The sequence below is a fragment of the Lactuca serriola genome, chromosome 3, assembly GCF_051521515.1.
Source record: "Lactuca serriola cultivar US96UC23 chromosome 3, Lser_US96UC23_V15, whole genome shotgun sequence".
Taxonomy (NCBI): domain Eukaryota; kingdom Viridiplantae; phylum Streptophyta; class Magnoliopsida; order Asterales; family Asteraceae; genus Lactuca; species Lactuca serriola.
In genome coordinates, this window is record NC_136410.1 from 16,612,526 (window position 1) to 16,684,614 (window position 72,089).

A 72,089-nucleotide genomic window follows, 5' to 3' on the forward strand; every position below is an offset into this window, starting at 1 on the left:
TCTCCTAACTACCATTCAATTATCCAAGGTATGCAGATGGCATATAACTCGATCACAATCAACCGGTCAAAATTAAAATACTCAAACCGATGATGATACATAACCATAACAATATAATCATGCACAAATAAAACAACTGAAAACGGAAATCGCATACCTGCAACGTCCGGTGTTGACCGCGCCTCCAAGGTAGTCAGCTGAAAAGCCATGCCTCCTACCGCAGGCACCTCTGCACGGCCCTGACGGCCGTCTGTGATCCTCAAAGTTGCAGGGGCAGGTGCCATCACCCGTCCTGCTGAAAACAAACTGGGGCACTGGGCCTTCTTGCGGCCCCGCTGATTGCAGTGAAAACATATCAAATCTGATCCCTGAGTGGTGGTAACAGCATAATCCCTGCTAAAATGACCAGTCCGACCGCACTTGAGACAGCCAGACTCACCACCGCTACCACTCCTGCACGCGCCCCCGTGCGCCCTGCCACACTTCCCGTATCGGCTGCGGTCCTGATAATCCCTCGATCTCGAATCCGATCCCTTGGGCCTTTTGCCCGAACCTGCAGCTACCTGAACCTCATCCGGCTTCCTCTTCCGAATCTGCTCCAAATCAATTTCCCTCTCTCTAGCCCGAGAAATCATATCTTCCAGCGTCTTACAGCTGGATCTGCTTACGGACTCCCTGATATCATCCCTCAACATCTCATGGTATCGGGCCTTCTTCATCTCCTCATCCGCGACATATTGCGGTACAAGAAGAGCCCTCTCCCTGAACTTGGCGGTGATCTCCGCCACAGTCTCAGTGGTCTGCGTCAAATCCTGAAACTTTCGTGCCAACTGTTGCACCTTAATAATCGGCGAAAACTCCGCCCTGAACCTGGCCGAGAAATCGCTCCAAGTCATCGCGTCCAACGCGGCATCATCCCCCAAAGCATGACTAATCTCCTCCCACCAATCAATCGCTCTTTCCTTCAGAAGGCAGGAAGCGAGTCTGACCTTGCCCCCCCTCAGGACAACGACTCGTACGGAATGCGTTGGCAACATCAGCCAACCATCTGCTGGTAGCGATGGGGTCCCTAGCCCCATGATAATCTGGTGCCCCGCAAGCCCTGAACTCTCTAAATGTCAAGGTACGCGCTCCCACCAAGGCCATCATCGGTACGGAAGGCTCCCAGCCTCTCATCCAAAATCTCCAGTATACCCTCCTTGACCGTGCCAAAGATCACAGGAGTTTGGTCTAGAATACTGCGCGTAATCTCGGCTGATATCAACTCCCTCATTCGCTCCTCGAGCTGCTCGGCTCCTGAACCCGAGCCTGATCCCTCTCTGACACCTGATCCGCCCACTGGTCTCTCTCTCAACGTCACCATGCTGAAAATATAATACATCCACAATCAGAATACTCATCACTGCTGCAAGACCAAACACACACCCTACCAGGTTCCTGATCTTCTCTCGGCCTTTCCCGAATCGAGTACGGATCCTCTGCTTTCTGTAGGACAGGCCCGTACTACCTTCCACATCTATCCGTACTTTCCTCAGGAATTGCTTTGACTCCACCAGGTCCCTTATCCACTACTACTGCTCCCAGCACTATCTCATCCTAGGCTTACCCTAGGGAAACCTCCGACTCAGCTCAAACCAGTCCTCAGCTGCTGAAGGTCTCCTTGTGATGCCAATTAGCCATTACCTGGATACCATCACATGTGACAACGCTCAGGTAATCCTTCGAGTAAAAGACTCGTCTCTACAACGGTTGGACTTAAACAAAAGCTGCGAAATATGGCCAAATCCAACACTCTAAGATTATTCAACCCTGATCACATGTGACGCCATGTATCCACCTAATAGCTAACTCCCATCACTTGGAATCCCATATTGCACAAAGAAAGCAACATTCAGACAAAAGGGAAAAAAATCTAACCACAACATACACAAGCAATTATATCCACATAGCAAGAATCTGAACTAGCATGCAACACAACTCATAAACTCAGGCATAACTTAAACAGGCTATCCTAATACTGTCTACTCAGCACTATCATGCAGCTCAAAGCACATATAATAGGTACATAAGGCATCCTCCCTAGATCCTTAGTCCTAATCTAGCATGTTGTTCTACTAACTGATAATCAAATTATAAACTGGTATGGGTATTTTGGGGTACTTACTTGAGCTCGGCTGATTGCATGCACCACACCATTTTTCTCTTTTCAAAGTTCTTTTCTTTCTGAATTCTTTTTTCTTTTCTAAAACTGTTTTCTTTCCCAAAACTCTCAAAACTGTCTTTTCATTTTGAAAACTTTTTATCCGACCCCTTAGTTTGAGTTCAAGCACACGCGAGAGTATGCCCGAATCCCTCAAACCAAGGCTTTGATACCAACTTATAACGTCCCAAAATTCAAGACTAAAAATTTCTTTTAATAAAACATTACTTAAAGTAAAATCATCAATTCCAAACATAATCAGAGTATTAATTTCCAAACAAATATCCGTTATCAGAGTAAAACATTCCCCGGCTGTCTGGTCTATGGTGTGTGCCATGCGATCACCCCGAGCTCTTCCCTCCGCTACCGGAAGTACCTGAACCCAAAACTGAAAACCGTAAGCACGAAGCTTAGTGAGTTCCCCACCCTACCACATACCATGCATAACCACATACTACACATATTAGGCCACGCCCGCTATCCTAGGCCTCGCCCCCTACCTCGGGCCTCGCCCACTACAACGGCCCCGCCGCTCCAGGCCCTGCCTGGCTTCGAGCCCCGCTCGGATAGATATGTGTTTCACTTAGGCCTCGCCTGTCACAGGGCCTCGCCCGCTAACATATAATAGCACATAAACATATCAAAACACATAAGCTAAACACATACTAACGGATCCTGTCCGAAGGCCTCGCCTATCCTGGGCCTCGCCCTTATCCTGCTACTGATGAGTCATGGAACCCCGTCCATGCTCCTACTGAAAGTGAGATACGGGCCCAACCCACACTCACTCTTTCCCTAACTTGGGCCTTGCCCCTGATTTGCTGCTGATAAGATGTGGAACACCATCCACACTCTACTATTGGTGAGATACGGGACCTCGCCCACACTCACCTCCCTACCAAGCACATACAAGTATCACACAGACAACAAGTATAAACTATCACATAAACCATTCCTTGGGCATCAGCCCGCTATCATTGGACCTCGTCCTGACTAGCATAATGTGCCTAGGGCTAACCCCCGGGTCTTCTACTCATAACTACATGGGTTGGCATTGTGGCCGTAGACCCATTCACACAAAAGGGAAACTCACATGCACTGGCTGAACACGCTGATGATCGCGCTAGCTGCTGCCCGGTAACTCTCTGAACTCCTGTTCCACTAGCTCCTTGAGCTATCAATATCAATGCAACACTTAGTCTAACTGACCCCCGAAAGATAACCAAGTCAACTCTGGTTAAGGTCAAAGTCCTGGTCAAAGTCAACCTCCCAGGTCAACCCTACTCGCCGAGTCAACCTACTGACTCGTCGAGTTCATAAGTTCAGAGCCTTCCATTCGCGACTCGACTCGCCGAGTAAGTCCATGACTCGCCGAGTCTACTGATTTCCGAGTCCTAACCTGTCCAACTCACCGAGTCTCCATTCGACTCACCGATTCGAGTCTCAGCTCGAAGGGTTTGGGGTTTTGCGACTTGACTCACTGAGTCTAAGAACAGACTCGCCGAGTTGTTCTTCAAACTCGCCGAGTTCCTGCCTAACTTCATCCGACTCGACGAGTTGTTCACCCCACTCATCGAGTTCCTCCTAATCTTCATGCTACTCGCCGAGTCCACTCAAAGGACTCGCCGAGTCTGTTCAGATCTACATACATGCAGAGGACTTTTGAGTCATGCACGGACTCCAAACCATAGATCCATACTTCCAAAGCTCAATCCCCACGTAAAGTTGCAAACTTTACGTATAACTAAAGAGATCTAGGCTCAAAACACACTAGGGTTTGGTTTAAGGACAAAAGGGCTTCACCAACTACTCATCTTCTGATGCTTTATGACATATTGGACCATCCCAACACTAGATATGAAGTGGCAACAACATATCTAAGCCCCCAAACTCGAATTGGGTCTCAATCAACCATAAAACCACCAAATATCATAACAAAATAGATCTAGACGCAAAGGAGGGAAAATGGCAGCTTATTACCTCCAAGATGAACACAAACTGAAGTAGATCTCGGATCTACACCTCTCCTTTGAAGCAACCTTCTTGATCTTCAAGTTCCTTTCCAAAATTTCCTTCCTCCAAAGCTATTTCTCTCAAATGATTGAAGCTCACACGAAATCTAGGGTTTACAGGTTCTTTAGGATGATATGGAGGCTGAGGGAGGGACATAACACCCTTTATACAGGATACAACTCCCGGAATTAGGGTTTTCCTCGTTCAGACCAGACTCGCCGAGTCTCCTTGGCCGACTCGCCGAGTCGGTCACTTACTCCTCGACCCGGATCCCGATCGGACTCGCCGAGTCGTCCCTTAAACTTAGGGTTTCCTTTCCTTTCTTGGCCTTTCTGACTTTGGGTGTTACAACTCTCCCCCACTTAAACTAAACTTCGTCCTCGAAGTTTGCTATGGCCCACCGCCTGCGATCTGCTTTCAATACCCAACTAATCATTCTAACACCAGCTGCCTACCTTCGCTGGTCTTCCGCCCGGTCATTCTGACTAACATCAATCCTTGCGGATAATAGTCTCAGGTCAACCCTGACCCTGAACATCCTGGAAACACAACTTACTCAATCGAAAATCTTTCTGGTACTCACCGAGTACTGCACTGAACCTATAGGGGTTCACCCCTTTTTTCCTGGCGCGATTTCCTTGCCTTCCCAAGGCGATGTTCCATAACCAACTATTTCCTCTGTCTCTGTGAAGATCCTATCTTCACCAAATCCATTACTCCCGCTACCTCCAGAACGGGTCATTATCGCCAGTATCCACTGGACAATTCTTTCTACTATACTTTGGTGTCGAGCACCCCACGATCAACTAATTGAATTCCTCCAAAGACTGCTTACCCGCACTGCTACTGACTGAAAATTTCTGCCATTCCTTCTCTGCCTTTCGGATGAACTAAGACCACCCTGGTCCCTACCGCCCTACCAATATCTGGATTACCGGATCCCACCGATCGCTAGTCCCAACACAACTCCTAGTCGCTCCCAGCGACTCTCGAAGAAACTTCGACCACCTATAATTGCTCAAAATATTCTGCCATTCAGGCACTACAATCCTGGGATCCCCAATCCCCTATCTTGACACTACGGTCCCTATCAGGTCCCACCTGTGCTGCTAAAACTCATGGGCCTCGCCCACGGGTCCAACCCGCCTCTAACCTTCTAGTCCCACTAGTCTAACCACTCTCGCTCGAGCCTCGCCCATGGGTCTCACCCAACCATACTACTGAGCAACCCTGCTCTCAGGTCTCACCTATACTGCTATTCTCATATGGGCCTCGCCTACGGGTCTCACCCGACTATATCCTGAAGTTGCCTCTCCCAAGGTCTCACCTCTCTAGGGCTATACAGGAAAACTCCCTATCATTCTCATCCACTACCCATTCCTGATCCCTATTTGATCACTAGGAGATAAGGGCCTTGCCCCAACTCCGCCAACGAAGCTACTATGGAATGCTACGGCTTACCCGCAGTCTTACATCACCTTCAACCAATGACTGCTAGCGAATGCTACGACTGCCCCGTAGTCTTACAACACTTTGCACCACTGACTGCTAGTGAATGCTACGGCTGCCCCATAGTCTTACAACACTTTGCACCACTGACTGCTAGTGAATGCTACGGCTGCCCCGTAGTCTTACAACACTTTCCACCACCGACTGCTAGTACGAAAGCACCCCATGCTATCAGTTCTCAAGGTCCTCCTTCCTGAATTCCCAACCACATACTAACCATCGCCAATACACGCACTAGCTGAGGGGGGGGGGGAGGGGGTTTCTCAAACTCCCAACCCTGAACTCCTCAATCCATCAAATGCTGAACTACTTCTTTTCCTTCTCGGAGGTCGCGCACTCATTCTGGGTCTGCGTGCTCCTACCTTTGCACACTCGGAGGATTCTCCCCCACTTCGATCCTGCTTACCCCTTGCTGCTCAATACTCAACAGAAATCCCAATCCTTGCTACCGTTCCATAATCAAGCTGCCGAGGAACCCAAGCTTACTATAGCCAGGGATCTAACCAATTCATCTCCAAAACTATGCTACTCCGAACTAGCAAGATGTACCAAGTCCCTCCCAAGCATGCTATAGTTAATGCATCCTATGAAACCTTCTCCAATAGAGCACATCTCCTAACTACCATTCAATTATCCAAGGTATGCAGATGGCATATAACTCGATCACAATCAACCGGTCAAAATTAAAATACTCAAACCGATGATGATACATAACCATAACAATATAATCATGCACAAATAAAACAACTGAAAACGGAAATCGCATACCTGCAACGTCCGGTGTTGACCGCGCCTCCAAGGTAGTCAGCTGAAAAGCCATGCCTCCTACCGCAGGCACCTCTGCACGGCCCTGACGGCCGTCTGTGATCCTCAAAGTTGCAGGGGCAGGTGCCATCACCCGTCCTGCTGAAAACAAACTGGGGCACTGGGCCTTCTTGCGGCCCCGCTGATTGCAGTGAAAACATATCAAATCTGATCCCTGAGTGGTGGTAACAGCACAATCCTTGCTAAAATGACCAGTCCGACCGCACTTGAGACAACCAGACTCACCACCGCTACCACTCCTGCACGCGCCCCCGTGCGCCCTGCCACACTTCCCATATCGGCTGCGGTCCTGATAATCCCTCGATCTCGAATCCGATCCCTTGGGCCTTTTGCCCGAACCTGCAGCTACCTGAACCTCATCCGGCTTCCTCTTCCGAATCTGCTCCAAATCAATTTCCCTCTCTCTAGCCCGAGAAATCATATCTTCCAGCGTCTTACAGCTGGATCTGCTTACGCACTCCCTGATATCATCCCTCAACATATCATGGTATCGGGCCTTCTTCATCTCCTCATCCGCGACATATTGCGGTACAAGAAGAGCCCTCTCCCTGAACTTGGCGGTGATCTCCGCCACAGTCTCAGTGGTCTGCGTCAAATCCTGAAACTTTCGTGCCAACTGTTGCACCTTAATAATCGGCGAAAACTCCGCCCTGAACCTGGCCGAGAAATCGCTCCAAGTCATCGCGTCCAACGCGGCATCATCCCCCAAAGCATGACTAATCTCCTCCCACCAATCCCTCGCTCTGTCCTTCAGAAGGCAGGAAGCGAGTCTGACCTTTCCCCCCTCAAGACAACGGCTCGTACGGAATGCGTTGGCAACATCAGCCAACCATCTGCTGGTAGCGATGGGGTCCCTAGCCCCGTGATAACTTGGTGCCCTTCAAGCCCTGAACTCTCTAAATGTCAAGGTATGCGCTCCCACCAAGGCCATCATCGGTACGGAAGGCTCCCAGCCTCTCATCCACAATCTCCAGTATACCCTCCTTGACCGTGCCAAAGATCACAGGAGTCTGGTCTAGAATACTGCGCGTAACCTCGGCTGATATCAACTCCCTCATTCGCTCCTCGAGCTGCTCGGCTCCTGAACCCGAGCCTGATCCCTCTCTGACGCCTGATCCGCCCGCTGGTCTCTCTCTCAACGTCACCATGCTGAAAATATAATACATACACTATCAGAATACTCATCACTGCTGCAAGACCAAACACACACCCTACTAGGTTCCTGATCTTCTCTTGGCCTTTCCCGAATCGAGTACGGATCCTCTGGTTTCAGTAGGACAGGCCCATACTACCTTCCACATCTATCCGTACTTTCCTCAGGAATTGCTTTGACTCCACCAGGTCCCTTATCCACTACTACTGCTCCCAGCACTATCTCATCCTAGGCTTACCCTAGGGAAACCTCTGACTCAACTCAAACCAGTCCTCAGCTGCTGAAGGTCTCCTTGTGATGCCAATTAGCCATGGGATCGCTGGCTCTTGTCTCTAAAGGAAAAAAGCGTTGTTGAGGAAGAAGAAGAGTCAGACATGTCAGAATGTGATCTTACAAGTGAGGAGTATGCTTTAATGATAAAAAATCCAAAGAAATTCGCAAGAAGAAAATTCCCCACCAACAAGAACCGAATTTGGCAGGGAAGTTATAGTTCTGATAAAACAAAAGATGAACCGAAAATCTCTTCTCAAAAGGTGGAAGAGAAAAAGGAAAACAAGCTTGCCGGAGACTCTAGATACGACTACAACTATTGTCACGGCAAGAACCACTTTGCCAAAGATTGCATGCTAAGAAAGATGGCTGAAAAGAGAGAGGGTGAAGATGATGAAGCGTATTACATGCGCAAATTAGAAGAAGTCAAGAAGAAAAAGGCTTCCAACAGCTCAATGAATGCACTAATTGTACAAGAAAATGCAGGGGAAGATGAGTTCGGTGGAATAGAAGTCTGGTCAACAGACTCTGAGGACGAAGAGGTTAGAAGACCCACTCATGAAAAGGCGCTTGTGGCAAAGAATGAAGGTTCAAGTGGAAAATGCTTTATTATCACTCATGGTCCATCAACCGAAAGTGCAGACACAGAACTGAACCTGACAGAAAACAAGTGTTTTGCAGCCAAGCCGGTAAGTGAGAAGATCAACGACTGCGATCGATTGATCAAAAAGGTACATTCTATCCTTGAATCTCTTAAAATTCCCAAAACTGAATATCTAGAAGAATTAAATGAACTAAACTCTAAATTTTCCAACCTAAGTAGTAGCCTCATGCAAACCCGCTTAGCAAACTCTAACCTAACTGACCAACTTGGCAGGGTGTCTTCAAAAAGTGAGGAGAGGAGGATCTGGATTGAGCAAAAGGAAGCAGAGTTAGTTAGGGCTAAGGATGAGAGTATTTATTTGCAAAGAGACAATTTAAAATTGTTAAAACAAAGAAATGTTTTCTGTTTAATTGCTAAGCGTCTTTATAATAATATTGCTCAATTACATCTAAATTGTGAAATTGGAAAGAAAATACATAAAATGATTTTGCTCTTCCTTGAATTTATGGAAGATGAGGTTATAGCAGAGTGTGAATCAGAAGTATCCTCTGAAGAAACATCCATGTCGTATAGGCTAGGTTTAGATAAGATAGAAACTTTCATCGATTCTAAGGAACATAAAAGTATGTTAAAAGATATCTTAGATGAATGCCAAAATTGTTAAAGATAATAAAATAAACTTAGATAATTTATCCGAATTTGATGCGGAGAGTGAAATGAGTGAAATCTCAGTAGAGGACGTTGTTGATTGTTCTAAGTTTGTGAAAAATGAAACCCAGAGCGAAAAACCTCTTATTTCAGAAAATTCGGTTGAGTTTGCTCGTATGTCAAAGGAACAGAAACTGAAACTTAAAGAAAAAGCCTTGGTCTATCAAAAGGTACAAACCGTGCCAAATCAAGTTTATGCTGTGACCGGAGTCACTCAAAGACAAACAACAGAGTCAAAGATAATAGTTGACGAGGATAACGCTGAGGGATGTGAAGACTATTTCTGGTCTGCTCCCATTGATAATGCAGATGAAACCGTGGGATTGTCTGAGAAAACCACATGGAGAGTCAAAGGACGATACATACCAGAACCCATCAATAAACCTTCCAGTTTCGATATTCCCAGCACAAGCGGAACTAAAGATGTTCCTGAAGAACCGTTAGTTGAACCTGATGTTCCAATTGAGAGGAAAGAACCGAAAGGTCCACTCAAGAGACAGGAAGCACCAGATGTTCAAACTAAGGAAAGTACCGAAACCAAAATGGAGGATAAAACAACCGCAACTCAGAAGGAGAAACCACAGGCCAACTTCAATGTTCACAAATCACAGAAGGAGCTATCTGAACATAAAAGACTCAGAAATCAAAGATATGCATCGAATCTGAATGAACAGAAAAGGCATTGGAATTCTCAAAATCCTAACTATGAGCCTTCTAGGAAAGAATCCATGGATAAAGGAAAGGAAAAGTTAAAGGAAAATTTCAGTCCAAATTCCTATTATTCCAAATCCAAAAACCGAAAGTCAAGTCTCGGTTCTCAACCCAAGTGCGGTTCTCAACCCAAGTTCGGTTGTCAACCCAGTTTCGGTCATCAACCCAGTTTCGGTCATCAACCCAGTTTCAGTCCACGACCCAAGTTTGGTCCTAAACCCAAATTCAGCTCTCGATCCAGATTCAGTCCTAAAACCAGTTTCGGTCCCAATTCTAAACATGGATCCTCCAGATCCCAAGATGAAACAAATTCCTTAAAGGACATCAAAGGAAAAGGAAAGTTGTTATCAGACTCTGAGAATGAAAATAAAAGATCCTCCCCTAAACCTAGGAATCCAACAAAAAACACTAAACCATCTAAAGAAACACCAAAAGATACATTAAGATTTGAAGAAGATAAAACAAAAATCAAGGTGTTTACCATCAAAAGAAAGGATCAAACGACTCTTGTTAAACGAACTTATTTATTTGATGCTTCTATTGTTATTCCCTTCTCTGTGAAAAACTCACCAGGTCCCAAGAAACTTTGGGTTCCTAAATCTGCTTAAATTTGCAGGTAATCAGTGACGAGCAGTTTGACGATGAATGGTATATAGACAGTGGCTGCTCGCGTCACATGACAGGGAGAAAGGAGGAATTAAGGGAATTTAGGTCTCTAAAGGATGGTGGATCGGTGAAGTTTGGAAACAATTCCTATGGAATAATCAAAGGATATGAGATGATAACTAATGGAGACTTCTCCATCAGAAAGGTGGCTTATGTAGAAGGATTGCAGCACAACCTCATCAGTGTATCACAATTAGTTGTGGGCACAGGCCTGAAGGTATCATTTGATGATGAAGGATCTGAGATAATAGAAAAACAAACCAAGAAAGTTCTGCTGAAATCCGCACGAAAAGGAGAAATGTATTCTCTGAATCTTAATCCTATTCGGGGAGCACCAGCTATCTGTCTGCTATCAAAGGCAAACACTGATGAAAGTTGGCTTTGGCATCGACGTCTATCTCACCTGAACTTCAAAGATATCAACAAATTAGTGATTGGTGATCACGTTCGAGGTCTTCCTCTTCTCAAGTTTGAAAAGAAGCATTTGTGTGCAGCATGTGAGATGGGCAAGCAGAGCAGAAAAAGTCACCCTACACGCATTAACACTAAGATAGTGGAAGCACTTGAGCTGTTGCATATCGACTTGTGTGGACCTTCTGCTATAGAGAGTATCGGTGGAAGTAAGTATATTCTGGTTATTATAGATGATTTTTCACGCTTCACGTGGGTTTTCTTTCTTAAACAGAAATCAAATGCAACTCCCAAGCTGAAGATGTTCATCAAGCAAGTGGAAGTTCAATTAAAGAAGACAGTGAGAAACATCAGAAGTGACAATGGGTTGGAATTCAAAAACAAGGATTTCGAAGACTTTCTGGCTGATAAGGGGATAACACACAATTTTTCGGCCCCTTATACACCACAGCAAAACGGGATTGTTGAAAGACGAAACCGATCATTGTGTGAAGCAGCAAGAACCATGCTCAGTTATGCCTCTCTACCTCTATACTTTTGGGCTGATGTCATTGTTGCTGCATGTTATACTCAGAATCGGTCCCAGCTCAACAAGAGATTCTCGATAACTCCTTATGAGATCTTAAACAATCGAAAACCAAACGTCAAGTTTTTCCACATTTTCGGTTCCAGATGCTTTATCTTTAATTCTAAAGAAAACCGAAATAAGTTTGATGTTAAAGCCGATGAAGGGATCTTTCTGGGTTACTCTCTATCATCAAAAGCATATCGGGTGTTGAACAAGCGTTCTAAAAGAATAGAAGAAACTTATTATGTCACCTTTGATGACAATAACATGAAGAAAGTTCAAAGAACAGAAGACGCTTCAGGAGACATCTTTCCGGAATCTGGACAGGTCTCGGTTCCGATATCCAACCTGTTTGATGAATACATTCGGTTATTTGATGAACCAGAAAAGGCAATACATTCGGAGGCAACAGCAGCAGACAACAGAGTAGATAATCTGAAGAAAGTCATAGACGAAGCTGCCAAATCAATGGAAAACGAAACACCTACTCCTAAACCATCACCCAATACCTTACACACCGATTCAACGTTCCAGGGGGAGAACTCTACCACTTTCAAACCATCTGAAGTTCCTGTTGAGGGGGAGAATCCCAATTCCGCCCCAATATCTACTAGTTCAACTAATACTCAAACAATTGAACCAAAATCAACAGGTGATACTCCAATCGAAGGGGAGATACCCACTGCCGATTCTGCTGAAAACAAAGACTTCACTTCGCCAGTCGAGGGGGAGAAGGAGAAAACAAGTGAAAGTTCTACTGACGAAGGTGAAAGAGATCAGTCAGATGTTGAAGTTGAAGTTGAAGCAGAACTACATCCAGAATATGATCCATTCTATCCTCCGCTAACAAAATGGACAAAAGACCATCCCAAAGAGCAAATTATTGGTGAATCCTCAGAAAGTGTTCTTACTAGATCTCAGTTGAAGGCAAAACAAACAACATTATTCTCTAAAGTGGAATTTTGTATGTTTAATTCGTTTATCTCCAAAATAGAGCCGAAAACCGTAAATGTTGCACTTGATCATTCTGATTGGGTTCAAGCAATGCAGGATGAGCTCAATGAATTCAAACGAAACAGAGTTTGGAGATTGATTCCTACACCGAAAGATGCCTCTATTGTCGGCTTGAAATGGGTGTTTAGGAATAAGTTGGACAAAGAAGGGAATGTCATTCATAACAAGGCTCGGTTGGTTGTAAAAGGCTATTGTCAAGAAGAAGGGATTGATTATGAAGAAACTTTTGCTCCTGTAGCAAGGTTAGAGTCTGTTCGAATTTTTCTAGCATATGCCGCTCACAAGAACTTCGAAGTTTTCCAAATGGATGTCAAATGTGCATTCTTAAATGGAGAATTAGAAGAAACTGTCTATGTTGAGCAACCACCTGGTTTTGTGAATGAAAAGTACCCGGATCATTGCTATGTGCTGGATAAAGGTGTCTATGGGCTAAAGCAAACACCAAGAGCCTGGTATGAAATGCTTACTCTCTTTCTAAAAATGTCAAAGTTTAAACAAGGTTCGGTTGACCCAACCTTCTTTCGAAAGAAGGAAGGCGAACATTTGATGATTGTTCAGATTTATGTCGATGATATCATCTTCGGTTCCACGAATCCTAGCTTAACCGCTGAATTCAGAACGTTGATGGAGACTAAATTTGAAATGAGCACAATGGGTCCAATTAACTTTTTCCTCGGTTTGAATATTAGACAGGGACCAGAAGGTATCTTTATAAACCAGGAAACATACACCAAAAATCTGCTGACTAAATTTGGAATAAAGGGAGATTCAAAAGTAAAGGTTCCTTTGGCATTCGGCACCAAGCTAACTCCATCCCTGGAGAAACCGGCTGTGGACATAACTCTTTATCGACAAATGATAGGATCCCTTATGTATCTAACAGCTAGTAGACCAGATATCATGTTTTCTGTTTGTTATTGTGCCAGGTTTCAAGCTAATCCAAGAGAACCTCACATGCTTGCTGTGAAGAATATTTTTCGATATCTGAAGAAGACTTCATCTCTTGGTCTCTGGTATCCTGCAAGATCTGGATTCTTCATACAAGCCTTTTCAGATGCTGATCTTGGAGGATGTGGATTGGACAGGAAAAGCACTACCGGAGGATGTCAATTCCTTGACGAAAAACTTGTCAGTTGGCAATCAAAGAAACAAACCTGTGTTTCTTTATCCACAGCAGAAGCAGAATACATTGCTGTCGCATCATGTATCTCTCAGGTTGTTTGGATTCAAAGTCAGTTAAGAGATTATGGGCTGAGTATGAAAAAGATCCCTCTCTATTGTGACTCTGAAAGTGCAATCCGGATTTGTCATAATCCAGTGCAAAATTCGAAAACCAAGCACATTGCACTCAGGTATCATTTCATCAAGGATCATGTAGAAGACGGGAACGTAGAAGTACATTTTGTTCGTTCTGCTGATCAACTGGAAGACATCTTTACTAAAGCCTTACCAGAAACAACCTTCAATAAAATCTTACAAGGTTTGGGTATGATGGAAGGAGAGTCGGTACCGAATCCTCAAATCTCTCTTTAAAATTAAGACAACCGAAATAGACAGACCGCTCGGTCTATCTCTGCTCTAGATTTTTTTGGGAACCGACATGGACAGACCGCTCTGTCTATTTCGGCCCCGTAATTCTCCGGAACAGAGGAAATTGCATGATCGGTCTTTTTTGCTTCTCTCATTAATAAGATAAGGTTTCGGTTGTATATTTTGTAAGTCTTTCTATTTTTATTCTTTTTCAGAAAAATTTCACAAATCCAAAAATATTTTATCTTTCTGTTTTTATTTCTTTTCAGAAAACTTTCAAAAATCCAAAAATATTTGATCTTTATGTTTTTATTCTTTTTCAGAAAAATTTCAAAAATTCAAAAATATTTTATCTTTTTTATTTGTTTCAATTGCTTGTTTGTTTTGTTTGGTGTCTGTCATTAATAGGTAAACACAAGTATAATCATTGATAGCTCTAAAGCAGGTATGTTTCCACTTTCACACAACCTAGTTAAGTGTCCCTAGAAGAATGCTGCTGTATGTTGTCTTAAGTCTATGATCTTGAGTAAGCCTTAATGATTCGATCGATACCCATTGTTTCTTCCAAATCAGACTATTTTACCTCACTCGGTCTAGAGCTACCTTACTCTTCTCATATGAGATAAGAGTTTCTCTGCTCTGTCACGCTTATCTAGCAGAAGGTACATTCGGTTCCTAAACCACCTTCTCATATTATCCATCTACCTTCGGTTCACTAACGTAACCCTTGAGACTCTCGGTCATTACCACTGAGGTTTATGGTTACACAACATCTGTGTTTATGATATTGGATACGATTACCACGTTCTAAGTGAAACCCAAAATCCGACACCAAAAACGAATTGACGGTGAGTGATATACTCAAGCATTTACTGGTTACCTAAGGAAATCTCTTTATATTTTGCGTGATCTTTTATGAAATTGTCTACAACCAAGACATTTCTTCCCAAAGAGGTCCAGTTAATTTTTTTTGAGATTTCTGCTTCCTATAAGTCATTAACATAATAATAAATCCCACCTACCTGTTCAATAGATCACATCGGTCTCACAGGTACCTCTACCAACACTCAGTTTTATGTTAAAATTCGATGTTCGGTTGGAGGACAGCCACCCAATACCTATGATCAAAAGAAGCCTTTCAATGTTTATTAACAAACAATTGATCGTATTTTTCGGGAAACCACACAAGCACTTCAAGTCTCTCTTGACTTTGAAGGAATTGATTCTTGCCCGGAATCCTCTGCTTTCTGTCTTCTAAAAAGACATCACTCACGTCCAATACATACTTGCTTTATTTCTTTATCTTTCACACTCTTATGGATGAAAATTAATATTTTCCAACATTCTTATTGCTGTTTGGTATAAGTTTTGGTTATCGGTTGCGACCAAACAAGGGGATATATGGAATTTCAAACGATTTGAAGATAAGATTTCAGCGCGTACATTTGCTCCATTTCAAAACCCACGCGTGCTGACGTTTTCCTGGGATTACCAAACTGTCAAATCGCGCTTTTTAAGGCGACGCTTTAGCAACCTCATCATCACGTTTTTCTCTCTCCAGGCAACGGTATAAATATGGGAGATCGTTTCATTTGTCATTTACCAATCACGAATTACCTCCTCTTCCACGTTCACACTGTTCATCTTCTTCTTCGTTTATCAATGGCGACTTCATCTTCTGCACATGATCAAACTGCAACATCCTCCTTGCTTGCAATCAAACCCAACCAAAACATGATTATCGAAATGACACCATTCCTATATGACTCATATATGCTGCATGTTGTGGAATGTCTAAAGTATTCCCCCCTGATGTTGGCCCTAACCCAGGTTGAAGCGGTTCCAATGTCGCTGCTATCTCAAGTCTACTCATCGGTGACTTATGACAAGAATAAAGATCACATCTACTTCACCATTCATGACAAGAAATCCTCGATCTCTAAGGCGAAGTTTTGTTCCATTATGGGGCTTGCAGTTGATTCTTCGATCATCTCGCCTGACTTCGTCACGACAACACAACTATTCATGATGATGTATGATATGGGATACACAGATGTGCTTACATTGATTGCAAAGGTCAAGAAATCGTGTTTACCATCGCAATGGAATGGGTTGCTGACATTGCTAATCAAGGGTTTGGCGGAAAGATGTGGTGGTTCAGACACAACAAGCAAAGGCTTTCTTACCATTCTTTATGGTTTATACAACGGGATCAACCTAGATTATGGCACTATAATCTGGTCCCAAGTAGTGCAGAGTTTAAACACAACGACCCTTCATTCAGAGATCTCTTGTGGTCGTTTTTGGACCCTGCTTACAAAGAAGGCCATGGATTCTTTGGAGATACCTGTCATGAAGGATGTTCTTCTTGCCTCTATTACCTCATTCCATACAAAGAAGATCATCATATCCGATCCAAGTAAGTTTCATCATTATGGATTGATTCCAGAATTCATGTACAGGTGTGTTTCGGCACAAAGCAATGTGATGGCCGAATACCGTAAACGCTCTCCTCTTGGTCCAAGGGTTCTGTCTGAAGAACAACAAGCCGCACTGGATGCCTTGGATCAGCCTGCTAACAGAGGCAAACGGGTTATAAAGAAAGAGAAAGAAGAAACTAAGGAGGGTAAGCCAAAATCTTCAAAGCGAAAGTCTGCTGAAGGGGATTCTTCTCAATCAAAACCGAAGAAGATAAAGAAGATGGCTAACAGACCCAAGGGGAACTTTTCTCCTGGATCTGATACGGTTGAAGATCAAGACGCAGAAGCCGAGAATCCTTAGGTTTTAACCAGCGCGCAAACACCTCGAAGATCTCCAACCCCACCTACATCTCCTAAAGGTACCAAAATCCCAACTCCACCAGCCTTTCCCAAAACTACTAAAATTCCCACTCCACCTACATCACCAAAACAGAAAGCTCCACTTTCTGCTCCCACCGATATACCACCCATTCTCACCGAACCAACTTCACTACCCCCCTTCAACCATCATTACCTCTGTTCCTGTCTCAACTATACCTCTCTCAACTCCTCTCACAACCGAATCCATCACTATCACCATTCCCAAAATCCCAGTGGAAGTCAATGTATCTGATACAGGGGCTACTACTGTGATTGATACTCCTGTTATCAACATACCACCATCCCCAACCCCATCCTCTACCTCTGGTGCTACTCTTGGTGGAGATGATGAGGACTATGACTCGCTGTATTACAGTCCTTATAGAATTCCAACAGATAATGATCCTGATGCTCCTGTCACCAGTCAACATATATAGGACATCAATGAAAAGTTGGATTGACTGCTTGCTGATAGCAAAGCTTATGGCAGTGTTGTTTTAAAAGCCTTCTTGGAGTCTGCCATTCAGCAATACACCGATGCTATTGAGAAATCCATAGCAGCAGTTGATAAGTCAACCACTTCTTGTTCCAAGGTCACAAAGGAGGTTACTAAGGTTGTTCACACAACTCAGCTTTTCTTTGATTCTCTGAAAGCTCATACTGACACAAATGCGGCAAAATATCAAGCTTCGGTGGACTCCTTCTCTAAAACTCTTCAAGATGAAACCACAAAATTTGAAGCCCTTCGTACTGATCTCAAAACAGAATCCACATCTTTTTTCCAATCTCTGGATTCTCGTTTTGCTTCTCTTTCTGCAGAAAGTACGTTGAAGGAGGACCTGATAAAACACCAAGTCACAATTGATCTCCAAAAAGTTCAACTGGACTAGGCAGAAAAAGAGATCTCTCTGTTAAAGACTCAAAGGGTAGTTTATCAAAGTTGTGCTGGTGATGTGAAGAATATCTTGAATACTCTTCTTGAAGCTCATGATCCCTTATTGACCTTAACCATCCGGAAGCATCTTCAGTCCAAACTCCTTCCTGCAATTACAATTCTCAGTGAGATGAAGGGTGTCTCGGAGAAGGTCTTTCTTCCGAAACAAGGGGGAGAAGAGAGTGCAAATCTGAAAGATAAAACAGAACTGAAGGATAATTTAGCTTCGGTTTCTGGAAAGCAAGTTCAAGTTGATAGTGATAGTGATACTGAAGAGACTATCGCTGAAGCCCTTAAAAGAAAGAAGAGGGACAAAAAGCTTGATGAAACGGTGAAGGTGGCACAAGAGGCAAAGAATAAGGAAGAGGAGGATGTCTTGCAATGCAAGAAGACTCTGTTTCCAGAATGGGACAGAGATACACTCATCAATCAGGCGATTGAGTTTCCTGCTATGTACTGGTTGGAATCGGTCGCTTCGTTTGATTGTGATAATTCAAAGGACTCGCAGTTCGACATGCCAATCACAAGAAAAGCATTTACCTTTCATTGTTTCGATGTAACTGCTGAGGTTCCTCATCCAAATCCGAAGTTTGACAAAGAGTTAGTAGATTTTTATTTAAAGAATGGTCAACCACAGTACTTGACTTGGAGTGCGCAGAAAATTACAAAAGTCAAGGTACTGAAACCGTCACCTGCTGGGAGGTTTGTGAATGTAAACTTCAAGATCAACCGTGGTACAGCAAATACGGAATACTTTATTTCTCTGGCAGATCTTCCCAACCTTAATCTACATGATTGGATTCTGCTATACAACATTCTGCTCTCAAATCAAAGGGAGTATGAGCCGATTCTAAAACATCTAAAAAGAATGTTGGCCTCCTATGTCCATGAGCTTGCCATTATGGATCAGGAGATAGCAAAGGTGATGAACAAGAAACCGTCTGTCAAGCCGACGTCTAAGCCCGGTGATGTGAATCAGATGAAGTTAGGGCAGATTGATTCAACAAATTTGACTGTCATGTTCATGAAGGGTGAGAGACTCAAGTTTCTGTTTGCATTGGTTGACAAGCATCTGTTTTCAACAGACTGTCTGGAGCATATAATCAATATCATTCATCGATGCAAGGAGAACTCAGCAGCGGATAAAAAGAACTTCACAGATATGCTTCGGTGGTACATAACGTTTAGACATCATATTCTGGCCATTATACCGAAGATATTTGAAACCGTGAAAAAGTCCTCTGTAGTGAAAAGGGGATGAAGTTTCTGCTGCAAGGACGCAAATGGGGAGATTGTTAAGTATTTTAGTGTTGCGTCTTGGGCCTCTTGGTTTTGTAATCGGATTGGGCTTGTTCATCCGTAGTTATCTAGAATAGCTTCCTTTTATCTAGATAAGTTGTGAGGGTTTTATTATAAATATATGCATGCATGTATGCGTATAAGAAGATAGTCGATTACGTTGTTTCTGGTAACCCTATAATACCTCTGCAGATTGAAGTTCTTTATCGAGCTCTTCTGGGGTATCTTTTCTTTAATCATTCGACATATTCAGTGCAATTCTTGTGTTCTTCATAACGTTCTTATTTATATTTTGCTTAGAATCATACGATCCTGATAGAACATTGTTCTAATACATAGCCATGGATCTAACCAATCCATCTCCAAAACTATGCTACTCCAAACTAGCAAGACGTACCAAGTCCCTCCCAAGCATGCTACAGTTACTGCATCCTATGAAACCTTCTCCAATAGAGCACATCTCCTAACTACCATCCAAATATCCAAGGTATGCAGATGGCATATAACTCGATCACAATCAACCGCTCAAAAATAAAATACTCAAACCGATGATGATGCAGACCATAACAATATAATCATGCATAAATAAAAGAACTGAAAACGGAAATCGCATACCTGCAACGTCCGGTGTTGATCGCACCTCCAAGGTAGTCATCTGAAAAGCCATGCCTCCTACCGCAGGCGCCTCTGCACGGCCTTGACGGCCGTCTGTGATCCTCAAAGTTGTAGGGGCAGGTGCGATCACCCGTCCTGCTGAAAACAAACTGGGGCACTGGGCTTTCTTGCGGCCCCGCTGATTGCAGGTTCCCGATCTTCTCTCGGCCTTTCCCGAATCGAGTACGGATCCTCTGCTTTCTGTAGGACAGGCCCGTACTACCTTCCACATCTATCCGTACTTTCCTCAGGAATTGCTTTGACTCCACCAGGTCCCTTATCCACTACTACTGCTCCCAGCACTATCTCATCCTAGGCTTACCCTAGGGAAACCTCCGACTCAGCTCAAACCAGTCCTCAGCTGCTGAAGGTCTCCTTGTGATGCCAATTAGCCATTACCTGGATACCATCACATGTGACGACGCTCAGGTAATCCTTCGAGTAAAAGACTCGTCTCTACAACGGTTGGACTTAAACAAAAGCTACGAAATATGGCCAAATCCAACACTCTGAGATTATTCAACCCTGATCACATGTGACGCCATGTATCCACCTAATAGCTAACTCCCATCACTTGGAATCCCATATTGCACAAAGAAAGCAACATTCAGACAAAAGGGAAAAAAATCTAACCACAACATACACAAGCAATTATATCCACATAGCAAGAATCTGAACTAGCATGCAACACAACTCATAAACTCAGGCATAACTTAAACAGGCTATCCTAATACTGTCTACTCAGCACTATCATGCAGCTCAAAGCACATATAATAGGTACATAAGGCATCCTCCCTAGATCCTTAGTCCTAATCTAGCATGTTGTTCTACTAACTGATAATCAAATTATAAACTGGTATGGGTATTTTGGGGTACTTACTTGAGCTCGGCTGATTGCATGCACCACACCATTTTTCTCTTTTCAAAGTTCTTTTCTTTCTGAATTCTTTTTGCTTTTCTAAAACTGTTTTCTTTCCCAAAACTCTCAAAACTGTCTTTTCATTTTCAAAACTTTTTATCCGACCCCTTAGTTTGAGTTCAAGCACACGCGAGAGTATGCCCGAATCCCTCAAACCAAGGCTCTGATACCAACTTGTAACGTCCCAAAATTCAAGACTAAAAATTTCTTTTAATAAAACATTACTTAAAGTAAAATCATCAATTCCAAACATAATCAGAGTATTAATTTCCAAACAAATATCCGTTATCAGAGTAAAACATTCCCAGGCTGTCTGGTCTATGGTGTGTGTCATGCGATCACCCCGAGCTCTTCCCTCCGCTACCGGAAGTACCTGAAACCAAAACTGAAAACCATAAGCACGAAGCTTAGTGAGTTCCCCACCCTACCACATACCATGCATAACCACATACTGCACATACTAGGCCATGCCCGTTATCCTGGGCCTCGCCCCCTACCTCGGGCCTCGCCCGCTACAACGGCCCCACCGCTCCAGGCCCCGCCTGGCTTCGAGCCCCGCTCGGATACATATGTGTTTCACTTAGGCCTCGCCTGTCACAGGGCCTCGCCCGCTAACATATAATAGCACATAAACATATCACAACACATAAGCTAAACACATACTAACGGATCCTATCCGAAGGCCTCGCCCTTATCCTGCTACTGATGAGTCATGGAATCCTGTCCATGCTCCTACTGAAAGTGAGATACGGGCCCAACCCACACTCACTCTTTCCCTAACTTGGGCCTCGCCCCTGATCTGCTGCTGATGAGATGTGGAACACCATCCACACTCTGCTATTGGTGAGATACGGGACCTCGCCCACACTCACCTCCCTACCAGGCACATACAAGTATCACACAGAAAACAAGTATACACTATCACATAAACCATTCCTTGGGCATCCGCCCGCTATCATTGGACCTCGTCCTGACTAGCATACTGTGCCTAGGGCTAACCCCCGGGTCTTCTACTCATAACTACATGGGCCGGCATTGTGGCCATAGACCCATTCACACAAAAGGGAAACTCACCTGCACTGGCTGAACACGCTGATGATCCCGCTAGCTGCTGCCCGACAACTCTCTGAACTCCTGCTCCACTAGCTCCTTGAGCTATCAATATCAATGCAACACTTAGTCTAACTGACCCCCGAAAGACAACCAAGTCAACTCTGGTCAAGGTCAAAGTCCTGGTCAAAGTCAACCTCCCAGGTCAACCCTACTCGCCGAGTCAACCTACTGACTCGCCGAGTTCATAAGTTCAGAGCCTTCTATTCGCGACTCGACTCGCCTAGTCAGTCCATGACTCGCCGAGTCTACCGATTTCCGAGTCCTAACCTGTCCAACTCACCGAGTCTCCATTCGACTCACCGATTTGAGTCTCAGCTCGAAGGGTTTGGGGTTTCGCGACTTGACTCACTGAGTCTAAGAACAGACTCGCCGAGTCCAAGACAACCTTCAACAAACTCGCCGAGTTGTTCTTCAAACTCGCCGAGTTCCTGCCTAACTTCATCCGACTCGACGAGTTGTTCACCCCACTCGTCGAGTTCCTCCTAATCTTCATGCTACTTGCCGATTCCACTCAAAGGACTCGCCGAGTCCGTTCAGATCTACATACATGCAAAGGACTTTTGAGTCATGCATGGACTCCAAACCATAGATCCATACTTCCAAAGCTCAATCCCCACGTAAAGTTGCAAACTTTACGTATAACTAAAGAGATCTAGGCTCAAAACACACTAGGGTTTGGTTTAAGGATGAAAGGGCTTCACCAACTACTCGTCTTCTGATGCTTTATGACATATTGGACCATCCCAACACTAGATATGAAGTGGCAACAACATATCTAAGCCCCCAAACTCGAATTGGGTCTCAATCAACCATAAAACCCCCAAATCTCATAACAAAATAGATCTAGATGCAAAGGAGGGAAAATGACAGCTTATTACCTCCAAGATGAACACAAACTGAAGTAGATCTCGGATCTACACCTCTCCTTTGAAGCAACCTTCTTGATCTTCAAGTTCCTTTCCAAAATTTCCTTCCTCTAAAGCTATTTCTCTCAAATGATGGAAGCTCACACGAAATCTAGGGTTTACAAGTTCTCTAGGATGATATGGAGGATGAGGGAGGGACATAACACCCTTTATATAGGATACAACTCCCGGAATTAGGGTTTTCCTTTTTCAGACCAGACTCGCCGAGTCGGTCACTTACTCCTCGACCCGGATCCTGCTCGAACTCGTCGAGTTCCTCCTTGGACTCGCCGAGTCATCCCTTAAACTTAGGGTTTCCTTTCCTTTCTTGGCCTTTCTGACTTTGGGTGTTACAACCGTTCGACGTACCAAGCCACATCCCGCTTCATGCAGGGCCAGCAATAGTCCAGACGAAGATCCCTATACATCTTCGTCGCCCCGAGATGAATGGAGAATCGAGATTTGTGCGCCTCCTCCATCAAGACTTGGCGCACGCCTCCGAGGTATGGCACCCACACCCTGCGGTGTAATGTTAATAATCCCCTGCTGTCATGGTCGAAGTAGGAAACCTGACCCACTATGCGCTCACTCTTCTGATGTTTCTCCTTCATGGCCTCCTGCTGGGCCTCCTGAATCCGCTCCAAAAGCGGAGTCACCACTGTCATCCTCATGCAAATATCCCTGATCGGCTCCGCCTTGCGGCTAAGCGCATCGGCCACCACATTGGCCTTCCCCGGGTGGTAAAGGATCTCACAATCATAATCCTTCACCACATCAAGCCACCGACGCTGCCTCATGTTTAAATTCGGCTGATCCATGAGGTACCTCAAACTCTTATGGTCCGTGTAAATAGTACACCGAACCCCGTAGAGGTAATGTCACCAAATATTGAGGGTGAAGACCACCGCCCCTAACTCTAAATCATGCGTCGGGTAGTTCGCCTCGTGAGGCTTCAGCTGCCTCGAAGCGTAGACAATGACGTGCCCTCTCTGCATCAGTACCGCGCCCAACCCCGAAATGGACGCATTACAATATACCACAAAATCCTCTAAGCCCTCTGGCAGGGCTAAGATTGGCGCCTCACACAATCTCTGTCTCAAAACCTCGAACGCTGCCTGCTGCTCAGGCCCCTATCGAAAGACCACGACTTTCCTAGTCAACCGTGTCAGGGGTACGACTATCTTGGAGAAGTCCTGAATGAATCTCTAATAGTAGCCTGCTAAACCCAGGAAACTCTGAATCTCAGATGGAGACTTCGGAACCTCCCATCTCATCACGACCTCTATCTTGGCCGGGTCAACCAGTATACCGTTATGGTTGACAAGGTTTCCAAGAAATTGCACCTCGCGCAACCAAAACTCGCACTTGGAGAACTTGGCGTACAAGCTCTCCCTCCTCAAGGTCTCCAAAACCTCTCTCAGATGCTCCTCGTGCTCCTCCTGTGTCTTGGACTAAACCAAGATTTCATCAATGAAAACTATCACAGTCCGATCCAACATCGGTCTGCACACGCGGTTCATGAGGTCCATGAACGCGGAAGGAACATTGGTGAGCCCAAACGGCATCACCATGAACTCATAATGGCCATAACGCGTCCGAAACGCGGTCTTCTTCACATCCACCTCTCTGAACCTCATCTGATGGTAACCTGAACGCAAATCGATCTTGGAGAACCAAGATGCTCCCTGTAACTGGTCAAAGAGGTCATCAATCCTCGGGAGTGGGTAATGGTTCTTCACCGTTACCTTGTTTAGCTCCCGATAATCTATACACATCTGATGCGACCCGTCCTTCTTCTTCACAAACAGAATCGGGGCTCCCCAGGGTGAACTGCTTGGTCTAATGAATCCCTTGTCTAACAGCTCCTGCAGCTGCATAGACAACTCCTGCATCTCGGGAGGAGCCAACCGGTACAGTGCCTTGGCTATCGGAGCCACACTGGGGACTAGGTCGATCGTGAACTCTACCTGTCGCTCCAGAGGTATTCCAGGAAGCTCCTCCGGGAACACATTAGCGTAGTCTCGCACCACTGGAACCTCGCTCACTGTCACCTTACCCGCCTCCTGGGTATCCATAACATACGCGACATATCCCGCGCAACCCTGCTGAAGGTAGCGCCTAGCTCTCACCGCTGAATATAATGTGGGTCCACGTTGTGGCCTCTCACCGTGGATCACCAACTCTCCCCCACTTGGGGTCCTGATCCGTACCAGCTGATGTGCGCAATCTATCACCGCCCCATTGGGGCTCAACCAATCCATGCCTATGATCACCTTGTTCCCACGCAACGGAATGGGAACCAAATCCACCAAATAGCACTCCTCAAACAACCTTATAACACAATCCCTGAACACTGCTGATGCTCGCACTGATCGATCATCGGCAATATCTACCTCTAAAGGGAAATATAACATGCCCGAAGACTCAGTAAACCTCTTGCTAAGCGCAAGAGAAACAAACGATCAGGTGGAACCCGAGTCAAACAACACCTGAACTGGGATACCGTTCACATGGAACGATCCTAATGCATAAACACAGAGCACACATCAATATCATAACAACATATAAATAAAATAGAGGAAAAGAATCATACCCGTCACCACATCGGGTGCGGCGCGTGCCTCCTCGGTAGTCAGCTGAAACGCCAGACTTCTCACCACTGGAGCCTCTGCCTTACCCTGCAGGCCATCAGTGATCCGCAGGGTCGCTGGACCTGGCGCCTTCAATGGCGCCGATGCTGGTGTCAACCGGGGGCAACTGGCCTTCTTGTGGCCCCTCTGGTTGCAATGGAAACATAGCAACTCAGACGTCTGTATAACAGGTGCAGGGGCGGTACAATCCCTGCTGAAGTGCCCTGACTTGCTGCACTTATAGCAACCTGACGATCCCAACTTGCACGCTCCCTCGTGCGTCTTGGCGCATTTCCTGCAGCGGCCCCGCCCATGTTGGCCTTTCGGCCCCGTATCTGGTCCCTTGGGCTTCTTCCCCGAAGCCCCCATAACATGCCCTTCTTTCGCCTTCCTCTTCTGGATGTGCTCTAGATCTATCTCCCTCTCCCTTGCCCTGACAATCATAGAGTCCAGGGTATGGCAAGCTGAAAAAACTGACATGCTCCCGAATATCAGCTCGCAGCATGTCATGATAGCGGGTCCTCCTCATATCCTCATCACCCGCGTACTGGGGCACCAATAATGCCCTCTCCCGGAACTTGGCGGTGATCTCCGCCATAGTCTCTGTCGTTTGCCTCATATCTAAAAACTCCCTGGCCAGCTGCTGAAGCTTGACAGCCGGTGCAAACTCTGCCCTGAACCTGGTCACAAAGTCCGACCAGGTCATAGCCTCAACAGCCGAGGCTCCCAACGAGTCACCGACGGACTCAATGTCCGCAATCCATCGTCTGGCAGCAATGGGGTCCTTCGCCCCATGTAAATCCGGCGCACCACTGCCCCTGAAGTCCTTAAAGGACAGTGTGCGAGATTCTGACTGGCCATATGCCATGTCACTCCTGAACGCCTTGAGGCGGTCCTCCATCAGCTCAGCTATCCCTTCCTTGATCGACCCGAAAATGATGGGGGTCGACTCAAGGATGCCTCTGGTGATCTCTGACGCGATGAACTCGCGCAACCTCTCATTTACTGGCTCGGAACCTGATCTCGAACCCGATCCCTTTCCAGAACTGCCACCAGCTGGCCTCTGGCGTAGTACCACCATTCTGCAATACACACAGGCAACCATTAGCGATACTGATACCTCTAAAGGAATCACATCTATTTCAAGTTCCCTGGTCTTGTCTCATCCTTCCTTAGTTCGGGTACGGATCCTCTGCTTTCAGTAGTACGGGCCCATACTACCTTCCACATCTATCCGTACCTTCTTCAAGGACTGCCTCGACTCCACCAGATCCCTTTCTCTACTGCTAATCATTGCTATACTCGTCCTAGGTTTGCCCTAGGGAATCTCTGACTCCACCCTGCCCGGTCCTCAGCTGCTGAAGGCCTCCTTGTAATGTCAATTAGCCATTACCTGAATACCATCATGTGCGATGAGGCTCAGATAATCATTCGAGTAACAGACTCATCCCTACAACGGTTAGACTCAAAAGAGAGTTGCGCAATAGGGCCAAATCCAACACTCTAAGTTTATCCAACCTTGATCACATGTAATGTGACGTATTCACCTAATGACTAACTCTCATCACTCAGAGTCCCACATAGCACATAGCAAGCAGCATTCGGATGCAGGAGAACTACTCAAGCAAGTCTGTCCTCATAATGAGAAGTTGAACTAGCATACAATGGTAAGCTCATACTACCAGGCATAACCTAAACAGGCTATCCTACTACTGTCTACTCAATACTAGCATGCAACTCTCGTAAGTTGAAGCACATAAAGCAGGCATATAAGGCTTCACTCCTAGATCCTTAGTCCTATTCTAGCATGCTGTTCTACTGAAACTGATAAACGAAACGTAAACTTGTATGGGTACTTTGGGGAATACTTACTTGAGCTCGGCCGGTCGTGCACATCACACACTTCGTTCTTTCTCAAAACTCTTTTCTTAACTTTTAGAAAACATTTCCTTTTTCAAAATCTTTTAATCCCTCGATTTGAGTTCAGACACCCTTGAGGGTGTGTCCGAATCCCTCAAACCAGGGCTCTGATACCAACTTGTAACGCCCCAAAAATACGGGCCAAAAGTTTCATTTTTAATTAAGTGATTTGCAAAACGTTTGTAACAAAATATCATTCGACCATATCATTTAATAAAACATGTCTCGTGTCTGTAAACCAAAATGTAAATCATAATAATGTCAGAGTACAAATCCCAGAATGTCTCATAGTGCGGAAAAACAAGAGCATGTGTGATATGCCGCTATCGCGCCAGCTCCTTCCCCTTGGCTGAAGAGGTACCTAAAACAACAACAAAAAAACCGTAAGCACGAAGCTTAGTGAGTTCCCCCACTATACCACATACCATATAACCACATATCATACATATATTGTCAGGCATATCTGGGTGCCCGACCTACCCCTTCGGTCCTCTCGACCGGATATTAGCTAGCATATCTGGGTGCTGGCCTCCCCTTCGGTCCTCTCGACCGGATACTGACTAGCATATCTGGGTGCTGTTCTCCCCTTCGGTCCTCTCGACCGGATGCTGGGGACTATTTCACCCCCTACTACTACCATATAACACATATCACATAATCTATCTAGCATGGCTGGGCATGACTGCCCCTTTGGCCCTATCGACCGGTAAACCGGGGACTATCTCCCCTACTGTCACTAGCACATAGCATCATATCATACTAGCACATAATCATATCACAGGTAGTAGCAAACCTAGATGAATATCACAGAGACAAACATCTAATCATACAACTCCTACTGGTGGGCCGGAATTGTGGCCGTAGACCCACTGCTACTGGAAGGTAACTCACCTCGAAAGTAGCTGCTGAAAGTCTGCTTGCTGAGCGCCTGATTGCTGAACTGGTAATCCTCCGGCTATAAATCATGAACATAGATTAAACACTTATAAATACCCTTAGGTCAAATGACTGACCCTCCCCTGGTCCAAGGTCAACTCTTTAGTCAAAGTCAACTTCCAGTTGACTGGAATCGCCGAGTCATGGCATAGACTCGCCGAGTCCTTCTCCTACTAACCCGGTCCTACTCGACAAGTCCCTCTTCCCACTCACTGAGTCACCCATAACTCACTACTTGGGACGATTGAACCGACTCGCGACCCGACTCGCCGAGTCTCAAAACAACCCGCCGAGTCCCCACGAGCATATCTCCTACTTGCTTCCAAATCCTCACCAGAGCATCCTTTTTGAGGATTTGGGTTTCTGGAACTATTGCTACACGCTAAATTGCTAATTCCGTGTGCAGATACGAAGGGTTGGGCCTCCAACACTTAAAACCCGCTCACTCAGTAACAGTTCATCTGACTCGCCGAGTTTGAAGAACAACTCGTCGAGTACCAGGCAATCTTCATGGGACTCGCCGAGTTATTCATCCAACTCACCGAGTCCCACTTTGGGACTCGCTGAGTCCCTTGACCCATTTCCCATATAGACCAAATGTGAGACATGCAACGCCTCAAAACCATAGATCTATGTTCCTAGGTCATGTTTATCACGTAAAGTTACAAACTTTACGTGCATGCATGGCCCTACAAGCTCCAAAAGGCAAATCCAAGCTTTTTATGAGGTCATACACTCAATGGGGACCTCAATCACTCCAACCACAGAAACTTTATACTTCTAATACGTCCATAAGGTCTAGATCTAAAGTCCTTTCGGATCATTAAGCACAAACACAAGGAGTATGGTGTTTTAGGGCTTGAAAACCACCATTTTAGGGACAAAAAGGGAATCTAAAGAACTAGTGATCAAGGTAGGGGCTTTTCTACCTGAATGGAAGCCTCTTGCAGTGTAGATTCCGGATCTACCTCCCCTCCTTGCACACTACAGCCTCTTTCTTCTTCTTCTAAGCTCCAAACCTTCTTCACAAAGCCAAAATCATTCTCAAGAACAAAATGGGGGCTAGGGTTTCGCTCTTCAGCTCTCTGGAAGTGTTAGGGACAAAGGAGGCCAAGTTAGAGCGTTTAAATTTGGTGCAAACACCCGGATTAGGGTTTTTTCCCAAACAGGGTCTACTCGCCGAGTTCGAGAACCGACTCGCCAAGTCCATAGTTCAGTCCCCGCGTCTTATCCCGCTCCTACTCGGCGAGTTGGTCCATCAACTCGCCGAGTCCAAGGCAAAAATGCATTATTTTAAAATGTTAATTACAAGGAGTACGTACCAGGAACCAGGTGCTACATGATATCTGAATCTATCAAAGAAAACAAACATGTTTGTATAAATGGAATATAGCACTGAATCCCTGAGTAAAAGTGATCCTTAAACTATGATGTTTGTTGAAATAGCAAAATTCTCCTTCATGATAATAGAGAAAAAAAAACATCTCATAAATATATAAAGGTTTGGTATTTAAATAGGAATTAGGATACAACATTCAGACGATTATTCAAGTTGTCAAGGTCTAATATGGGCCTAAGAAACCATAACATGTTACAGAAGAAAAAAATTTGTATGTAAAGTTATAACTGCAATACTTACAACTGAAAATTTATGTTTACCTTAGAAGATGTTTTGTGTTGAACCATTCTTTCCCTGCTTCCATAGAATACAAATGAGGAATACCTTGTCAAGTTGTTTCCCTACATTTGACTTATCAACCACCAACAAGGAATGTGTTAAACCACATACAATACTACAAATCAATTCAACGTGATAACTTATGAAAGAATTCAAACATGAAACGTGCTTTCCTAGACAACAAATACAAATCCTTTCATTTTACAAAGCAAAAAACAAAGGTCTCCAAATTTAGCAGATAATTCCCATAAATACAAAGTTTCAAACCGCCCAAAGGAACATAACAACACAACACAAAAGGGTGTACTACAACACAAAAGGGTACAACAACAATAAAGTACAACTATGTACAACAAAAAACTCTTTAATTGTTTTTTTCACTCCACATTAACTCTAATATGATTTACATGAGACTTATAATAATAAAAATAAATATCCAGATATTGAATACAAAATAGTTTGTGTGCCAGAAGCGAATTATATGCTGAGATTCATCCAGGATCCCCCTCTCTATATTATCTGCAAAACAAAACCACACCATTATTTACCTTTAGTTGAAACAACATTCTAAAGAGCTAAAAACTGATTTTTATCAAAAATTTTCATTGAACCATTATATAATGTAAAAAAACTAGAGTTACAGAAAGAAATCATGTAAATGCTTAGTTTTTCAATTTCTTTACGTTTTGCATTTTTCCAAACACCTGGTATGCACTATGCAGTTCTACATTTCCCATAAAAATAAAATCAAAAATTCATTCTCTACATACGTAGCTAGAACCAAATATCTTTTTAACTGCCATAAATAAACACTCGATTCTCGTATTATATCTATATATGCTCTCGACCATACTCCCACACAATCACATGCATGCTTATCGTATGGATTAGTGTCTTGGGAATGACGCTTTTTAAGTGGCTACTCAGCTCTGGTTTTGAACTCTTGCTGACTGCATTTCTATCCCTTTTAATTATTTACCAACTGCTCGATTGTATCTCTCATAGATCTCAAACTATCTCATGATTTATGATAATGCAGAGAGCCCCAAAATAAAATAAGAAAATGATAAAGTAAAAGAAAGAAACCTAGGGCACGTACATGGAGAAGAAGAGAATGATATTCGAACCTGGTGCCTCATCCATTTTTGTTTCCTTATTTCCGATGCCTCCAATCTGAACATGAACCTCTGACTTCTAATCCTAAATCCGACCTTCAACCTTCGATTTCTAATCTTCAACCTCCAATTTGAGCCCAATAGTTTCAAAACCCTAGAACTGACCTTTCGAGTATGAAGATCGGATATCGTTGTTCTTCCTGAACACACCGATATAAAAGCCCTATTTCTTAGGTGCACACTTGTGAGGTCCAGAGCATAAAATCCATGGTTCTTCTTTGATATGGGGGACAAAAAACCTTAAAATCACCAGCGTATTGTGTATCAGGAGTCGTAGACCCCCAATCGCCGACTCCATGAAAGATAATGTGAGGTCCGATTTTTGGGGAAGGCAGAGTACTTGAATTTTTGGGGGATTTGGTTTCCCCCCTTTGTTGTATCAAAGAGGTGACGCGCGTATTAATATTTTATAAAACGACATCTCTACATGACTCCTATTTAATTTAGGTTCCTTCCGTGTTTGTACTTTTTTCGTTGAACATTAATTTTAGGTCAAGAACAAATGTGTGTCCTCTATCCTTCAGATTTTGGAAAACTGACTAAATCAGTGCGTGTTATTGTTTGCGTGACATTAAATGGTTGTTTTCTAGTAGTCCCTTGAACCATTGCTTAATGCGGAAACTAATTTATTAGTTGCGCACCAAGTACACCATTATAAATTGAGTTCTTCAACGAATTGATTTATCAATCAACCTTTAGATTTGAAAATAAATAATCTTATATATATATATAAAAAAAATGAAGTAAGAAGAAACAAATTTACAGGATGAACTTTATTGTTTAATTGATTAGAATTTTACATAATATAGATTTTGGATTTAAACGAATAATACATTAGTAGTTCATCGAAAGGTCTAATACATGCATTGATTGCATAATGAATATGACTTTGAGGGGTGTTGTTGTGATGAAAACCTTCCAATTTTATTTTCTTTGTATTTCGATTGAAAGAAATCTGTTTTTACAAGATGCATTTCAAATCAAAGAAACCATTATAAGGAATGGATATGACTGTGAGAGTGTTGTCATGTAGTTCAATGAGATTGAGGTAGGTACGCGTGTCTATATAATGTGGGATGGTGACAGAGAGGAAATTAGAGGACATGTTAACAAGGTATCAGAGTTCAATGGCTATTGGTATGGTAAGTGAGTTGTTTGAGACACCTAGAATATGGAGATTAGTGTAATTAGAGATATACATTGAGATTTAGCCTACAAAAGGGTAAGGTTAGGCAGAAAAACTTGTAGATACGGTAGTTGTTTTAGGTTGATCCAAAGAGGTTTGAGATGAAACTAGAACATAGGTTTTCGAAGTTAGGTTTGGTCTAATTCATGAGATTATGAGTTGTCACTTTTATAGATTTCAACAACTTAGTCAAACACGATTCATCATTAGGATCTGGTGACGATGGCGACAAGAACATGCATATTAGCATCAAACTAGTGTCAATATGGAAAACCTTATGATTAATGGACCGAAATCAGAAAAACAAATGAACTTGTGGATGGATACGAGGGGAGGGGTGGATTCCATATTCAATTCAATAAATAAATTAATAAATAATAACTTAGTCACTTTAGATGGCCATTTCTGCAACAAAATCAAAACTTAGGCGTGGAACTGAAACAGAAGAAAAACTTGGCTCGAGAATGCAATCTTTTGAAAATCACATGAACCATTTCCGCAATTTACTCTTTGGTTTGTTAAACCTAACGAATCAATCAATATACAACATGCTTGATAAAGAGGTGTAACATCTTCTTAATGAATCAAAAGTCTCTGAACAATTAATAAACTCTGTTTTGTCTTAACCACCATGAGATTGAAATCGAATACTAAATGATTTAGTTTTATGGTGTACCCCCTTAGTAGAGGTGAGCAAAAACCGCACCGCAACTAAAATTAACCGCAAAAACCGTATAAACCGCAACCGCAATAAAAACCGATGGTGAAGTTTTTTGTTTTTCAAAAACCGTAAATTTATGGTGCGGTGCTGTTATTGGTTTTCAAAACCCGCAAAAAACCACACCGCACTGCATACATTATATACAATTTTTTTATTAATAATTAATATATTAAATATTAAAAATAACACAAATTTCATAGATGAAAGCAAGATAAAATTTTAGAAGATAAAAGTGCTGGTTTTCTGTTATGTTTAACAGTGAAAAATAATGAAATTTCATAATTTTAAGATATTTATTTTTAGTTACAAAATGATTTCACGTTTTTAAGATATATTAGTTGTTTGTGATTTAAGTTAATTGTCTTACACTTTATTCTTTTTTTTTTTTAATTACAAGTAATATTTTTGAATTCTTAAAACCGTTTGAACTCCAAATAGTAGTTAAAAATCACACAAAATAACTGCACCAAATTCATACGGTTAATAACCGAACCACAAAATAAAAACCGCACCGCAAAAATAACCGTCTAACCGCACCACAAATATAACCGCTCTAAACGGTTTTGAAAATGGATTAGCCGTATTTGCGGTTAATGGTGAGGTTTTGACCAATAACCGGACCGAACCGCACCGTGTTCATCCCTACCCGTTAGTAACTATGTCCACAATACCATTTTAAGAATGACACTTAAAAATTATAAAAGAATATGGACTAAACTAAACCCTAAGGGCCGTTCTTGTAATTTACTCTAAAAATTGAATGCGGGCCGGGCTCTTTCAATCTAGCGACCACCGGTCCAGCGGACTATAAACGCAAAAACGTTCAAAATTATGAACTAATATCAAAATATACAATTTTGGAATTTTAGGAGTCATGACGAGGGAGGAACCAAACTAATGAACATGCAGAAATGGGTTATCAACTACCCGGCGAAAATGGTTACCAAGAGTCTTTCAACACATACATACACTGGTTGGTTTGATGGTGAATGACAAGATTCAATCTCCATGAAACCACCATAAATCAATATTTCACAATCATACTCTGTTTTCACTGGAGATTTTCATCAAACACCGGTGGCAAGAGTTTCCATAACAGTTGGCCAGTCACATGGTCATCTGATCACTGAAAACCTACTCTTTCATTATCCTATCTACGATTTTTCGACCTTGAGAGAGGGAGAGAGACAGAGACAGAGATCAAGAAGGAAGAATATATAGAGAGAAATGGCTAGCATTGCAGCCGCTTGTTCTACTGGTTTGATTTTTAGAAGCAAGGATTCAGAAAACAATAAAGCTTCTATGCTTCAACATAATGGTTTTAGAGGTTAATTAGTGATCGATCGTTTTAATCTATTTTACTATATAGTGCTTTTAACCTTAACTTTCTGTCATGATCTTTGATATTAATTCTCCCAGCTTCAAAATCTAGAGCAATCAAGTCCATGGCGACACAAACCGTTTCACCTCCTAAAAGAGAAACAGACCCAAAGAAGAGGATTGTGATTACAGGAATGGGAGTTGTTTCTGTGTTTGGTAACGACGTTAACACATTCTACGACAAACTTCTCGAGGGTGAAAGCGGAATAACCCTAATAGACAAATTCGATGCTTCAACATTCACTGTTCGTTTCGCCGGTCAAATTCGCAATTTTTCATCGGTAGGCTACATCGACGGTAAAAACGACCGGCGTCTTGATGACTGCTGGAGGTATTGTCTAGTTGCTGGCAGAAAAGCTCTCGATGATGCAAACCTCGGCCAACAAATTCTCGAAACTGTGAGTCCTCTTAATTTGCTTATAAAATATAAATGAAGAGATTGACAGATAATTTTTTTTAAAAAAAAAAAAAAAAATAGATGGATCGAACGAGGATAGGAGTCGTTGTGGGATCAGGGATGGGAGGTATGACAACATTTAGCAATGGTGTGGAAGCACTGATTCAAAAAGGGTTCAAGAAGATCACTCCGTTTTTCATTCCTTACTCGATTACAAACATGGGATCTGCATTATTGGCGATAGATAGAGGGTTAATGGGGCCAAACTACTCAATTTCAACAGCTTGTGCGACTGCAAACTATTGCTTTTATGCGGCAGCGAACCATATCAGAAGAGGAGAAGCGGATATCATGGTCGCCGGTGGAACCGAAGCTGCGGTTAACCCTACAGGTGTCGGCGGTTTTATAGCCTGCAGGGCTTTGTCGCAACGAAACGACAAACCCCACAAAGCTTCTCGACCATGGGACCAAGATCGTGATGGTTTTGTCATCGGTGAAGGTGCAGGCGTCCTGGTATACAACAACTCCTCACCTCTCTATCTCTATCTCTATGACTCTATCTATGTGGCTTCAATCTTCTTCTTCCTTGTTTATTTGTTGTAACCCATAACATAACCGTAAAATTATGAACCCAAGCCCAAGACAGATCCAGCCCAAAATTTCCTTAATAGTGTTTGGCCCATAATCGGACCTAAATATGTTACGTCTAGTCCAAAATCTTGGGTTCTCTTTTAAATAATATATTTAGATAGATTGTATAAAAGGTTAAGTGAGACGAAAGGAATGTGTCTTTGTTACCTAATATTTTATCTTTTATATTTATATTGTTATCCTTTAATCAAAATCCTAAACCCTTTTAGGTAAACTCCTAAACCCTTTTAGGTATCTGATTCGTATAAAAAAACAAACAAGCAAAAACAAAAACAAAAAAATTTCATACACAATAGTCAAGAGTTTAAAATTTTAAAATGTTGTATTGTACTGAGCTTACATATTATGAAATAAGATTAGACCTGAAAATTTGATACACGACAAGAACATAATACAGGTTTTCAGTGTATGTGTTTTAGAAATTCGTGTTTATTCTTGTTTGACACATATTTTAAATTTGTGTTTCGTGTCTTACACATGTCAAACACAAATTTACCTATTTAGACATGTATAAGACACAATACAAATTCGTGTTGACATGTGACACGTACAAACACGTATATACACATATATACTTTAGGGTTAAATTTTTATATTTATAATATATTAGGGACCAATCTCGTAAATGTCAATAATTAGTTTATAGATCTAGCTTAAAAAAAGGCATTAAAAACGTGTTTATTCATGTTTTTCGTGTTTTCGTGTAACACAGTTAAAAAACTGTTTATTCGTGTCGTGTCACGTGTCACATAAATTTTTTTCGTGTCGTGTTCGTGTTTGATACCCAAAACACGTTTTATAATTCGTGTCGTGTTCGTGTTTAACAAATTCGTGTCGTGTAAATTCGTGTCTGACATGAATACACGACATGCAGACACGGATTGCCAGGTCTAAATAAGATGGATGTGAAAACAAAATATCATTATTCATTAAATAATGTAATGATAATCTTTAAAAAAAACATTTGGCATACTCAAATGATATAAAATTATATTGTAACCGGAAAAAAAAAATCCAACCGCCCATTTTATGTCATTCATGATTCATATAATAATGTTAAAATTGAGAACGTATTTATGTTTGGTTGTAGCTATTGAAATTCAGTAATTGAAAATATTAATCCATTGAGTTTAGCCATATTCCATTGTATATGCTTTTGGTTATTATCATAAGCTGAAAATTATTAATGTGGAAGCCCAACAATATTGCAAACATGTTTTTTTAATATCGTAATCATTTGCAATTTCAATTTATCGGTTAATTATTATTTAGCATCATTTTTAGACAGAAAAGAGTAATAAAAGATCATTTTTTTAATATTCAGATTCATTCATTCCAAAAAAAAGAAACAGAATTAATTATATGAATTGTAAATTGAAATAAATTGGAATTTTTTTCACAGATAATGGAAAGCTTGGAGCATGCAAGTAAAAGAGGAGCCAATATTATTGCTGAATATTTGGGTGGAGCCATAACATGTGATGCTCATCATATGACAGATCCTCGTAAAGATGGACTTGGAATTTCTTCTTGCATCACCAAATGTTTACAAGATGCTGGTGTTTCTCCTCAAGAGGTCACACGCATTTCTACAACTTAATTAATTAATTACACAAAAAAAAAAGTCAGTTACTAAGTAAAGTTTAGTACCCAAATTGACTTCACTATGAAATTTAAAGGTGAATTACGTGAATTGTCATGCAACATCAACCCTAGCTGGAGATTTGGCTGAGGTTAATGCCATTAAAAAGATCTTCAAGTGTACATCTGAAATGAAAATGAATGGCACAAAGGTATGTACAACAAAACCTTTAATTGAAATGCATTATTGTTTTAATATAGCTACAATATATAATGACATAGTTAATTAATGGAATGATTATTGCATATTAATAATGACTTAGTCAATGATCGGACATGGCCTTGGAGCTGCTGGTGGATTGGAAGCCATTGCATGCATAAAAGCAATCAAAACTGGCTGGCTACACCCTACGATTAATCAAGATGTACGTACTACAAATAAATAATATTATTTTTAGTATTTTAATTGTCTTTTGATTAATTCATTTTGATCATTAATTATCAATTTTGTTCGATCATCCATGTAGAACTTGGAGCCTCAAGTTGATATCGATACTGTCCCAAATGTTAAGAAACAGCATGAGGTCAACGTGGGTACGTACGTATGTGATTTTATTAATTTGTTATTATCTGAAAAATACAAAATAATAATAATAATAATAATAATAATAATGATAATAATAATAATAATAATTTATGATTGTTTGATAATTACTGATTGAATTAAATTATATTGAGTTAAAGTCTCTCTGAATGAGATATAACTTAAATATGACCGAATAATCTTAGAGCTTCTAGCACAGTTGGTAAGGCATGAGGGAGACTTACATTGATAACATATAGGTTGTGAATTCTATCCACGGCATCCCTCATGATTCTCAGCCGCTGAATGAGTCAAAATATGTTCCCTCATTAAGTAACCTTGGAGGCTGGGTTTAATGACGTTGGTTAGGGTTGTCAGCATTAACATTTTGCATTGCATTGAAGAGGCATATCAGAGAAATCATGACCGAGTCAGATGTTTCTCAGTATAATATAAAACAATATGAATTTGAAATCGTACTTAATCTCTTATTAGACCCAGTAAAAAACACATCAAAGACCCTTTTAAAATATGCTCCCTCATCGAGTACCCTTGGAGGCTGGGTTCAATGGGGTTGGTTAGGGTTGCGAGCATCAATCTTTTTTCATTGCATTGAAGAGGCATATCAGAGAAATCACGACCGAGTCAGATGCTTTTAAGTATAATATAAAAAATTTGAATTTTACTTGAATTATATTCGGTCTCTTACTAGACTCAGTCTCTTACTAGACCCAATAAAAAGCATATCAAAAACCCTTTTAATATCTTATTTTAACGTTTTCTTATTTTGTTGCAGCCATATCCAACTCATTTGGATTCGGTGGTCACAATTCTGTTGTTGCATTCGCTCCTTTCAAGCACTAATTAAACAAAAGTTCTATCTTTCATATACCTTCAAAAGTTTTTATTTTTTGCACCGAACTTTAATGCACTGTATATCATGAATTCCAGATTGATGAAGTTAGTAAACAAACACTTAATTTTACATGAAAGTGTCACCAGTTATTGGTCTGATAAGTGCAAGCCATAAAGCCAGGTATAGCATTAGCTATCAACTTTAATTAATCTGTGTTATTTTTATTAGTTCTTGTTTTTTTTAATGAAAAAGGTTTGTCATAAAACGTCATTTGTATCATCACACGCAACTTCATCTCATTAAATTATATCTCCAAAAAAATATTAATTAAGAATGAAAGCGAGGGAGAGAGAGTTCAACTTGCAAGTTGATTAATCTTTTAATTTTTTCTTTTTTTTTGACAGCTGGAATTGATAGGTAAAGGTGTTACTTTCATAAGACCTTCTGTTTTTAGTGAACGTAATATCAAGATTAAGTTCTTAATCTAAACCTTAAAAAATATCATTAAATCTTGATAAAGCAAGGGCTGACACTATTTGATATTGACATCAGGAGGTTAAATTTGTCATTAACAAAGTTTTGTTATTCCTTCCTTGTTCTTTCCTATGAATACAACTTAGATGTGCTCATCATTGTTGTTCTAATATGCCCCTCTTTCGCCTTTCTTGAATCACAAAAATCACATCGGGTATGAAAGCTTAGTTATTATATTTTTTTTCTATTGATACATTTTTATAATTCATTAACTTTTTTTAACAAGTTCAGCCCTTTTAGCATGTGTAAGCAAGAATACCATTAAGTTGAAAATTTTGCTTTATTATTATGGCTCGTTCAATGGTAGTGGTTGGATGAGAAAACGAATGTTTTAAATCACACGTGTTACAAAAATATAATAATACTTAATGTTAAGGAAATCAATTAATCAGTGTTGAATGGGATGGTGAAGTTTAAAAAGAAATTACAATGTTTAAAATCTAATCTCAAAAGTTGGAATAAATCCATGAGGGAGAGCCGGGATGGAATTAAAATCGAGCTGCTTTGGATTCGGTTATTGATAGAAGAGAAGGGGAGTTCTTTTGTGGTTGCTAAGAGGGCTACTAGACTGCATATAGCGCAAAAGGCAAAAATTAAATGGGTCATTGAGGGTGATGAGAATTCCAATCTTTTCCATGGAGTTCTAAATAGAAAAACGCAAGTAGATGGCTATTCTAGGAGTTCTTATTGATGGTGAATGGGTTGATGACCCAAACCGTGTCAAATCTAAGGGGCTTTCTTTTCATTATCATTTTTAATCTCAGTTCGCATCTCTACCTCCTTCTCGGCCTTATATCTCCCGGAAAAATTAAAAGGGTAGTGTGGGATTGTGGTTTCTATTAAATCCTCAGGGCGGATGAATTTACTTTTAATTTCATCAGAAAATTTTGGTATTTGATGTGGTGGCTGCTATGCCTGACAATTTGGTTGGGTTCGGATTGGTGGATTACAGGTTGGCATGTCAAAATGCATTAATCCAACTCAACCCATATAATACATGAGTTGGCGGGTTGAAAATATTAACACAACCCAACCCACAAAACTATAGGTTCACGAGTCAGTGAGTCGATTTCGGGTCAAAGAGTCGACAAGTCATTTTTGCGTAACTTTTCACATATTAAATTTATACAAATTATACAAGTCTATAAATTAATTAATAATTAGAATTTTACGTTGACTATAATGAAATGAACAACCAAATCCTAACCTAACATAATAAGTTAAAAAAAAAACATATTTAAAAATAAAAACGGTTTCTAAAGTCGTATATTAATTATATTCCATTAATTCATAAATAGAATTTTATGTTTTGTAAATATAATCTATATAGCCGGGTTGGCGGGTTGACGCACAAATCCAAACAAGTAACAAAATCCAACCCATGAAATAAACGGTTGGCGGGTTAGAAATTTCAACCTGAACCTAATTATTTTCGTGTCGGGTTACAAGTTGGGTCGAGAATTGCCAACCTTGGCTGCTATAAACGAGTGTTTTTTTTAATTCCATTCATTTTCCGGTTGGTTGTAATCCGTCTTTCATAGCTCTCATTCCTAAGGTGCATGATGTGAAGATTGTTAAAGATCTTCTAGCTATAAGTCTTATCGGGTGCCAGTATAAGATAATTGGTAAGATTTTAGCCAATAGGGCAGCTTTGATGATTGACAATTTGATTAGTATGGAGAAATCAACTTTCATCAAAGGAAAACATATTTTAAATGGTCCTTTGATTATGGATGAGGTGTTAGCTTGGTGCAAATCAAAGAGGAAAGATGTTATGGTTTTCAAAGTTGATTCAACAAAAATCTTATGATTCGATTCGTTGGGATTTTGTAGATGTTTTGGGTAGAATGGGTTTTGATGATAAATGGAGTGGGTGGATTTGTGCTTGTCTTTGCTCATCAAGAGGTTCGATTCTTGTTAACGGATCGAATTCTGAAGAGTTTTCTTTCCATAGAGGTCTCGGACAAGGGGACCTTTTTTTTCACTATTTTTTTTATTCTGGTGATAGAGATTTTGCATGTTGCTTTCCAAGGTATTCTTAATCGTCAGTTTTTTCGGGTATTGTGCTTGACTTGGATCCTTTAATTACTCTGTTTTATGCGGATGATGTGGTTTTGTGGGTGGGTGAATAGATGGCAATATCTGTAATATTGTTAGAATGTTTTATAGTTTTCACTTTGCTTTTGGATTGAAAGATTAACCTTCTAAAAGCAAGTTACTTTGTATTGGTGTTTCTAATGCTAGGGTGGAGAAAGTGGCTAAGCAGATAGGTTGCACGACTATGAAGACTCCTTTTACTTATCTTGGCTTCCCTGTAGGAGCTAATATGTGTAGACTGGAGGTGTGGCATGAAGCGGTGCAAAATGCTATATCTAAACTTTATAATTGAAAAGTTAAGAATTTATTGATAGGTGGGAGACTGAATCTTCTCAAGTCAAGGTTCGGTGTAGTCCCTACTTATTTTATGTCGCTTAAAGCACCTATAAAATTGTTGTCCAAGTTAGAGTCTTTGTATAATAATTTTTTCTTGGGTGCGGAGATGGATGAAAAGAAGTTTAATCTGGTTAGTTGGAAAAAAGTTCTTTCCGACAAATCTCATGGAGGGTTGGGAGTGAGTAGCTTGTTTGCTTTAAATCGTTCTCTTCCTTTTAAGTGGGTGAGGAAATTTTAATTAACTTTCACGTGTCTCTAGGTTTCAATTATCAATGTAATACATGGAAACAAAGGTGGAGTAGGTGATGTAGTGTCCACTTTTAGATATTCTACTTGGATTAACATCCTTAAAGCGGTGGATCATCTTAAAAATTTAGGAATGCACTTGCTAGAGTTGTATAAAAAAAAGAATTGGTGATGGCCTTTCTACAAGTTTTTAGGATGATAAGTGTTTGAGCAGTTTGTCTCTTAGAATGCAATTCTCGAGAATTTTTAACCTGGAGGAAGAGAAACACATTTTTGTCAAAACTAAATTCGAGCAATCATCTTTGCATTGTTCTTTTTGTAGAGCTCTAGGGTAAAGTCCTTTTAATTGGAAGGGATTTCGACCCTCCTTCATCTGGTTCCCTTTCATCTACTGCACATAGATGGTATTGATATTTATCGGGTCAGGGAGAGTTTTCGGTTGCCTCTACTCGAACGTTTATTGAAAAAAAATACCTTCCATTTTCAAGCTTGCCTATTAGATGGGTTTGGATTGTTCCTATTAAGATTAACATGTTTGCTTGGCATCTATCCCTAGATAAATTTCTGACTAGAGTTGTTCTTGATAGTCATAGTTTGGATGTGCCTTCCTTATTGTACCCTCTTTCCAAGAAAGATATGGAGACAGGTTCTCATATATTCTTTAGTTGTGATTTTACTTTGGATACTTGGTCTTTGATAGTTACATGGTGAGGTGTCTTGGTTCCTCTACTTGCTTCTTATGTAGACTGGCTTATGAGGTTCAAGGTGCTTAGATTTCCGATGGATGTTAAGACTTCAGAAATTGCATGTTGTATGGTAAGTTTAAACTAATGGCGGCGGTTGTTTATGATAATATTGTTACTCAGTCTTTTTATGGTGTAATGATAGGTATAAGAAAGATATTAATTGGGTTGGGTGGTTGCATAACCATCAAATAACTATTATGCAATTCATCTTATATTTTCCTAGTTAGTTTCTTGCTAGTCTGGTTTCAATAAAATCTTATCGTTCTAAAAAGATTAATTACAGTCATTTCCTACTTTACCTTCATCCACATTAATGATTTAATTGTATATAATATTTATGTGCTAGTATAATTGTTAGGAATATTATGTTGCATCATTGTGTGTTTTTATTAGTCCATTTATGTAAACAGACTTGGGCTTGTCCACCCGTCATTTATTAGGGTTAGAGTATTTAAGGTACATGCATGCATCGTGTTTCCTTACTTTGGAAATTATTCTTGTAACCCTAATCACGCCACTACAGTAGCAATTCTTAATCGAGTTCTTCTGAGGCTGTGGAATATAATCATTCAGCTTACTCTGAATCATTGTTCATGTTCTTATGTGCAATCTGTTTTTAATTTAATCGATCTTTCAAGGTTTAATATCCTAACAATTGGTATCAGAGCAGGAGACCATGTAATCAATACGCATCTCTTTTGTTTATAAAGTTATTAGGGTTTCCGTTGATATTGGATCTGGTTCAGCCGCCATCTCTATGTTCTTGGCACTATTCTGTGATTCTAATATTACCCTAAAACTTCTTTAGTTTACACGTTTGTTTCTTAACAGGTTTCAAAAGTTATTTCATCATGCAACACGACGATTCTCAAATCAACTCCATAAATCTTTCGAGCAGCATTGGATCGACCACTAGGATCCCAATTCTTTTTCCCAACGAATATGAAGTTTGGGCGCTTCACTTTGAAGACTACGTTCTTGGCCTTAAACACAATGAATATATGATATGGGAAGCCATCACTATTGGACCATTTGTTTACACCGGAAGTAGAAGAGTCATTAAAACTCAAATTGACTACAACAAACTTCTTCTTGATATGAAAGATGTTCCTCAAGATGAGAAGGAAAAACTGATTAGCAATGTTAAGGCAATGAGAATCATTCGATTCGCTTTGCAGGCTGACACTTTTCGTCTGGTTAGTTCATGTGACACAGCCAAAGTCATCTGGGATCAGCTTAAGGAACTCTACTCTACAGATGCACATCTTGAGCACTCAACACAAACAATCTTGCTTTCAAAGTTTAGTGCATTTACACAGAAGTCTGAAGAGAGTTTGATTCAAACGTTCAATCGTTACAATCATCTTTTAAGCAGGATGACAAAACATGGCATTGGATGTGAAGTTATTAAACAAAAGGTCACGTTCATGAATGGGATTAGATCGGAGTGGAAAGTAGTGGTGTCTACAGTCAAGTCACATGATCAGTTCAAGAATTATTCTTTGGCAAAGCATGTTGGAATCCTAAAGTCACATGAGAATGAGGTGACAAACGAAGCAAAATTTGTGTCTGGTATGGAATCTATGGCTCTCGTTGTGAAGGACGAGAAAGTAGTAGAAGATGGTTTAGAATCTGATCTTTCTGATTATGAGCTTACGAATGAAGAGTTTGCACTAATGGTGTCAAACCCAAGGCGATTCGTAAATAAGAAGTTTCCTTCCAACAAGAACCAAAACTGACTGGAAAGCTATAGCTCTGAGAAGGTGAAAGAGGAAAGTGCGAATGGATCGCAAAAGGAAGAGGAAAAGAAGGAGAAAAAGCTGACGGGTGGTTTTGGCTATGATTGTAACTACTGTCATGGAAAAAATCACCTGGCCAAAAAGTGTGTGTTGTGAAGATTGAATGAAAAGAAGGAAGGAGAAGATGATGAATCCTACCATCTCTGAAAACTTGAGGAGATAAAGAAGAAAAAGAACTTTGATAATTATATGTTTGCTTTGATTGTGCAGGAAAAAGAAGCCAATGATGAATTTGGCAGGGTAGAAATCTGGTCCACGGACTCCGGAGATGAGGAGGTTCGTAGGCCAACTCATGGGCGAAGTTTCATTACGAAAGAGGAAGATTCACACTCTGGAGGAAGATGTTTCGTGGTGACAAGTCATGTGTCACAGATGCAAGGATATGCCACTGATAGTGGACATGGGAGTGATAGCTTCTTTGCTGCGAAACTAGTTTTTGAACAAATCAGTGAATGTGATCAAATGATCAACAAGGTACACTCTATTCTTGAATCACTCAATATTCCTGTGTCATAATACGAAACTGAACTAAATGAATTAAAATTCACATTTTCAAGTATCAGTAACAGTTTAAAACAAACTCGCTTGACAAATTCTAACCTAACCGATCAAATCAGCAGGATTTTATCAAAAAGGGAGGAGAGACACATTTGGATAGAGAAGATTGAGCCTGATTTAGCCAAGAATAGGGATGAGTTAATGTATTTGCAGCGAGACAATTTAATGCTTTTGAAACAATGTAATATTTTTTGTTTGATTGCAAAAAGGTTTTATCATAATATTACTCAATTGCATCTTGATTGTGAAATTGGTCAAAATCCATAAGATGATTTTGCCATTCCTTGAATTAAAAGAAGACGAAATTGATGTTGACTGTTATAAGTGCGAATCAATCATCTCATCTGAAGAAACTTCAAAAGTTTATAGGATTGGACTGGACAAAATTAAGTCTTTTATTAAGTCCAAAGATCACAAAAACATGCTAAAACAGCTTTTGGACGAAAATGACAAAAAGCAAATTAAATTTGATACTACGCAGAAATTTGACTCATTGAGTATAAAGTTGAGTTCAGATAACAAACTTAATGTTGATAACACATCTGAATTTGATGATGATAGTGATATGAGCGAAATATATGTAGAGGATGAGGTTGATTGCTCAGAGTTTGTTAAAAAACGAACCTTGTGTTGTGAAAGTCCCAATTTCTGAAAATTTCATTGAATTTGCACTTCTTTCTAAAAATAATACAAATGTTCTAAAAGAAATTGCGACTATTTTTCCAAAATTCCAAACTGCCCCTAACCAGGTTGTCAAAATCAATGGGGTAAATAAGGATCAAACAGTCGAATTAACGTCCATAGTTGACAAAGACAATGAAGATGGAAGTGATGGGCATTTTTGGTCAACTCCGATTGACAATGCTGATGAAACAGTTGGTCTCTCAGAAAGGACCTCATGGAGATTAAAAGGAAGATACGTGACAGAACCTTTAAACAAGGTCAATTCCAGCTACGAGAAAGGAAGTCCCATTAGAACTAAGAACATTCCTAGCGACACATCATATGTGCAAAACGAAACTCCTGTCAGAAAGCCAAGAGCGAAAGCTAACGTTCAAAAATCCTCATAAAAGTACGCAGCATAGAAACGACAAAGGAACGCCAGATACAACAAAAATCTCAAGGAAAGAAAACAGTTCTGGCAATCCAGAAATTCCAAATTCATTCACATTGAGAAACCTCTCAATCAAAATGCAAGTGTTGAACCAAAAGCGAATCCAAAGAGCTCTTCGCGAACTCAGTTTCGCAGTCCACAGGATACTAAACAAAAAGTTTTTCAAAAACCCATTCTTTCAAAGACAAAAAGTCTTGTGGAAAATCTAAAACCTCACAACTCACAAACCAAAAACGCTCCGCATCCTCACATGACATCGAAAGATGTTAAAGGAAAAGGAAAGAAGGTTTCAGATCATCATGCTCAATTCAAGAAGCCTGAAACTAACACAAAGAAAAGTTAAAAGAGTTTGTGAAAAGAAAAAAAAATCAAAATCCATCATCTTCAAAAGATACTAACCTAAAAGATAAAACGATTAAGGTTTTTAAAATCACAAAGAAAGATAACACCACCTTAATAAAACGAACCTATATGGTTGATCTTTCAATTGCTTTCCCTCTTACTGTAAAAGGCCCACGAGGACCCAAACAACTTTGGTTCCTAAATATGCTTAATCTTTGCAGGTAATTTGTGACGAATAGTTTGACACCGAATGGTATATCGACGATTGTTGTCCGCGTCACATGACAGATAGGAAAGAGGAATTGCAAGAGTATAGGGAACTGAAGAATGGTGGAAGACTAAAGTTTAGGAATAACTCACTTGGAGAGATAAAAAGTTATGGGATGATAACAAATGGAAAATTCTCAATTCGTAAAGTTGCTTATGTCGAGGGCCTGCAACACAATCTTATAAGTGTTTCGCAGTTAGTCGTTGGTACATGATTAAAAGTTACATTTGATGAAGAAGGTTATGAGATCATAGAAAAGAAAACAAAAATAGTCCTTCCAAAGTTTGAACGCAAAGGTGAAATGCATTCGTTGAACTTAAATCTTATACGAGGGAAGCCAACCATTTGTCTTCTAACGAAAGCTCCTGCAGACGATAGTTGGCTATAGCACATAAGACTTTCACATCTTAACTTCAAAGATATCAAAAAGTTTGTCCTTGGTGATCATGTGCAAGGGCTTCCTCTTCTAAAGTGCGACAAGTCATCTCTGCGCTGCATGCGAAATGGGAAAGAAAAAGCAAGAAAAGCCATCCAACGATAGAGAATACGAAAGTCATTGAGCCACTCGAACTTTTGCACATCGATCTTTGTGGTTCGTCTGCAATCGAAAGTATTGGTGGTAATAAGTATATTCTCGTTATTGTAGATGATTTTTCTCGTTTCACTTTGGTTTATTTTCTTAAGCAGAAATCTGAAGTCACTCCCAAACTCAAAGACTTCGTAAAGCAGATTAAACTACAACTACGAAAGCTTGTTCGCAATATTCACAACGACAATGGATTGGAATTCAAAAACTGGGAGTTTGAAGAATTCTGACTGCGAAAGGAGTTACGCATAGCTTTTCCGCTCCATACACTCCACAACAGAACAATGTTGTTAAAAGGAAAAACTGATCGTTGTGTGAAGCTGCACGAACCATAATTTTATTTGCGAATCTGCCACTATATTTCTGGGTTGATGCGATTGGGAAAGCTTGTTTTACTCACAACCGTTCAATTCTCAATAAACGATTTTCTGTCACTCCCTATGAAATTATAAATAAACGAAAGCCTAACATAAAGTTTTTCCATGTTTTTGGTTCCAAGTGCTTCGTCTGTAATTCTAAAGAACAGAGGAACAAATTCGATATGAAAGCTGACGAAGGTATCTTCTTGGGATATTCTCTGACCTCTAAAAGGATAAACGAACTGCTTTACTCTCCAAAGTAGAATATTGCATGTTCAACTCATTCATCTCCAAAGTCGAATAAAAAACATTTAGATTGCTCTGGATCATTCGGATTAGGTCCAAGCAATGAAGGAGGAGCTCAATGAATTTGAACGAAACAAAGTCTGGAGACTGATTCCTACTCTAAAGGATGCATCCGTTGTTGGGTTAAAGTGGGTGTTTTGCAACAAGCTTGATAAAGAAGGAAACTGAATACGAAACAAACTGTGATTGGTTGAAGAAGGCATGGGCTACGAAGAGACTTTCACACCTATTGCTAGGCTAGAATCCGTTTGCATCTTTCTGGCTTACGCAACACATAAGAATTTTGAAGTTTATCAAATGGACGTCAAATGTACCTTTTTGAATGGGGAACTAGAGGAGACTATTTATGTGGAGAAACCACCAGGGTTTATAAACGAGAAGTGTCCCAACCATTGCTATATTCTGGACAAAGAATTCTATGGTCTGAAACAAGCTCCAAGAGCCTGGTACGAAGTTTTAACTAATTTCTTGAAAATGTCTAAATTTAAACAAGGTTCGGTTGACCCAACCTTCTTTCGCAAGAAAGAGGGTGACCACTTAATGATTGTCTAAATTTACGTTGATGACATTATCTTCGGATCAACTAAACCCAACTTAAGACCTGAATTCCGAAAGCTAATGGAAACGAAATTTGAGATGAGCTCAATGGGTCCAATTAACTTTTTCCTTGGATTAAACATAAGATAGAGCCAGGAAGGTATATTTATCAATTTGGAGGCATACACGAAGACCCTGATCGCTAAGTTTGGAATGGTGGGAGACTAAAAAATGAAGGTTCCAATGGCACTAAGAACGAAACTAATACCATCTCTGGAAAAACCATCTGCTGATATGACCCTTTATCGTTAGATGATAGGTTCATTGATGTATTTAACAGTTAGTCGACCATGCATTATGTTTTCTGTTTGTTATTGTGTCAGGTTCCAAGCGAATCCTTGTGAACCTTACATGGTGGTTGTCAAGAATATTTTCAGGTACTTAAAACGAACCTCATCACTAGGCATATGGTATCCATCAAACTTATGTTTCTTCGTACAAGAGTTTTTGAATGCTGATCTTGGAGGGTGTTGTGACATCCCCATTTTCACGGCCAAAAAAGACCGATGTTGTTTATGCTTTATAAAAATCAGAGTACTTCATTTTATAAAAATGTTGCGGAATTTGTTCCCAGAAAAACATGGTAAATACGTTATTAAAACATTTTCGAAGAAACGTATTTATTTCATTTTAAAACGTTTGGGATGTCATCGTTAATACAGAAACATAAGCATAAACAGAACTTACAATTATTTACACTAGTGATCTACATCTCTTTAAATCTCTCAGTGTAATGTCACTTCATATCAACACCTGTGATATAAATAAACTGAGTGGGTCAGGTTGGGAAACCTGGTGAGTACATAGGGTTTTCAACCCACAATAATATAATTATTATGTTTAAACAATCAAACAATCAACCCAATTACCCATCCCCATTATCTTCTTTATTCTTAAGGATCTACCCTAAGAATCAGCTATTTCTCATTCATTCATTCCTAAGGATCATCCTAAGGAAACAACATGAAGTCCATTGTTGCCAATGACACATTGGTCAAGCGCAGCTGCTAATATTGTCACTTAGGCTCAGCTGCCAGAATTAGGACATTTTCTATGAGGCGCTTCTGCCGGTATTGACATTTAAACACTACTGTCATGGTCATAAGGCTCCCTATTAGGCGCAGCTGCTGATACTATCCTTATAGCGCAGCTGCTAGGACGTTTACCGTAGATCTAAATCATCTACGGGTTGTGGCGCAGCTGCCAGTGCTCATCTATAGGATACTAGGTCCACTGCTGCCAATGTATACCTATAGGGCACTAGGTCCGTACTACTAATGTTCCTCTATTTCAGCTTTTATCCATCATCATTCATCTACCCATGTTTTACCCAACATATTTTGTAGATATAAAATACTTTATACAGTTTACATCTCTTAAAACATGTATAAAAATCTTTCACCAGCATAGACAGCAAGTATTTAGACAATATGCACACATAGCACGTAAATTTATAATAAAATACTTCTTATCTATGTGTAAGATGAAAGTAACTATGCACTCACCTGATTAGGTGGTGATTCCGAACTCAGACAACACTTCGTTATCTCAAAACAATTTTCCTCGACAAAACCTAGTATCAATACCACTAGGGTTTAGTTTTTAACGTTAACCACGACTAATTAATAGTCTAGCTATTATTACTATTATATAAGCGTTAAATAACACTCAATATAACTCATAATAATAGCCCAAATAATTATTTTAAGGTCCTAATAATGTTACTATAATTAAATAAAATCTATATTAAATATAGTATAGGCGTAGCTCACTTACAGCGAGTTTTTATTAAAAAACCGGTCTTCGCTGGAGCAGCGTTTCCAAGCCGAAAGCTTTTCTTCTCGGAGCCGTCGGGCGCTCCGGGGCTTTCTTCTCGTGCTAGGGAGGTTCCGTAGACTTGGGAGGGGTTTAGGGAGGCTAGAGAGAAGTTAGAGAGAGAAAGAAAGGCTTATGGTGTGAAGAAAATATGAGGAGTTCACCCTTGTATTTATAGGAGTTTTATAGTAAAGTAGTCTCTAAGCTTCGTCCGTAACTTTTGCATACGAGCTCCGTTTTTGTCTGTCTTTTTACCGTTAAGTTCCTATTAATGAGATCTTCAACTTTCATTTAGACCTCGTTGGCTAATTCTCATTCTATCTCGGATTTACAAAACTGTATCGAATTCGCCGCGCTCGAAAAGTAGGGACTAAGCTTCGTCCATAACTTTCGCATACGAGCTCCATTTTTGTCTGTCTTTTTACCGTTGAGTTCCTATTAATGAGATCTTCAACTCTCATTTAGACCTCGTTGGCTAATTCTCATTCTATCTCGTATTTACGAAACTGTATCGAATTCGCCGCGCTCGAAAAGTAGGGACTAAGCTTCGTCCATAACTTTCGCATACGAGATCTATTATCGACGTTCTTTATATCCACGCGTTGGTATTTACGAGTACTACAACTTTCATTTAGATCCCGTCGGCTAAAAATCGACCGATCTAAAATTCAGATTTCGGGTTGTGCACTACTATGCTAAATCTTAGAAAAATCATAACTTCCTCATACGAAGTCAGATTTGGGCATTCTATTTATTGATGTTCTTAGTTTAACATATTCTACGACTTTCTTTTAGATCGCTAAGGCTAAATCTCGCTCTATCGTAAATTCACTATTTACGCTTCCCGGTATCGTGTCGGTTCCGTCGCGAAACTTCAACGGGTCATAACTTCTTCGTTATAACTCGGTTTTCGGTGTTCTTTATATGTACGAAAACCTTGTAACATACTCTACAACTTGGTTAAGATTATTTATTCTAAATAATCTTTTGTCGAAAAGTTGTTTTCGACCCCTATTGCCTCTAATTTGACTAGCCCAGATTTGCGGGCGTTACAGGTGTGGCCTCGATAGAAAAAGTATAACGGGAGGATGCCAATTCTTGGATGGAAAGCTCATACATTCACAGTAAAAAAAAGCAAACTTGTGTATCCCTCTCAACTTTTGAAGCAGAGTATATAGTTGCAGCCTCATGCCCTTCACAAGTCATTTGGATTCAAAGCCAACTTCGTGACTATGGTCTGAATATGAAACAAATCCCATTATATTGTTGACAACCTAAAATATTTGGATCAAGCAAGGTCTAAATTGTAACCCTATTACAATAAAACCTTGAAAACCAAAATGGCGTACGTGCATGTATATGGGTGTATACACTTTGGAAATCATATATAGGATAACCTCTTGAAAGTAAACAAGTTTATCAAGCCAAAACTAGACAAATAATTTGGAATAGGAATCATGGATTTAAAATATTGTTTATTAGTATTTAGCCTAGTATCCCACCCACCCTAGAACATTTACAATGACTTATAAGCTAACATATATGGATATAAATATGTGTAATAAGCTTTATGAAACCATGATTGAATGTACACTGTCAAGGCAACAAGATGGTGCACATTAAACATTACCTTTATGAATTATGGCCTAGAACTCCACTATGGCCGAAAACACTTTATCGAGAGAAACTAGGACCGAAATCTAAGTCAAGAATACTACTAGGCCCGAAAACACACCCTAGGATGAGCCTAGGAGAGAAATCTCAATGCACATAAAGCACTATGACCGAAAACTACCTTAATGAATCATGTTTTGGCCGAAAACCCTAAGAGAAAAGACTTAGAATCGTAAACAACCTTAGTGGAATAAGACAAGGAAAATTTGACTTTAGGATGTGATTTCACCTCCATTTCCAATGCAAACACAGTAACCCATGTAAGAGCCCCAAATAACAAAGTTTTAACCTATAGATTACCAAGCACATATCCCATCTTTCCTTTCATCCTTAACATCAATAGTAAAAAAATACTCCACCATTTCTCTTATTCTCCAACTTCACTCTTATTCTCTCAAAATTTCCTCTCAAGAACAAGAGCAAGAAAATTGCTAAAGGTCTAACTCTTCAAGCTTTCCCTTCGAGTTTTTGGTAAGTTATCCCATTAACCTAGTATTTTTTATCCCTTTCATGGTAGATTCATATTATGTTACACAATTAATATGTGATAAAAACTCTTAGGACAACATTCCTTCCAAGGAAGTTCATCAACTCATCCAAGAATTTAGGCTCGAGATCTTCACTCCATCACTCCAAACAATCCGTAAACCAACTCTAGGTGAGTTCATACCCCCATATTTCTGAAGCTTTTTCATGTTTTAGGGGGGAATACAAGTAAAACATTGTTTATCCCACAAATAATTTCATGTTTTTCATCTTTATGTTAAAGATAAAATATTATTTACATAAGTTAGGGTTTATACTAGTTTTTGGTATAAATATTTGTGATATACATACTGTTAAAGCAAACATAATGTAAGTTATAATATCATAAGAAAAGTTATGATTTGTAAAACTACATGGCTTTTGGGAACTTTAACTAAAAGATAGCTTTACTAACAAAAATGGTTACATTATAGTCATTTATTAATCTAGTGGGTTTTAACCCCAAAATATTATGTTTTGATTTCATATTTTAATGCTAGAATACGCAACTATATTTATATAAAAGATTATATAAATAGTTTCAACCAACAAGATAAACTATAATTAGTATAGTTTGGAAGTCACAAACCACACCTTTCAAATATACATATAATTATTTAAAGGTATAATTATCTTATTTTACAAGTAAAAGGAGTCATAGTTCACATAAATCTGTTAATGCTCTTGTGAGACTTTCCTTCACCGTACCTACGTAGCGTACACCTTAAGTCCTGCATTATAACCAGAGTCTCTTGGAGGGAGAGCGAGACCGTTGTGTATAGATCTATATGAGATTGACAACCCCACACATCAGTTGTTCGCTACAGTTAGATCGACAAGTCTAGGATGACAAATGTCTTATCGACTTTGATGCATGAAGAACATCGTTTCAGGTATATCAGTCATATTAGCATGGTTATAGGAACTCACATAGAGATTAGCGAAACTATTTGGTTTACGGGAAGCTTATACTTCACTAGTTTTATTAAAAGAAATGAAACTATATACTATTTTCTGTACAATATCCACTTACATCTTGGTCTTAGGGTTTCAGAGTACAATTCACCTTTAAGAAAATACTGGATTTTCTGTAAATATACAATATTACTTTACAAGGAAAAGATACAAAGGAATTACTTACAATTTCAGTTCATGTTAAAGGAAATATCAGATTTTCTGGAAAAATACGAAGCCATCTTTCGCAAAACTGTTACAAACCTTTTTCATGCAAAATGCTTATGAACTCACCAACTTAATTGTTGACATTTTTCAAAATCACTTGTATTATCAGGAAACCAGTAGATAGGTACTCAACCCTTCTTGAGGGTCGGTGTCGGCATCTCATGTTTTCCTACTTTTCAGTTATTTGTATTCAACTTTTGGAATAGTTTTGTTTGTAATCAATGTAATACTTGAAATCTAAATGTATGAATGTTTGTGTTGCTATGTTTCATTACTATTCAATTGTTATGATACTGAACATGAAGTCACTCTATACGCCCCCAAACGTTTCCGCCGTTCTGGTATGGGGATGTGACATACTGTGACTCTGAAAGTGTCATTCGCATCTGTCACAATCCAGTGCAACACTAAAAAACGAAACATATCGCACTGAGGTATCACTCTATCAAGTATCATGTGGAAGATGGTAATGTTGAAATACACTTCATTAGATATGTTGATCAGTTAGTTGACATATTCACGAAAGCCTTACCAGAACCAACCTTCAATCGAATACTTCAAGGCGTGGGAATGATAGAAGCTGAATCTGTTCCAAAACCACTTTCACTTTCATAATGATACTTTCGTTTTTGGTTGTACTTTCGCTCTCTCAGTTTAGAGTATATCATGCGAATTGGTACGAACGATCGCAGTAATTCGCAGTCATGTGAATTGGTGCGAACACTCGCAGTAATTCGCATCCCCTGTTTATCCTACATCTTCATGTGAATGCTCAACACTTCTCATGGTCCACTGTATGCTCGTGGTTTAGAGAGTTTTATATCTTTTTGTCTCTTATGTATATTTTTATTTTTATTTTCTCTCTATTTATTTTTATTTTATTTTCTCATTTTTTTAATTTATTTTTTTATTTCTTTATTTTATTTAAGAAAATCAATAACACAAAAACATTTTCTTTACTTTTAATTTTCTTTCTCTCTATCATTTTAGTTATTTCAATAATTTCAAAATACAAAAACATTTTTTATTTATTTTTATTTCTTGTTAAGAAAAACTCAAAATTCAAAATATTTTTGTTCAAGTTATTTATTTACTTATTTATTTGTGCAGATTTGAAGGCAAAATCTTTAAACACGAATGATGAGGTAGGTATACATTTATTTATCTATGTGCTAGCTAAGTGTCCCTAGAAGCATGTTGCTGCATTTTGTCTAAAGCCTTAACAACTCTATGTTGAAGCCTTAATGAATCGATAATGCTAATCGTTTCTTCCCAATTAGGCTACGAATTCACATAAGTCATGAGCTACCTTACTCTTCTCACGATGAGTATCTGCTTGGTCACTTTCGCATAGCAGAGGTACATTCGTTTCCTTGGAACCACCTCCTACTTTTCTCCATCAGTTTCGCTTTCATGATTGTAAACCTTGAGACTCTCAGACATTACCATTGATGTTTATGGTTACATAACATCTGCGTTAATGATCTTAGTTTTTACACCATAAACTGAGTGAAACCCAAAATCCAACACACTCTTATGGATTGACGGTGAACAATTACATGTTCTAGATATTTCACCATGGAATTAACGAAACTCCACTTTCGTGGTTTATACCAAGAAATCTTTTTTTATTTTGAGAGATCTTAATGAAATGATCTAAGACCTAAGACATTTCTACCCAATAGATCCAGTTTATATATATATATATATATATATATATATATATATATATTGAGATTTCTATTTTTATCCAAGTCACTAACACAATTTCAAAGCTACTCGTTCAACTGACTACACTAGTCACACGAGTACTTCATCCGAATGTTCATACTTATATAAAGTTTCAAAATTTGGTTGAAGAAATAGCCACCTTATTAGCCTAAAGAAAAGATTCCTTTCACTATTTCTCAATAAACAAGTGATCGTAATTTAACGAGGAACCACACAGACACTTCTTAGTCTCTCTTGACTTTGAAGAGATCTTTGCCCGAGATCCACAGTTTCATGTTTTCAAATAGACATCACTGAAATGCCACATATTTGCTTTGATTTATTTCTTTATCTTTGGTACACTATAGCACGAATATCCTTGTGATTTTCCAAAAGTCTAGTTCGTGGTACGTACTTTATTTTCAGTTTTGCAGTTCAACTCCAGTTTGCCTAAAAGCGAAAGTTTGTTTTCAGTGTGAAAGTTGATGTACACACAAAAGCGAAAAGGGAGAAACTAAAGCGACACTTTAGTGGATAAGAATTAAAATGGGCGTGTGAAAATTTGAACCGACGCTTCTTTTCCACTGCCTGAAACGCGTTTCTGAAACTTCTTCTGTTCAGGAATACACCGGGCAATCATTCCTTCTCACCATCAAGCAAAACCGAAACCTAATTCTCGATTTTGATCCTCTTAAGTACGATAGCTACATGTTGCCAATCGTTGAATGCTTGAAGTACTCCCCACTAGTCAAAGCGTTAACCACATCAGAAATAGTTCTGATGTCTCTTCTGTCGAAGGCTTACTCCACTGCTTGCTACATCAAGGAAGAACAATGGATCACGTTTGATGTCCACAATCAGAAAACCTCAATCAGAAAGTCCCGATTTTGCTCGTTGCTAGGGCTTGCTTAGACCGCTGGTATGGTAGATCCTGAATCCATCTCCATCGCTGTCATCATGGAGATGTTCTACCAAAAGAGGTACAAAGAAACCCTAACCATAGTTTCAAGGAAGCCCAATTTGCCACTGCTATGGAATGGGCTCTTTACTCTCTTGTTTAAAAGCTTTTTGGAGCATGTAAATGGGTCACATTGCGCAAGAAAATTGTTTCTATCGATTTTGTATGGACTCTACAACGGTATCAACATCGATTTTGGAGTTGTTCTTTGGACTGAAGTGGTACAAAGCACTCATTCAACTATGAGACACAGCGAGATCTCTTGTGATCGGTTTTAGACAATCAATGTTCAAAGCGCAATCAAGAAGCACCACATTCCAGTGATGCAAGACTCTTTCATGTCTGCCATCTCCACCTTTCATACCATAAACATTATCCTTACTGATAATTCCAAATTTTCATTTATTGGATCAATTTCAAAAGCGATGTTTCGCGACATTCCTGCAACCAGTAAAATCGTTGAAGCTTATAGGAAACTCCCTGTTTCAGGATTTCATCTGTTCACGCCTGAGATGCAGTTAATTATTGATGAAGCCTATAAACCAAAGAAAGGAGGGCAAAAGGGGCGCAAGAAAAGGGAAAAGAAACAAAGTGCTAAAAAGGGTTCGTCCAAGAAACGAAAGTCCCAAGCTGACTCATCAGCTCCAAGTCCCTCTGCAGCAAAGAAACGAAAGTTAAAGAGGAAAGCTCGCAAGTCCAGATCTCCAACTCCCGGTGAAAGCGAACATTCGTAGTCTGAATCTCAATCGGACATTCGCATTGCAGTAGAGGAGCCTGTTCAAACTGAAGACACTACAACAACTTCTCAACCAGAGGTTTTGCATCCTATTTCCACTGCTCCTGAGGTAACAGTCGAGATTCTTGTTTTAGTTCTAATTTTCAATGATTTTGTTGAGACTGTTTTTGTTCCTTCCCCTACAGCCACCACTTCCATTCCTATCTCTATTGCTCCATGCCTACCTTTCTTCTTAGGGGTTTCGCAACCTCCACCTATTTTCACTGATTCAACAACCACACCAACAACATCAGTTGAGCCTCCTGTTTCTGTCAACGCATCTGATGCGGGGTGCGGGAGCATCAAGTTTCGCAACAGGTCTTTCCACCCCCCCCCCATTTCCCCTCTTCACTACGATGACCCATATATGATTTTGGGGGATGATGAAGACTTCGCGGGATTCACCTATTATCCATTCAACATTAAGACTGAAAATGACGACGAAACCCCTGTCACGAGAGGGAAACTCAAGTTGATAAATTAAAAACTAGACTCGTTGCTCAATGCTGCAAAGACCTCATCCACAAATGATTATTCTCAAGCGATGGTTAAGTCCATTCTTGTGACCCTTACTAAAGAGCATTCTGCCAATCTTGAAAAGATGAATAAGGCAGTTGATGACTCTACCTCATTTTGTAACAAAACGACCAAAAAAGTCGATAAACTAATATTTGATGCTCAAGTTTTCATGGAGCAATTCCAAAGCTCCTTTGAGTCCAACACTGCCAAGGCAAACAAAGTCATTTTTGGCCTGGGTTCTACACTCAAAACTGAGAAAGGAAAACTTCAAGAGGTTCGAAATGGTCTTCAAAATGACCATGGCAAGTTCCAATCATCCATCTCCTCTCAACTCTCTACGATTAAAGAAGATCTGGAAATTGAGAGAAAAATAATGGATGCTCTTGCCATCAAGACTGAAAAGGTGATAGTCTTGACTGTTAAACTTGAAACTCCTGAGAAGCAAGTCAATGATTAGTTGTAAGAGAAAGCTGCTATCAAAAGCTACATTGCAGAGGTAAATGGCATGCTTTTGGATATCATTGAGACTCATGGCTCAATGATCACCATTACGGTAAATAAGCACCTTGTTGAAAAATTAAGGCCTGTCTTGGCAATGCTTAATCGAATGGAAGGTGTTCTGAAATATAGCTCCATTTTGAAACAAACGGGAGAAGGTGTGTCACAATCTATGAAGGAAGACCCTAAACCTTTAGTCAAGCACACTGTCAAAAGAGAATTTGAGCCTAAAGGCAAAGAAAAACTTTTTAGTGCAGAACCCATTGTCGACAATAACGAAGATGAAGAGCTGGATGAAAACGAGCTCAAAAGAAGAAAGGTACGAGCGGCTGAAATGGACGAACGTCAAAGAATAATCAGAGAGGCTGAAGCGAAAGAGCGAACAGAACGCGAAGCTCAGGTTACTTTGGAAAGCAGAAAGCTTTTATTTCCAAAGTGGACTCTGAAGCGAATTCAAAACGAAGCCATGGATATGCCTAGTCAGTATTGGTTAGAACCAGCTGTGACATTCGAGCTTCAGAATACACAAGATTCACAGCTAGATCTGCCAATTACTCCGAAAGCCTTCAAGTTTTGCTCCTTTGTCAAAGTAGCGAATGTCCCTTCCACTAATAATGGTGCCGATCAATTGCTCTTCTTCTTTTATCTCAAGCACATGAAGCCTCAGTATGAAACATGGAGTGCTTGTAAGATTACTGCAGTGAAGATTATAGGTCCAATAGAAACTGAAAGCTTCCCTAATGCAAAGTTTAAGGTTGTGAGAGGTTCTTCCAGTCAGGTTAACGAATTTACTCTCGCTGACCTACCAAGCCTCAACCCTATGACTGGATCATGCTTTACAACATACTACTGAGGGAAGGACAGAAGTATGAGCCCGTTATGTTTCACCTCAAATTGATGATAGTTTCGTATGTTCAAGAGGTTAGCAAAATAGATGTGGAAATGGTTGTTGTATTGCGAAGGTAGTCATCTGTTCCTCCCAAAGAAACTCCAGAAGGGTTTGAAAAGTTGAAACTTGGGAAAATATACAAGGAAGGATGGTATGTGGTTTTTAGGCACGAAAACGAAATGACGCAGACTTTCACAAGGATTGTTTCTTCCTTGATGATAAAAACATGTACACAACTTCTTGCCTTGAGTATATTTTGGAAATGAAAAATAAATTCAAGGGAAACAACATGGAAGACAAGAAATGCTTTTCGGATTTGATTCAGTGGTATATTTAGGTTTGCAAGTCTCTACTGAGTATCATTCCTAATGTCTTTGAAGTGCAGAAGCGAACTCGGCATTAATGGACTCTCGCCTAAATTGACGCAAAACGGGAGATTGTTAGGAATATTATGTTGCGTCATTGTGTGTTTTTATTAGTCCATTTATGCAAACGGAATTGGGCTTGTCCTCCCGTCATTTATTAGGGTTAGAGTATTTAAGGTGCATGCATGCATCGTGTTTCTTAACTTTGGCAATTATTCTTGTAACCCTAATTACGCCTCTATAGTAGCAATTCTTAATCGAGTTCTTCTGAGGATGTGGAATATAATCATTAAGCTTATTTTTTATCATTGTTCACGTTCTTATGTGCAATCTATTTTGAATCTAATCGATCTTTCAAGGTTTAATATCCTAACAATAATTTTATGTAAACCCTATTTTTTTAAAACTTAAATATATCGATGTATATATTTATATTATGATTAATTCTTGAATAGTATAGTATAGTATAGTATAGTATAGTGTGTGTGTGTGTGTGTATATGTGGCTAAGCTATTTTAAGTGTGTGTATGGAATACAAGATGAAAAAGAGAAAAAGTACAAGCGCATTATGCAACATGTGAGGCGCCAAGTAAAAGGGTGTGGCGCATCCCTGAGGCGAGAAACAAGTTACATGAAATGAATAGTCACAACATCGTACTTTGTAGAAACACAGAGTGGTGGCTTTGAGGTGCGGCGCCCTTGAAATTAGGTTACTAAAATATTATGAATACAATTGAGGCTTGGGGTGCCTATCGATGCAGTGCACAAGTTAGATAGTTTAATTAGTCGGTCTTATAAATGAAATTATCTCTTAAAACATATTTTGAGGTGCGATTTACACACATAACAGTAGGAAATTGATTTGCACAAAGGCGTAGCTTCGATTAAGTTGTTAATCCATCACACCAAGGTAAATCATCCCTTATTCTTCCCTTTGATTGTGTTTTGTGGATGAAATTTGGGGGGTTTTGTTATAAACCGTAGGTGAATCCAAAAATTAAAAAATAGGATTCATGTTTGATGAGATAAATAATTTATTTGGCTTAATAGCATACATATAAGGGATTGTATTCATGAATTGGTAAAGTTGTGATAAACCTTAATTTGGTTTATTCATATATGATGAAATTAATTCTTCAACTTAATGAATTAAGTGATTTAGAGTAGCCTAACAAGGTGTAAAACTTGTATTGATGGAAATTATAGACTATATTTGGAAATTTGTTATAATTATGTATTGGGGAGGGTACCATGTAAATAAATAGGTTGTATTTTAACATACATAAATGATCTTAATGGAGTTATATGAGTGATTTATCCATGATGTGTAATGAAGATATATGATGAAAGTAAATATAACTAATTAGTAAAGAATATATAATTATACGGGTGTGATTAAATTGTATGTTCATATGTACATGCATCTGCATGTTTATAGTAAGTGAAGCATGAGGATCTAGTGAATGGGTTAAAAAGTTGGAATACCATCCGCATAAGCCATAATAAGGTGACTAATCTTACTCAATCATGTTGTTTATGAATTATCATATTGATACATTATATTATATGTATCTTATTGCTTATAATAAGTTACTCATGAAATGGACTATGTCAGAAAACAAGAATAAACTATATTGATGAATTCTTGTAAGCCTTATTATGTGTTATAAGGTAATAGTCATTGGGTTATAAATAATTATACTTCATAATAGTAACTCTCAGATGATGCTTGAGATGGTTACTACCTGGAGTAGTTGTCTTTTAATTGATGACCAATCCGTATGAAAAAATTTTAGAATTAGTTTTGAAGAAAATGTATTCGGTGATTCTAAAATATTAATCACTAAACTTAATAGCTTAGTAATTTTACATTTAAATTAAATGGCGATCTCCCAAAATCTAGGAATAATGATTTTAATTTCCAAAAATAAAAGTTGTCCCGTTTTTTTCTTCAAAAAAAATTAGTACAACTCCAATAACAAATGAATACATTTTTATTCACAAATAAAAATTTCTTTTTTTTAGCAAAATAATACTACTTGAATCATAAATGAACAGATTTCTATAGCATATTTTTTTTCATTAATTGAAAATAAAAATTTTCTAAAATTCATTATTTATTTATAGTATGAATACCTCTAAATCACAAATGAATACGCTTATATTTCTGACTTCTATTCAGAAATGAATATATCTAAATCTCAAATGAATATCATTCTATTAGAATAGATTTCTCTTCACAAATGAATATACATTTAATCATCATAGAATGCATGTAATCATTAATGAATATATCTAAATAAAATATAATTTACATATAAAAAATATAGAAGACAATATAGCTCTTCATTATCATCCGGCTCAAAGTCTTAACCTTTCATCTTCTCAATTCCAATGGCACTCCTAGAAAAACCCATTTTCAAAACCCATATATCATTGAGTTCTATGAGACCAAATCTCTCTCATGAATTTCATCAAACATCTTCAGTGCATAAACCTTTCCTTTGAATCTAATATCAGAATTGGGTAGTCATATGTTTCCTCGATTATAGAGGCTGGTATAAGAAGAATTAGAACCAAAAAAATTAAGAATTATTGTGTAAATGATGAAAAGGGTGCACCCCTTCACCTTTAAAAATGAGAAATAAGGTAAATTAAAATGAAATTGGTGAACATGGAGAACTTACTAGGCTGTGTGTGACGATCTTCAAAATAAATCGACCTCCCGTCACCGTCGGAGACTCTATGCTCGTCGTGCTCAGCCATCAACAACATCTGAAAACTTGACAACTCGATCCGTCTAGGCAATTATGCAACTCGTTTATTGCTCCAAGAAAATCGATTTAGCACCTCAACCCTCTTGATATTATCAATACATCGATACCCTCACAACACACATTCATGTAAAATCAAAACCAATCCTTTAACAATAAATCGATTTGATGTTCTGGAATCTCCAAAGAAAATCAATGAACAAAGAACGAGTTATAGGAGATCGATTTACAGGTCTTGATATCGTGTTCCAGATTTTGTAGATTAAAAGATGGAAGTGTATGGTTGTAATGACTATATTAGGGTTTAAAGGTTTTAAATCACTTTACAGAGAGAGAGAAAAGAAAAAGGATACGTGGGAGAAAAGAGAGAGAGAGAGAGAGAGAGAGAGGGAGAGAGAGAGAGAGGAAGAGATATTCCAACAACTTGATAAAAATAGGCTAACGTTTAATTACCATGATACCCTTTAGCCTATTAACAATTTACAATTTCATCCCATCACTTTTTACATTTAAAAAAATGGCCCAATGATATTGTCCTTAAATCTTACTTTTTTGGAAGGCTCAGATTTATTCTTGCAAGTAGTAAGTCATATAAAGCACGAAACCTTAGGATAACGTAGCTATAGATACACTACCTAGTTGTAAGCTATGATATTATGCCTAAGAGTTATGATGTACGATGGTCTAGGAAGAGATATTACCTAGAGGTCATAATGACCAATGTCCTAGGATAACAAAGTACCTAGAAGTAATATTGGTTAAATATAGGGATGTGCAATGTACCTAGTCGTTACTCTGCCCAAATATCTTATTTTCAAATTAACCATAATTAGGGTATACATGTATGGCAATATTATATATATATATATATATATATATATATATATAAGATAATTATGAGATATAAAAATTATAATGATCAAATATAAAGTAAAAGAATTATATTGTAATAGGTATAGGAAATTACTAAGTTAGTGAACTGTTATTATCATTAGCCTGATTAAATTCGGCTACCCCACCAATAATCATTAATCTCGTGAGAGCCATAGAAATATGTATAAATCTATATGGGGTTTGACACCCCCACCTGCGATTGCTAGCTAGAATCCCGACAGGATAACTTTATATATTTATATATGTTTTATTCAATGTCCGATGAAGCGTCATGTGGGGGAAATTACTAGTCAACAACGTCGATTATGTAGGCTCAGGGTAATGTATTTTGACAACCTTAGAGATCTGACTACATAGATGAACGCCTTCGATTAGTTAATAAAATAAGTTAGGATTAGCAATGTATCCTATACTATAAAATAGTAAGGTAGAATCTGTAAAGTATTCTATAAAGATAGTAATATAGGATTGGTAAGATACTTTATAAAGATAGTAAGTTAATGTTGCTAAAATATCTTAACAAGGACAGAAAGGTTTTTCTAAAAGTAAGAGGATTATTATTTTAATAAAATTAAATAAAGCAGAAAACTATAAAAGCCTGTGAACTCACCAACATTATGTTGACGTTTTCAAAGTACATGTATTCTCAAGGAGATAAGTGTGGAAGAGAGTCGTGAAGAGGAAGATGTTTTCAAGGAAGCTTTCTGGATTTTATTTATGTTTGTTTATCATTTCTAGTTATGTTCAGGATGTGCGCTTGATAAATCAAAAATGAAATCTTGAATAATGAATAATAAATAAAAGTATCATTTATGTTTTATATGTGTAATGTTCAATATATTTGTGTGCCTCGATCTAATATCCCTATGTAACGTAGCATGGTGTTTCTGCCGTCAGACTGGGGTGTGAGACATTAAAACGTATATCTGTCACTTTCTTTATTTTCTAGCATTCTCATGCACTTGTTCAAATTATTCAAATAGCCTAATTATAAAATGTTACCCTCAAATGGTAGTTAATACCTCAAACTCACACAATACATTTCTCTTAATAGTATTTATCATCTCACTTCTCCGCCTAATACATTAAAATAAAATGGCTATGTCAAATACCATCTTTGTCATAGTATTGTAACACATATTTCCTATGTATGATTTACTCGTGTTGAATTGATTTAAGTTTGACCTATAGAGTCTATGGCATGGCTTCCTTGTGTCGTGACACATGCCACATCATTAAGCAACAATGTGGTCAGGTATGGATCGCGATACGATGATGGATGGGCTTAAAAACCTAGATCTCAGGCCTTCATCTCTATTTAGTCATGCTAACTTTTAGGTTTCTCGATACGATGTGTTCTTGGAGTATGCTTAAGCTTTGAGTAAGTTTTTGTTAAATAAATAAGCATTTAGTGCATTATGGAGTCCACTTCAGAGAAAATCCAACCTTTTAATTTGTTTTTGGACCTTTGTAAGTTAGGAAGTATCTTCCTTTGTGTATTACTTCCATATGTCTAGGCTTGTTGTTATATTTTTGCCCTTTTTCTTTATATTATTGGGATTTGGAAAACTCTAGAACAAACGCGTTCATTATGGATGAATTTGGGACTTGTTTAGGACACTTAGAGTCCATAAATGAGCTTCTTATTTTCCATGTAAAGGATTCAAGCCATTTGGTGCTTATCTTTAATTAGGGTTTGAGTTTGTGAAGAATTAAGCCTTGGAACTAGATAAAGTTGGAAACTTTATCAAGTATAAACCTTAGAAGAACGAGATCTGACAATTTGGGTTTTGGTCTTAAAGGATTAAGACCTTAATGAAAAGTTGGATGATTTGTCATTTTTTGTGACGCGTACATTAGGATGTCACGATGCGAGTAGCATTGATTTTGTCTTATAGTGTTCGTGAAGCGATTAAGTATGGGTCGTGGCGTGGGACCGTTATCTTTGACCTATTGACCGTTAATCGTTGAATTTTTGACCAGTTTGATTTTTGGTCTAACTTGGGGAGTTCGAGCTATAGATTGAGAGCTAACTTCTTTTGTTACCTAGGTGGTGTGTGATATTGATCCCTTGTGTGTTCGATTGTGTTGTATTTTTTTAGTCTCTAGTTTACGTGATTTTTCTCATTTTATTATGTAAGAATCTAGGTATCATGATAGGTTAGATTGTCTTCATGACCTTTTGTATGAAAGACTATGGGGGACCATAACACCTGTATGAACAACTATGGGGGCCATAACACTTGTATGAAAGACTATGGAATGCCATAACATTTGTATGGCAGACTATGGGGCCACTAAGCTTTGTGCTTACTGGCTTAAGTTTAAATATTGCAGGTTGTTCCAGGAGCTAGAGGAAGGGTACGACTTGATTGAATTACATATATGGATATATTTTGGACACTTATGCATATGTGATTTCAATATCTTTTATTAGTTTAATTAAAATCAATCATTTTATTCCCAAAAATAGTGATAAAAATTTTTGTTTTAAGAATCATGAAATCCATACATCATGTGTCTCAAAATCAACCACAATACAATGTATCAAATTCATTAGAGAAAAATAGTCATAAATGTGGAATCAACAGGGGATATTGTTCGATTACGTTTGGCCCTTCCCTTTCAAACTGGATGTACCTGAAAATGTTAAACAACAAAACCATAAGCACAAATCTTAGTGAGTTACCCAAAGTACTGCATACAATAAAAATCAGTGGCCCCAGTCCTGGGGTATGTTTCAACCCAATACACATCAATGGGCCTAGCCCTGGGTATATTTCAACCCATACATACAATAGTGAACCCAACCTTAGGGCCAACCCTGTGATATATTTCAACCCAACATACAATGATTGGCCTAGACTTGGGGTATATTTCAACCCAAACATATACTCAAGAGTCACAAAGATAACTAGCACTCTACATAGCACAATCCAGTGGGTCGGCATTGGTGCCTTCAGCCCAAAAGTGTAATGAGAAAACTCACCTCACTGATGTTGTCAAAATTCAACGGGTCGCAAAATAAGAGATAGCTGTTAAACGCCACCTATATCTCTATACAAGATAAATACTTAGGCCGACTTTCTAAAAATAGAAATTTGACTAAAAGTCAACAAGTCAAAAGTCAACACTCAAAGTTAACAGTCAAGAATAAGGTCAAAATTGCCAATAGAAATCCTCCATGTTGTGGCAGCCTCAGGCCACGCTGTGGAGATTGGTCAGAACAACTCAAACGGACTTAAATCATTTTCTTCCGATTTCAAGAGGTACAAAGCTCAAATTTGATCCTTTCCAAGGTGTTAATGGATAATGTTTCTAACTTTATCCCTTAAGACATCCCTCTAAGTCTAGATCTTAATTCTAAGGTCCAACAGGCAAATTAATGCATGTGACTAGACCATTAAGCACTTAATCTATGAAATCTTCAAACCAAAATTTTCAGAAACACTTTAAGGGTCCTTTAGAACCCTAAAAAGTTAAATTTTATGGACATGCATCCCCATGAATGTCCTTTCCATATTTAGGTCAAATAGGCAATAAAAACCTAAAAAGTTAAATCACCACCATTTCCTAGATCTATGAGATATAATGCTATGAGATATAATGCTCTTGGGACATAGAAAAACCATAAAGTTGCAAACTTTATCTTTCCAATCCACTCAAACCACCTCAAAGGGAACATAATATGCCATAAAACCTAGATCTATGAATAAATACAAGAAAAGGTGGAAACTTTAGGACTTGCAAAGGGTCCAGAAGATGCACACAAGTGAAGGGGAGGTTTTCTTGTTGAATCAACGCACTAGCCCTCCTTCTTCTTCCTTTAAAGTCACCAAGAACATGCAAAAAGGAGCACAAAAGCTTCCAAGAGGAATAGAGTTAGCAATGGAGTTGTTTAAGGGTAATAGAGGGTGAGATTTGATGAAAACCTAGCCTTAATTTCCTTTAAATAGGGCTTCAAGTCTGGAGAGTAGGTTTTGGCCCAAAATGGCCACCACATCGTGACCACTTAGTGCAACAACGTGGCACCCAATTAAAACACGCGATCATCATTAAGAACTTCCAAAGGATGAGAGTGTAAGAACGATTGTTGGCCAATCATTTTCTAAAGGGCAATATAGGAATTTTATATTTACATTAATGATATAGTCAACTTCATTAAATGATGTTTTCGTATAATATTGTAATCATTTATTTCAAGTTTTTTTCAAAATAAAATTACATTTTTTATTAACATAAAACAATTAAGTTGAATAAATTCATTTAAAATATAAGAATCGAATGTCTTTTAATTGAAATTTAAAACATGTTATAAATAAATCACTTGATTTTTTACATTTATCAACATAGCCTACTTTTGTATCACATAAATATGATAACATATTTTAATTCGTTGATAAATGAATTCAACGAATATAATACTCATAAATGAATAATCCAAAGCCGGATTCTTATACTTATACACTTATATTCATAAATGATTATACTATGGTTGAATTCATGCATTTATATTGATAATGTTATACATGTAAATGATTAAAATGACTTCAAAAATAAAATCTTGTATTCATACATGATAAAAATTGATTGTTTTATCTCTAATATATTTGGATTGAAACATATTCATACAATTGTAATCACAAATGAATAAAACATGTTTTTCGCCTCTACCAACGAAGATGACGTTGAACTTGTTTTTTTTTCAAATAAACAACTTGAACCTGTAATAGTAAAGAATAGAAGCTATAATAGTAAAGAATATAGTTCAACATATTATTTCTTCAATCAAACCAAATTAAAATATAAATTTCAAAAAAAAAATTTTAGGGATCTAGATGCACGATCTCGGTTTAACAACTACTATGACTTTCGTGCATATAGAGAACGTCTAAATTTGACTTCATTAGTGGAAGTTTTGATTTTTCTAAGATCCAGCGTATTAGTGTAAAAATCAGAAATCAAATTTTAGATTGGTTGATTTTTAGTCGAAATAATCTAAACGAGAATCAAAGATCTCGTTAATAGAAATCCAACAATATAAAGATAGTCAATAATGGACGTCAGACGAGAGAGTTATGAAATTTTAACTGACTTTAACAGTCTAAGCGTGTTAAAAATATAACTTTAAAATAAAGTCAAAATTAGTCGACGGAGTCTAAGCAGAAGTTGTAGATCTCGTCGATAGCTTCGCATGGACATAAAACTTGTCAAAAACGAAGCTCATATGAAGAATTTATGATCTTTCTAATACTTTATAAAAATTCACGCGCAGTAACGCGCACGGATAAGATGTGCGGCGCGCATCAACAACCCACATGATTGCGACACATGTCACCACACATCAAGCGACTCATCACCCTGGCCAACGAGATACGAGGTGCGCAGGGGACAGGTTGTGCGGCGTGTACCCTGAATTAGCCTATATAAACTTTCAATCTTAGCTCATTTTTCTCAGATACTTTGTGACATCCCCAATTTCATGGCCAGAAAAGACCGATTTGTTTATGCTTTGTTTTATAAAATCAGAGTAAATCCTTTTGATTAAAAGAGTCGCGGAATTTGTTCTCAAAACAAAATATGATAAAATTTATCAAAACGTTTCTCAAAGAGAATTATTTTCATTAAATAATAAAACATTGGGATGTCATGTTCCGATACAGACCAAAAGCATAAACAATATAAAATAGACCTTAAAACAATCATTTGTAACTACTGATCTATAATCCAAAATCTCTCGTCAAGTTCACCAATTTATACTCTTGTGCCATTACCTGTAATGCAAAGAAAACTGAGTGGGTCAGGCTTGGAGGCCTGGTGAGCATATAGGGTTTTCAACCCACAATAATACATTTATTATATTCAATTATCAAACAATCAACCCAAATACTCATTCCCATTATCTCCTTTGTTTCTTAAGGATTTATGCTAAGAATCAACTATCCTTTACCCATTTATTCCTGAGGAATTGACACAAAGTCCACCACTGCCAAGGTCCACAAATTACGAGTGGTAAACACTTAGTTCAACATACTTAACAAACACCTAGTTCTAACACTCCTAGTGAACAATTAATTCAAAACATCTGGTGAATACTTAGTTCTAAAACACTTAGTGAACACACTCAGTTCAACAACACCAAGTGAACACATCTAGTTCAAAAATACTTAATGAATACATTGAGTCCAAAAATACCAAGTGAACACATAGAGTTCGGAAATACCTAATGAACACATTGAGTTCAAACACCAAGTGAACACATAGAGTTCAAAAATACCTAATGAGCACATTGAGTTCAAAAATACTTATTATTTCGTCTCACATCAACTATTTCATCTACCCATGTTCTACCCAACATATTTGTAGATGCAAACACATATACAGTTTAAATCTATTAAAACATGTATAAAACATTATTTCAACATCTATCTCAAGTAAAAAAACAATGTATAAACACCTAGCACGTACTTCATAGCAAATACTTCATATCTATGCGGTAGAAGAAAGTGAATATACATTCACACATATAACAACCAAATATACTTATAACACGTATTTCGTATAAAATACTTTGTATTTATGCATTAGAAGAAAGTAACCACACCCTCACTTGGTTAGACGATGCTCGGACAACACTACAGCTCTAAGAGTAGTATTCTTCGGTGAAACCGGGATCACTTCGTACACCGGGCTTCTCGCGGGCAAGCTTCGGCTCGGAAACTCTTTTCTTCTCGGGATCTTCGGGCTTCGGGACTTGCTTCGGGTCTCGGGATTGATACCGGGGCTTCGGGGGTACTTCTTTGCACGTAAATCGATGCAATACAGGTGAGAGATGAGAGAATGAGCAACCAAACTCGGCTGGCCCTTCAAATCTATTTATAGGGCAAAATCTGCCCTTGCCACGTCGTGGCACCTTTTTCCACGTCGTGGGCTTGGTCGTCACTGCATGCGCCATCGCAAGTTGCATCTGGGGGGACTCCCGAAGGAGTCATAAGACTGGTCACGTCGTGGTATCTGACAGTTTTGGGATTTCGCGCCCCGAACTTCAGAAATTCATAACTTTCGCATATGAACTCCGTTTTCGACATTCTTTATATCGACGAGAAGGTGAGATTATGATCTACAACTCTAGTTTAGACTCCATTGACTAATTTTTACTTTATTTTTAATATATTATAATTATATTACTTATATATTATTTTTAGTAGGCCGGGACAGGAAAACTCCATTATAAACTCATAACTCCTTCGTCTCACGTCCGTTTTCGTCCGTCTTTCCGTCGTTGCACTACTATCGATGAGATATTCAATTCTCATTTAGATTGTTTTGGATAAATATAGCTCTAACGTAAATTCACTATTTACGTCGCTCTGTGTTGTGCCGGTTCTGTCGTGAAACTTCGACAGGTCATAACTTCTTTGTTATAACTCGGATTTCGACGTTCTTTATATATTCGGAAACCTCGTAACATAAACTACATCTTAGTTAAGATTACTCCTTCTAAATAATCTTTCCCAAAAATGCATTTTTGATGCTTATCGTCTCTAAATTGACTAGCCCTGATCTACGAGCGTTACATACTTCCTTCGAATCCTCTAGAGATCATTACTATTCCGTACTCCCATTTACTCCCTAGTTCCCAGTCACTTTAGCGGGACGTTGAGGTGTCAGACAACCGGAGAATAGAAGCTCTCAGATCGAGATTATGTCCGCGTAATTTCCCGATTTTTACTAGATTACTCTGTAAGTTAAAGTACACTTATTTTATTTAAGTGTAACCTTTAATTATAGTCATATTCGTTATTATGAGCCTGTAATTAAGACTTATCAGTGATTTCAAGTTGTTATACTGATTGATATACTTACGGGGATGACGTCTAGACTGGATTTACTGAGGTGTTTAAAGTGGGATTCCAAACAGTATACGATGTGCACTAAACATACCCTACCTCCGATATGATCCAACCTGATTGTCTCTTATCAGCTATATATCAGTAGACATTGGGATTATTGAGGAATCTCGACTATTAATTAGTCATAAGAAATTATAAACTAAGACTAAGTGATAATTGAAACAAGGTCATATCAAGGGAAAAGCCAAGTGCTTAAGCACAATGTTGCACAATGTTCCAATCACCCACTTTAACATTTGAGTGCATAGTTACGTTCTTCTTACACATAAATACAAGTATCATAAATGCTTAATTTCTATTTGTGCTATCTTTGATGTGTTTAATGTAGTCGTGCAATATGGTTGTTACTTGATTTAACCATATATTTATCATACTTAATAATATCAGGATTAGTGAGTGAAAATAACGAGAGTGGGGTTAATGGGGCTATTTGAATGCTAATTAAAGATTATTATTTTGCGGGTTGAAAACCCTTCGTACTCACCAAGTTTCCCAGCCTGAGCCACTCAATTTCTTGTATCATAGGTAGCGATACGAAGATATTGAAAGATAATACAATTATCTGACGTTAGATTAAAGGAATTAGTAGGCTACTAGAATATTGATGTAAGGCCATTTATGATTATGCTTTGTATCAGTCATGAAAACCCTAGATTTATATAATCAATGAAAAACATTTCTTCAGAAACACTTTGACGGGACTAATTTCACATTTATAAACGAACTCTGATTTAAATAAGCACAAATAAAAAGTTTTAAAATAGCCATAAATTTGGGGATGTTACAGTTGGTATCAGAGCACTAGTTTAAGCGAACTAGAAAGTTTAGGAAATTTCAAGACTTACACTTAGAATGTTAAGCAATGATCATGAGATGTGTGCCCTTTATAATTTAGATAAAGCACCTGAATTGCCACAAGCGCTAGTTCACGTTAAGACAAGATGCCTAATTTGCTTTATGTGCTAAATGAATTATGCATGATATATCTCTATCTTAAATTTCTCGTCTTGAACGACTACTTTGATAAACAAAACGTCCTGGTGAGGACACGTTGTGGATTAGGAATCGATAACGATACCTTCAACCTGAGCCCCACGTGATCGAGCCTGCACCTGAAGCAGTGCTGGTAGCTGAACCTGCTACAATAACAATGATTAGATCCCTGTTAGC

General features: G+C 39.1%; 1 protein-coding gene across 1 annotated transcript; it reads left to right on the plus strand.

The window, feature by feature from the left end:
• Positions 1–34,003: 34,003 nt before the first annotated feature.
• LOC145095052 (3-oxoacyl-[acyl-carrier-protein] synthase I, chloroplastic-like) lies at positions 34,004–38,548 on the plus strand. The gene is made up of 8 exons (XM_079032994.1): positions 34,004–34,419; positions 34,512–34,870; positions 34,951–35,382; positions 36,923–37,096; positions 37,200–37,313; positions 37,425–37,526; positions 37,629–37,695; positions 38,481–38,548. Exons 1-8 carry the CDS (start codon positions 34,320–34,322, stop codon positions 38,546–38,548), a joined length of 1,416 nt encoding a protein of 471 aa, XP_078889120.1. The 5' UTR covers positions 34,004–34,319.
• Positions 38,549–72,089: the final 33,541 nt, after the last annotated feature.

What these genes read in the sequence shown, in the direction of transcription:
- LOC145095052 (XM_079032994.1), top strand. Translation starts at nt 34,320, where the DNA reads ATGGCTAGCATTGCAGCCGCTTGTTCTACTGGTTTGATTTTTAGAAGC. An exon ending in GTGAAGGTGCAGGCGTCCTG is followed by an intron (nt 35,383 to 36,922) that starts GTATACAACAAC and finishes TTTTTTTCACAG; the next exon opens with ATAATGGAAAGCTTGGAGCA. An exon ending in TGAAAATGAATGGCACAAAG is followed by an intron (nt 37,314 to 37,424) that starts GTATGTACAACA and finishes ATAATGACTTAG; the next exon opens with TCAATGATCGGACATGGCCT.